Raw genomic sequence first — 72089 nt, 5'->3', positions numbered from 1 at the left:
AATATAACTCCTAGGGCAATGGAGACTAAGGAGAAAATAAACAAATGGGACTACATAAAAAAAGCTTCTGCACAGCAAAAGAAACCATCAACAAAATGAAAATAAATCCCACTGCATGGGAGAACATATTTGCCAATGTTATCTCTGATAAGGGTTTAATTTCCAACATTTACAGGGAACTCAAACAGCTTAACAAAAGGAAGATAAACAATCCAATAAATAAAAAAAGGGCAAAGAACCTAAAAAGAAACTGTGTCAAAAGAGGATATTCAGAAAGCCAAGAGACATATGAAAACCTGCTCAAAGCCACTAATCATCTGAGAGATGCAAAACAACAATGAGGTACTATCTCACACCTGTCAGAATGGCTAAATTCAACAATTCAACAAATCAACAAATGACAGGTGCTGGAGAGGATGCGTAGAAAAAGGAACCCTCCTTCACTGCTGGTGGAAATGAAAACTGGTGCAGCCACTGTGGAAAACAATATAGAGTTTCATCAAAAATTAAAAAGGGAACTGCCATTTGACCCACTAATACCACTTCTAGGAATATATCCCAAGAAAACAGCAATACCAATTAGAAAGGATATTTGCACCCCTATGTTCATAGCAGTACAATTTACAATAGCTAAGATTTGGAAACAGCCTAATGCCCATCAGCAGATGAGTGGATTAGAAAACTGTGGTACATCAACACAATGGAATACTACACTGCTGTAAAAAAAAAAAAAAAAAAAAAAAAAAGGAATTCTTGCCATTTGCAACAACATGGATGGAACTGGAGAGCATGATGCTAAGTAAAATAAAACAGTCAGTAAAAGAAAAATATCACATGATTTCACTCATTTGTGGAATATAAAGAATGTGCTATGCTGATGAACAAAAATAGATACAGAGGCAAAGAAGCATCAAACAGACTGTCAAACTAGATCGGGAAGGCTGGGTGGGTTGGGGAGAGAGGTAAGCAATCAACCAAAGGACTTGTATGAAGGCATATAAACATAACCAATGGATGCAAGACACTGGGAGGGAAGTAGGCAGGAGGGTAGAGGGTATGTGCCAGCGGGTAGAGGAGGCCAGGGGAAGGTCAATGGGAGGGTGGAGGAGATATATATATAATACTACTATTTGTAATTCTTTAGTAAATTTAGTAAATTTAAATTATTTTAATATATATTTTATTGATTTTTTACAGAGAGGAAGGGAGAGAGATAGAGAGCTAGAAATGTCGATGAGAGAGAAACATCGACCAGCTGCCTCTTGCACACCCCCTACCGGGGATGTGCCCGCAACCAACTTACATGTCCCTGACCAGAATCGAACCCGGGACCTTTCAGTCTGCAGACCAATGCTCTACCACTGAGCCAAACCGGTTTCGGCAGTAAATTTAAATTTTAAAAAAATCTGAAAAATTCTGTAGCAATGAAACCAATTTCTGAAGCTTATTTCACTTTTCAACTCTTTTTCTTAATATATATTAATAGCTTCTCAAAAAGATTATCTTTTTAGTTGCAAATACAGAAAATATGTATTAAATTATTTTTTTTTATTCTGTATAGTCTCTATTACAGTTACAAAAGTTGAACAAATATATTGAATCAAATTAATGGATTCAAATTCCTAGGACCTCAGCAGTTACTGGCATAAGTAGGTGCTCAAGAGATATTTGTTAATTAAACTTAATGAATCAGATGGTCACATATGAAATCATGAAACTATGCATAATAAGATAATATATTATGTCTTCTCTTTTAACTTCCACTTCACCTTTGCTTTTCTCACAAAATCTGAATTTTCTCACAGCATCAGTATTTGCAAATGTCCTGTCATTGTGATAATTAAGACAGGTTTGCCATGGTCTAGAACTTTAATGGTAAACAGAGGCAGTTTTCAAGGTTATTTTATGGTAACATTGTGTCACACCACAAAAGTTCAACTGTGTAAATTCTAAATATGCAATTGGCTTTATTAAACAATTCATGAACCAGGCAGTGTACCATCTAATAAGCAGAGAGGAGTTCTGAGGAGTAACATGAAATGGAAGGCTTTTATAGGCAGCAGGGAAGGGAGAAGGAAGCAGATTACTCTATCTTCATTTAGGAGATGGAAAGTGAGCTACATTGCAGATTTCCTCATTGGAGCTGACCAGAAAATAACAGACCCACTGGCGAAAACTACATTCCGGGCGGGAGGTGGTGACTGCAACTAGGTTAGATATGAAGTTTTGGTTTGCTGAGATGGGACTTAGCAAAAGTAACTCCATTTGGGGCCTGTTGTCTCTTTTTTTTTTAACAATTTCATACATTTACATTATGAAACAACCAAAGTGAAAAGTTAAGTAGTTTTCCAATTTTTTTGAAAAACTATGTTAAAAGAGTTATCTTCCCTCAAACTTTTATAAGATATTGATGTAACAGGATAAATAATAGTGATGAAAAATATGCTAAAATAACAGGAAAAGAAACATGTTTCAGAAATTAATATGAGTGATACCAGGGAAATATCCATATTAACAATGTTTTTCATACATGTGTATTATGAAAACAACAAAAACAACAAAAGACCAACCTCTCCCTTTCAATAAAAAAAGAGGAAGGAAGAAAAGAACAAGACAAAATGCATATTAGAAATTCTGCCAGATATTTTCAATATATTAGTAATATATGCATATATATGGATCATGATTATTCAATGAGGATTATTGAGCCTTGGGAAGCTTAGAAAATATGTTTATGGTTTCAGACTAGTATGAAGCACTTGTAAAGTAATATTCATAGTCCTTTTTTATTGTGATGTACAATGAGTAGCCAGATTACTATGATCTCTGAATGCATAATAATCTGGCCACTCAGTGTATATCCTACATAAGAAAAGGCTAATATGCAAATTGTCCCCTTGACCAGCAGTTCGACCAGCAGGCAGGCCGGCCAAGTGCCCATGTCCCCTCCCCCTGGCCAGGCTGGCCAGATTCCACCCATGCACAAATTCATGCACCAGGCCTCTAATGTATATACTGAGTGGCCAGATTATTATGTATTCAGAAATCATAATAATCTTGACACTCCATGTATTTCCCTATGTGTGTGTGTATATATATATATATATATATATATATATATATATACATACATCATTCTGCAATTACATTGTGTTCTGGTCATGTTGGAGGGAATATTGGAGTCAAATTTATGAACTCACATGAGTCAAGACATGGTAATTCAGCCACTTGTATGCAATGATTTTTATTCTTTCTATTATAAATGGCATTCCAATTCTTTTAAAAAAAAAGTTTAAATATATGATTTTTGTCATAGTGACACCTGCAGGGAAATATTTCTATTTCAAACAAATATTGGATATGGCTATTGTGTCATGTATTTTTAATCATCATTACTATTATCATCAGCTTTTTTAAAATTTATTTTTCAATTAAAGTTGACATTCAATATTATTTTCTATAAATTTCAGGGATATAGCATATTAGTTAGGCAATTGTATAACTTACAAAGTTATCTTACCAATATTCCAAGTACCCACTTGGCAACATACAAGTTATTATAATATTGTTGGCTATATTTCTGTCTTGTACATTATATCCCCTTGTCATCATCATTTTGATCATTCTTATTATTTTAATTTTAAATCTACATGTAAACCAGTAAATGTAGTTCTTTGTGGTGATTTTAGGTTTATGAATGTAAATTGAATGTGTGAAAATAACCTTTCTCCAAGTAGTGTCAGTCTTTACATGAACTCACTTTGTCCTTGTAGTAGATAGTTGCAGGAGATAATCAGTTTACGTCAACAAAATTTTCTTTGAAATTTGCTCTTAAGTTGAATATTAATAACAGCTAAACAAAATACTCTCTCTCTGGGGGAAATAATGAAAAAATTGTTGATGTATTTAAGATTTTTATTTCAGTTCTCACTATTTCAGTTGTTAATGAAACATAATATAGCAAATTGCTTTGCTTTAATGATCATACTTTGAAAGCAACATTCTAAATAATTTCACTGTGTCAACATTCTCTTTTTTTAAAATTTTATTTCAAAAATGAAATCTTGCCCAGCCGGTATGGTTCAGTGGTTGAGCATCAACCTATGAACCAGGAGGTCATGGATTGATTCCTCCTGATCAAGGCACATTCTTGGGTTGTGGGCTAGATCAGCAACAGAGAGCATGCAAGAGGTAGCCAATCAATGATTCTCTCTCATTATTGGTGTTTCTGTCTCTCCCTCTTCCCTTTCTCTCTAAAATCAATAAAAAATAAAGAAATCTACTGCTTGAAATGGTATTTTATATGCAGTTACTTTTTAATATATTGATATCTGTTCATGAATGTGAAATACTCTCTGTATATGAGTAATATAACCTACCAATTTAGATAGCACATTTTTTGATGCACTGAAGAATAGACTTAGAATTTTCAAAATGTCAATGATTTTTTTGTTTGTTTTTCACATGGTGGATTTCAAGCCTTGGGAATTAAGGGTAAACTTGTCAATGATATAAATACTAAAATTAGAAATATAATATTCTTTATTATTTCTTATAAGGCATTTTGCCATTGTCTAAAAAAAATCTCTACAATGACATCTTAAACTATCTAAGATCTATTTTTTTTACTATCTTTTAGTAATCAATAAAATTATTTTATCCTTCAATGGTGTCTATTGAAATTTTACTGTGCAAAATAATTTATAGAGTGATATTTATGAAGCTATGTGAGATAAGTATTTCTACAGAATGTTGCTTCTCCCATTTGTGCCAAAGCTACATGACATAAACACAGACATATTCACACATTTTTGAACAAAAAAGTTATAAGTGTTATAAATACTACATTTTTCTTTAAAGATCGAAAGTTATAATGTGCATTCTAATTTACTGAATCTAAAACTGTCCACATTATTTGACCTTTGAATATTCCCTTTCCAAATCCATATTAACATAAATACATTGCAAAATGTTGTTCTAGGTAACAGAAAAACATTGAAGGTTTTGGAATTCATGAGAACAAGGATGAACAAGGACGATATCTGTTTGTTTCCAAGTATCCAGCACATTGCTTTGCATATTATAGGTGATCAATATATATTTATTGAATAAATGATTAAAGGAGTAACCAGATCTCAGCTTTGCTACAAGAAGATTAATCTTGCAATAATGTACACAATGGAGTGGATTGGAAATATTAGAAGCAGTGGGGTTGGACAGGAAGCTATTATAACTGTGAGATGATGTGAGAGCACTATTACCTTGCTTATTGTTAATGCAATGCCTACTCTGCTTATAGGTGTATTATAACTTCATTAATAACGTCTATTCAATGTGTCCCCTAAGTTTTGGTCTTTGTGCTCATACTTTAAGAAACACATTTATCATGTTGTTCTGGTGCCTCAGGTACAGTTTTTTAGGGACATTTACTTCATATGTCATTTCAGTTATTTTTTGGAACTCTTTTTTGCTTTAAAAAAGACATGTGAGACAATCCTAAGCAAATACTAAATGACAAGATGATGTGGAAAATTTAGAGATAAAATATGTGGGAAAATTGCCAAAGTACAGGATTAAGCAAAACTGCTTCTTTTTTATGTTTTCCCATTTCCATGCTTTAAATATATTTTCTTATAAGTCTATTGAAATCAAATTAATCCTTTGAAATTCAGTGCTATCCTGCCTCCTTTAAGATTTATTTCCAAATATTTTCTATTGAAATATAACTTTTCCTCAACTTTTGATTAACTTACTCAAAGGGTCTAAGTAAGGGACTGAGCACCTACTATAAGTCACTTGCTATTTCACCTGTTGGAGATACAACAGTGGACAAAATAGACCAAGAATCTGATACAATGAAATGCACATTCTAGCCTGAAAGGTAGAAGATAAGCAATTTAAAAATGTTGGTCAATTAGTGGTAAGAGTTATGAAGAAAAAATAAAAACAGAGTTAGCAGGTCAAACTGATTATAGAAGTGCCTATTGGTGTAATTATCATTTGAATTTATGTCATCAACATTATCAGTGAAATGTAATAAAAAGTCTGATTCAATAGTTGATGTTTAACTGCTGACAGCTTTAACCCTCAGACCCTATCCTCCGGCTGCTCCACAGTCGGACAAGTGCTGAGGGTTAAAGAAAGTACATAAGAAAGTACAAGTGCTCTTTCCTTTGGAATTAGTGGAAGTTTCAAATTATGCAAGCCCCTAGAAGCTTGCAGAAACCCCATTGTTTAGCCACCATAAAACCCCAAGCCCATCTCCTTTCCCTGTTCTCTCAAGCCATTTTTGGACCTGCTTAGGAGAATTGCCCCGCTTGCCCCTGGAAACCTTATTACCCTTTGTATATGATGTCATCCATCTTGATATCCAAATGAAGCATTAGATGAGGATCCAAACTAATTTGGCAACTCTTACAGATATGAATGAGGTGAAATATGAGCAAAGGTCCAGTAGCATATGTTGGTATGTGGATGAACCAAAAGTCGATTCTTATTGGAGTAACCATTATCAAGTATAAATGGGTAGAATATGAGACCAGACAGCCAAGCATGGAATGCATGATTAAGGCACGGTAAGCTTCTTAGCAAGCATCTTGGCCCACATAGTAGGCTTAATAGAAGCACAGAATTTGCAGGCAGAGAAACCTAGAATGGAACCCTAGATATGTAGCACTGAGATAATCAATTAATTTTACTGAGACTCAGTCTGTTCCTAGTGTATTATGTTGTGTTCAAATTTGTATTCATGACCATCTTTTTCCACAACACTGAGTGGTTGCCAATATTTAAACAAATGTCATGTTTATACCATTAAATTGTTATTAAAGGTTTAGCTTTCATGACAATATTCAAGCACTAGGTCCTACCTAACAGTCCAACTTCATCTTCTGCCATTTCCTGATCTTTTCAGTTGACTAGAGTCAAAATAAAACATCCGAATAACCAAGAATGTGCACCAGCCTATCATTAGTCTAGAACCCCCTTCCTAGCCTGCATTAAAATCTAAACTGAACTTATTTGCCTTCAAATCACAGCTACGGTGGCCCTTTTTGTTCTTTGAATACTTCCTAGATCAGTGATTAGCAAGCTCATTAATCAACAGAGCCAATATCTACAGTACAACAATTAAAATTTCTTTTGAGAGCCAATTTTTTTTAACTTAAACTTCTTCTAACGCCACTTCTTCAAAATAGACTTGCCCAGGCCGTGGTATTTTGTGGAAGAGCCACACTCAAGGGGCCAAAGAGCCGCATGTGGCTCCCAAGCCAGTTTGCTGACCACTGTCCTAGATCACTCCACTCCATTAGAAGAACTGCGGTTGCCCTTTTATGCTTACATATCACTTTGCTTCATACTGTCTTTCATACTTTTACAATGAATTAACTAACTCAAGAAATAAGTACCTTATTTTAAGGACTATATATTTTTTTTTCTGTTTCTAGTGCCTGCCATATAATACATGGTAAATAAAGTTTTCATAAATGGATGTACGAATAAAAAATTCTGAAGTTGCAAATCAGATTTCTTAGCAACAGGGTGCAAAAAAATGAAAGAAAGGCACATAGAAAAAGGCTTTTCTTCTGAATGTGTTTTGGTGTGGAGCAGGCCAGGGAACAGCTGAGGTGACATTCTACGTTAGTCAGCAGAGTAGTTGGAATTCAGGACTGTGGCTCAGAAAAGAGGTCAGGTACAAATGCATGGCTTGTGAACCAAAAGTTTATACATACTTGATGACTAAAGAATAATTGAAAATATTGGGATATAAAATAGAATAGCTATAAGCCATAGAAAAGATTAATATTTATGTTAAAATAAAGAGTATCCAGGCTTTGCAGGTGAATTTTACCAAGCATTTAAAGACGAACTAACACTTATCCTTTCCAAACCATTCCAAAAGATTCAAGAGGAGGAAAGACTCCCAATATCATTTTATGAGGCCATAATTATCCTAATCCTAAAACCACATAAAGACTCTATAAAGAAAGAAAATTATTGGCCAATGTCCCTGAGGAACATGATGCTAAAATCCACAACAAAATATTGGCAATCCAGACCCAGAAATTCATGAAAAAGATCATAAACCCTGATCAAGTGGGATTTATTAAGGGATGCAAGGTTGGTACACTATCCATATCTGCAAATCAATAAATGTGATACACCACATAAACAAAATGAAAAATAAAAGCCACATGATACTATTAATAGTATCAATAGATGCAGGAAACACTTTATAGAATCCAGTACCCATTTATGATACCAAACTACTCCACATCTGGAATTTGTGCAAAATGTATGTTATTATGAGTAAGGTGGTACAGAATTGGTTTGGGAGAGGATAGAATTTTAGATATAAAACTCGTCTACCCTTGCTAATTTGTTTTTAGGATAATGAGTTTAGAACCCGCATTAAAACAGAATGATTTTATATTTTGTTTTAAATTATATTTCTGTCAATTCCTTCATATGTCTCATAAGCCATTTAAACACCGAAGATTCTAGCCACTCCCTTTATGTTGGACTTAGTATAAGGCATGGGGAAAATATCCAACTCTTCTGGCATTCTGCCAGTCTGAGCTGAGAGCCACAATTAGATGCCATTTCTCATTCTTACCTTTTATCAGTAGAGAGTACTTAACATTAAAAGGGTAATATTTGCAAATGCTACTGAGTGTGAAAGACTGGGATTCAAGGTCTAACTCTCTGCTCTTACCACTACTGAGTATATTTGGATATGTAATTTTCTCTCTCTGTGCTTCCATTTCCTCATCTAAAAATGAGGAAGTTTTTAACAAGAAACATTTATTGAGTACATACTATATGCTAGGGTAATGTTAAGCAGTTCTCATATGCATTTTTAATTTAATTAACCCCAGTGAGTACCGGGTGATTAATATCTGTTTTTAAAGAGGGGGAAATAGGGACCTGAGATACTAATAAACTTTACAGAGATTGTACTAAGAAAAATGGCTGTGCTGCCCTAGCAGGTTTTGCTCAGTGAGTAGAGCATCAGCCTGTGGACTAGAGGGTCCCAGGTTCAATTCAGGTCAAGGGCACATGCCTGGGTTGCAGACTCAATCCCCAGTTGGGGGCGTGCAGGAGGCAGCAGATCAATGATTCTCTTTCATTAATGTTTCTATCTCTCTTTCCCTCTCCCTTCCTCTCTGAAATCAATAAAAATATATTTTTTTAAAATAAAAAGGAAAATGTCTGTGCTGATTTCAATAAACTCTGATTCTATCATAAATCCATACAGTCCTGCTACTACTAATATCTAACTCAGAAATATCATTAAATACTGATTACAAATGTTTTTCTATAGCATATAGAAGTCATTTAGACTAGGTAGGAAGATACTGCAATCTGTTAAAATTAGATAAAACATAAAGAATTAAAGGGAAATTATATTTAAAACATAATTAAAGGAAAATTATATTTATGTATTCAACATTTTCTTAATCAAAACCTAAAAAGAAGAGCTATATGAATTATACATCTGGTATAGAGTATGTGCATGTATATATTTAAAAATAAAGTCCAAATGATATGTGCCTTGAGTAATAGGTTATGTGAGATATATGTTTCTGCATATTTATTATATACTAGTAGCCCTGTGCACAAATCCATGCACCAGTAGCTCACCAGTAGCTCGCTGTCACCCTCCAACAGTTCTCCACCCACTGCTCCGCCCTCCTGTGGCTCCCTCCACCCCCCACTCCCTGCTGCCTTCCTCATAGCTTGCTGCCCAGCCCCCTTCCTTAGTTCTCTGCTGCCTGCTTGTAGACAGTAGCCTACTGCCACCCTCCTGTAGCTCTCTGCCCACTGCTCTGCCCTACTGTAGCTCCCTCCACCCCCTGACCCCTCATACCTTGCTGCCCTGCCCCCTCCTGTAGCTCTCCGCTGCCCACTTGTAGTTTGCTGCTCCATCCTCCTGCTGATCCGTGATCCAGTCATTAGGCAGTTGGTTATTATGCTTCATAGGTCATTTGCATATTACATCTTTATTATATAGAATGTGTATTTAAATATCTTATATATCTTATACATATCTATAATATTAAAAGCATAATATGTTAATTAGACCAGAGCCGAACAACCTTCCAGATGTCTTCCTGGACAACCTTCCAGATGAAGCCGGGACTGGGAGGGCGGAGGCAGCCACCATCACTGCAAGGGCTGAGCCCCTTGCACAAGTTTTGTGCATCAGGCCTCTAGGAAAGATATATCTTTTATATATTTATCCCATATAATAAAAGGCTAATTTGCAAATTGTCACCTCAGGAGTTCAACTGACCTGGAGTTGGACTATTTGCTATGATGTGTGCTGACCACCAGGGGGTGATATGGAATGAAGGCCCAGTCCACAGCTGGAAGGCCCCAATCAGCCCTTATTGTTGGCAAGCCCTGGGGACCCTAGCCATGCACGAATTTTGTGTGCCAGGCCTCTAGTCAATGTATAAGCAATAATTTAGGAGGATCCACTCCAAAGAGATGCTTTTTACTGTAGAATGGTATTTTAGGTCACTTTTTTTTTTTTTTGATTTTTTACAGAGAGGAAGAGAGAGGGATAGAGAGTTAGAAACATCGATGAGAGAGAGACATCAGACATCGATCAGCTGCCTCTTGCACACCCCCTACTGGCGATGTGTCCGCAACCAAGATACATGCCCTTGACAGGAATCAATCCTGGGACCTTTCAGTCTGCAGGCTGAAGCTCTATCCACTGAGCCAAACCGGTTTCGGCCACTTTTTTTCTTTTCTTTTATTGAGCATTTCTCAATTGTAATCACTTTCTGAATCAAGTAGAATTATTTAATTAAATAGAAAAATACTCTAAATATTATAAATAAGAAGCTCTGTTATTCAATTGTGCAGAATGTTTCTTCACTTAATGTAAATAGGGAAACAACTTCAATTCATTTTCAATCTAACTTAATAAAGTAATTTTTAGCAGCATAAAAGGTAACAATATCCATTTCTTAGTTATGTGCATCTGCTATTTTCTTTTTATACTGGTTCAATATTGAACATTTTTAAAATATAAAACTTTATGTTTTACTTGTGGGAAGAGGTAAAGAGGTTTTGTAGTTATTAATCACAGCATTAATTTGCTTAAATTCAAGATGGCCTTAAGAAAACATTTTCTATAATGAGCATTTTCATAGCACTTAGTATATCATACTTTTTAAATCACACTTACAGAGAAATATATGCTTTGTCTAAAGGAATAGTTCTTAAATATGACCCTGTGCATGCACTGGATGGACAGACTCAAAAAGCACCTGAAAAGGTAATTGATACTGGACACTGAAGTAGAAGTTTGAGCACTAATAACTACAACATAATTTTGGTTCTTTTTGTACCAAATTAATCTCATGCTAAAACTAATTACTAGTTACCTGTAAATAGTTTGAAATAGATTTTGCCTATCATTTTCTTGTGCCTTTTACTTTTTTTTAGTTATTAAAAAAATGCTTTTGTTTGCATATAGTGAGATTATTGTTCTCCTTCCAAATTATTTAACTGAAATTAACTATAAATACCAGAAGGTAAGGCACAAGGATTATATTTACTTAATTAGAGCGGTATAAGAATCTTCTTAGTCACCCAGTGCACTCAGTGAATCATTGCAATTATATACCACTTGAAGCCTGGCTAAATTCTCATGATTTTGACAGTTTGAAATAAATGCACTTAATAAAATGCTAATATTCCAGGATATATTTTAATTGTTAAATTTCAGTGTTTAGGTAGGGGAGAGAAACAAGACACCTGAGACTAATTTACTGAAAATGAGAGAAAAGTTCCCTTAAAGTATCCTAAATATGAGGTGAGAATTTAGTTTAAAATGATAAAATGTTGATAGTACCTCCATATGCATTTTAAAACAAAGCAAATACAATTTTTGAAGGCTCTCCCTTCAGTGGGAGCTTCAAGGAATTCATAATAATAAAGCAGAAAGCATAATAAAATCAGTGTCAAAAACAAAGAAATAACAACAATAAAGAAAACATGCTATCATGAGTGACAGAAGAAAAAAGATAAGGTTGAGATGCACAAAGATTTCAGATGTTGAAATTACCAAACATAATGGTTAAAAGATTCTCTAAAACAATACAAAGAAGCCTGGCCTTTGTGTCTCAGTGGTTTAGCATTAACCCAGGAACCAAGAGGTTACTGATTTGAGTCTGGGTCAGGGCACATGCCCAGGTTATGGGCTCAATTCCCTGTAGGGGGCATTTAGGTGGCATTCAAGTATTAGTGTTTGTCTCTTATCAATGATTCTACCCCTCTCCCTTTCTAAAAATCAATGAAAACATTAAAAAATAATATGAAGAAATTGAAATTATGAGTAAAAGCAAGTGATTAAGATTGTCATGCTTATATAAATAGAATATAATTGCATTAAAATCTTAGAAATTAATAATAAAAGCCAAATATGAAAATTGTCCCCTTGATGGGAGTTTGACTAGGAGTTCAACTGGCGGGTGGGACCAGCAGGCCAATTGCCCATGGCCCCTTACCCTTGCCAGCCTGGCCCCCATCCGTGCACAAATTCATGCACCAGGCCTCTAGTATTTGTATAAAAATTTAATTAATTCGTTTAACAGTGTATAAGAGAATGTGAAGGAAATTTTGCCCTGGAAAAAAAAATGATGTAAAGAAATTATAAAAAATTTAACAAAGAAACATAGTGGTTAAAATATAAAAGCATTGAGTAAAGACATAGGAAAGACAAAATAGGTACTATATATCCAACTAGAGGCCTGGTACATTAAATTTGTGCAAGGAGATGTGTGTCCTTCAGCCACGCCTACACCGTCTCCAATCTGGGATCCCTCAAGGGATGTCTGACTACCCATTTAGGCCCAACCCTGGTGGGCAGTCAGACATCCCTCTCACAATCCAGGACTGCTGGCCTCAAACCACTTGCCTACCTGCCTGACTGATTGCCCTTAACTGCTTTTGTCTGCCAGCCTGATCACCCCCTGACCACTCCCCTGCCAGCCTGATCAATGCCTAACTGCTCCCCTGCCAGCCAATTGCCCCTAAATGCCTTCCCTTGCTGGCCTGGTCACTTTATCTGCCCTCCCCTGTCAGCCTGGTCACCACTAACTATCCTTCCCTGCAGGCCTGGTCACCCCCAACTTCCCTCCTCTGTTGACCCTATTTCCCCTTACTGCCATTCCATGCTGGCCTGGTTGCCCCTGCCAGCTTGGTCACCCCTAACTACCCTCCTCTGCCAGCCTGGCTGCCCCTAACTGTCCTCCCCTGCAGGTCTGGGTCCCCCAACTGCCCTCCCCTGCTGGCCATCTTGTGATGGCTATCTTGTATTCACATGGGAGCGGCCATTTTTGATCACCTGTGGGAGGCTATCTTGTGTGTTGGAGTGATGGTCAATTTGCATATTATATCTTTATTATATAGGATTATGGCTCCTGAAGGATATGAGAAAGAAAATAAGAGATATAATATTCATTTTTTTCATTTAACAAGAAAATCGAGAATATTTCTTAAATGATTGAATATAATATTACAGTGATTTGAGAAGGCTGCTATATTTCCTCATAATCATAAAGAGAAATACACACTTGGACACAGCAAACTGAATTACAGAACAACTAATACAAAAAAGAAAGTCTTAAAAGCATCCAGAAATAAAAAGAAAAGAAGTGGAATTGATATTGAAGGGACTCTTAAACTTCCCAATAACAACAATGGAAGCCAGAACACAGTGGAATAATATTCTCAACACACTAAGAGAAAATCAGTCAACCGCAAATATGAAATGAAGTCAAAATTTCAAAAATTAGGACAAAATAACCTTTTAAAAAGAGAAAACATTTTATTTTTATTTTAATTAAATGTATTGAGGTGTCACTGGTTAATAACATACATTTCAGGAATACAACCATATAATATCTATAGATATACTATAACATAATGACCACCAAAAGTCTTTTCTTCTGCTGAAACCGGTTTGGCTCAGTGGTAGAACGTTGGTCTGCAGACTGAAAGGTCCCTGGTTCAATTCCGGTCAAGGGCATGTACCTTGGTTGCGGGCACATCCCCGGTAGGGGTTGTGCAGGAGGCAACTGGTCGATGTTTCTCTCTCATCGATGTTTCTAGCTCTCTATCTCTCTCCCTTTCTCTGTGAAAAATCAATAAAATATATTTTTTTAAAAAGTCTTTTCTTCTGTTAACACATATTTGACACTTTTTATTCAGTTCACCCTCCTTCCACGCCTTTGGTTGTGAGTTCATTACCAAATTATAGTAACTATAGTTAGTTCTTTTTTAATGTTTTTTTTTTTTTTTTGGGGGGGGACCTTTAACCTTTGTATTATATAATGTATTTAATTCCTTACTTGAAATAGAATTGCAGTTTCCCCCTTCTCTCCATATGTTTGTCACCTTACATAAACTCTTGTACTTTTGTCTCTTCGTTTCTAGTGGAAAGTTCATCTCAACATTTTTTGCTGTTTTTATGGAAGTAAATTTCCACAGCTTTTGATTGTCTGGGAAAGCATTTATTTTTCCTTTATATCAAAAGAATGACTTTATTGGATATGTTATCCTTGGCTGGTGGTTTCTTCCTTTAGTATTTTAATTATATCATTCCACTCTCTTCTGAATTGTAAGGTGTCTACTGAGAAATCTGTAAGTTTTAGAATTCTTAGAATTCTTTAACATTAACTTTTGACAGTTTTAATATAATGTGTCTTGGAGGTCTTTTTATGTTGAGATAATTAGGCTTTCTGTTAACTTCTTGTACTCAAATGTTCAGTTCCTTTTTTAGGTTTGGGAAGTTCTTATTGTTTCTATTTTGCACAGGTTCTTTGTTGCCTTTATCCCATCTTCTTCTGAAATACCCATTATGCTTATGTTGCCCTTTCTAATAGAATTAATTTATTAAAAATCTTAATTATCTCCCTCTTCCACCTGAATTATTTCTAGATTTCTCTCTTCAGGCTTGTTAATTTTCTCTTCCATCTGTTATACACTATTTCCAGTGCTTTGCAATGCATTCTTAATCTCATTTGAGTTCATCAGCCCTAGAGTCTCTATTTTTTTTTAATGTTTTCAATCTCATCGGTGAAGTACTTCTTTCACTCATTAATTTTATTACTGAATTGCCTTTCTGAGTTGTTTGGCATCTCCTCGAGTTTCTTTATGGCTGCCATCTTGAATTGATGTTGTTTAAGTCATAATCTTCCATGACTTTCAGCTTGATTTCTGGAGCCTTGTCATTTTCTTTCTGTGTTACCATGTTTCCTTGGTTGGCCATGGTGCTTGAAGGATTGTTCTTTTTTAGCACATTTGAAATAGTGAACACTTAACAATTCAACAGATTGATAATTAGAGCTCTTTATTATCCAGTAAATGGTGACTTAGCAGAAGTTTTTGTTTGCTCTTAACTATGTTACTTAAGTCTCCAGGGTCACAGTAGGTAGACTTTTGCTGAGATAATGGGAATCAACACCTGTTGACTGGGGTGGTGGTTATCACTGCTGTGTCCAGGTTGCCTTTGTCTCTGGACACCACCACTGGAGTGACAGGATGTAACTAGTTGACTTCACAAGCCTGTATTGCTGTCTCCTTATACCTTATGGCTGCTGACACCACTGTGAGAGGCCTTAGATGTCGTTTTTTTTTTGTTGGTTTTTTTTTTTGTTTTGTTTTGTTTTGTTTGTTTTATATATATATATATATATATATATATATATATATATATATATATATATATATATATTGATTGATTTTGTACAGAGAAGAAGGGAGAGAGCTAGAGAGCTAGAAACATCGATGAGAGAGAGTCATTGATCAGCTGCCTCTTGCAAACCCCCTACTGGGGATATGCCCGCAACCAAGGTACATGCCCTTGACCGAAATCGAACCCGGGACCCTTCAGTCCCCAAGCCGACGACGCTCTATCCATTGAGCCAAACCAGTATCAGCTTAGATGTCATTTTTAAATATATATATATATATATATATATATATATATATATATATATATATATATATATATTGATTGATTGATTTCAGAAAGGAAGGGAGAGGAAGAGAGATATAAAAACATCAATGATGAGAGGGAATCATTGATGGGCTGCCTCCTGCATATTGGATGGAACCGGCAACATGTGCCCTTGACCAAAATGTAACCTGGGACCCTTCAGTCCACAGGCTAAAGCTCTATCCACTGAGAGAGAGAGAGAGAGAGAGAGAGAGAGAGAGAGAGAGAGAGAGAGACAGGGAGAGACTTTTCACTTTGCAATGATGCCAATTGCAATTTCATTAAAACATTTTAAAACTAACGAAAACTAAGAAAATAAATTTTAAAGGATTTATATAAAGATATGAGAAATTATCATAAACAAAATCTGAAATTTATTATGAAATACTTTAAAACCAAAGTTATAAATATGAGGATTAATCCAAGCTCATAGTTTTCTTATTTTGTTGTAAACATTGTTGTCATTTAGTGTGGCTCAAAACAATAGGTGAGAAAAAGTAATGGGTGTGATGAAGATCTTAAATTTGTTTTGAGACTTGTTGATCTTCAGGTGGCTTTGAAAGATCCATACATAAATGCCAAGTATACAATTGTATTCCAGAGACCAAAACTCATGAGAGAGGCCTCAGTTTAAGATGAAATATGATTACTATGCATATAACTGGTTATTGGAATAATGGGCATGGATGAGATCACCCCAAGGGACTATGTAAAATGAAAATAAAGGAGGCCATACATAGCTTACCATTGAGAAACTCCAACATTTAATAAAGAATCTGGCCTGGGAGTTAAAAATTTGAACTCAGGTTTCTAAAGAAGCCTTAACTTCTAATAGATTCAGGTGATTTCAATACATTTCTCTATGCAAACGTTAATCCCAGTTTCTTCACTTCATTATGATGTTGAGCCAAACAATACTCGAGTCCTTTCAAGCTCCTTAAATTAGACACAAATATTAACTATCACATTATTTGAAATAATTAGTCAAATCAGTGAGCCTTAGTTATATTAATAAAACAGATGAAAGAGCATACACGGTTCAGTTACCATTTCTCCAAGGAAAATTGCCAAGTTTATCTTTTGTGATCTTATCAAAAGTTACTGATAAGCACTGAGATTCCTGTTCTTCCCAAATTTCCATCCCAAGAGAGGGAGAGTAGTTCATTGGCATTCAGAGAGCTCTTTGTGGTCTTGGCCACCCAAGACCAATAGGTGTCACCTTCAAAATGGTCTAACTGGATATCAGATTTGTAAACTGTGTAGATATAAAAGGTATTTATTTCTTTATAAAAACTGGCATGCTGTCGCCATTATTTTCAAATCCAAACTTTTTAGTATCTCTTTTAAAGTGTATGCCATCTGTTTCCCATCACCCTCCCTAATCTAATTACTCTTACCTTTCATTACTGTCTGTGTAGAAGTTCCATCCCAAACCAGCTGATGTGGTTGTTTTCCCATTGATTCATTTTCTCTTTGTTCCTGAACTTTGTGTAAGTCTTGGCCCTAGACTCAAATCACTTCCCACTCCTACCCCAACCACCCTCTCTTCCAAACGTTAAAATACCTATTTTAAAGTCCCTGATGTTTTATGCAGTTTAGCAGTTGTTAGACTTTGGGACGTATAGTCATCTCAATGAACTCAATGTCTCTTTCAGAGCTAAAGTACATAATCTCAGGCATTTTGGTAAGTTTTATGTCCTACATTTTAATATGTATTGGCCCTGTATTTCCAAATTATGTATAAATTTCAGTTATTCTTAATATTTTCCATAATACCTAACACAATGCCATTCACAAATCAGGAAATACCAACACATCAATTATTATCTTTTCTGGTTGATTGTTGGAGAGTAAGAAGCTTGTCTTTCTAAGTAATAAATTCATATTTGGGAATCAGCGTATTTCTACAATTTGATAGCATTTTATGTGTATATTTTTTCTAGCCATCGAATGGGAAAAGTTATATTTATGCAATGCAAACCTTTACCTGTGATACTGTAAGACAGGCACACTGAATGTTTGTGGTAATAGAATCTTACAATAAAATGTGTAGCAATGCAGATTCTAATGTTATTGAAAAAATTTCAGCATCTCACTTCAGAGGGATAGGCCTAAATATGTATAGATTGTTTAGAGTAAGTCCCCTAGTAGTTATTGGGGGTCCTAATATTTTCCTTGGGAAGAGTCATCATATATAAAGACATGCCTCCTTTATCTATCAATGAATATGTCACTCTTTTGAATAGTAGATCATGTTGGAAATATGTTAAACCATATTTTGTGATAACAATAGGTTGTCAGCACATTTACAGATGCTGATGGAAAAATGTACTGATCTAGAGTTAAAAAACAAAAACAAAAACTTTTAAAAAGGTTGTGACAAAGTCTACGCAATTACATTTAGTATTCTTTGGACCAATGCTGTATCTGTTTGCAAAATTGAAATGGCATTTGAGAGATGCCATAACATTTTCAACACAGCTCAGACCTTGTATCTCAGTTGATTAAAATGCCAAGGTTGCAAGTTCCATCACCAATCAGGACAAATACAAGAATCAACCAATAAATGCATATATGAGTGGAATAACAAATCAATATTTCTCTCTCTCTTAAAAAAAATTAATCAATAAAAATTAAAAAAATTTTCAGCACAGTAACATAGCTGATAAGGAAACTTACCTTTAACTAGAGGCCTAGTGCACAGATTCATGCACCAGTGAGGTCCCTCAATCTGGCCTGTGGGATCGGGCCGAAACCAGCTATTCAACATCCCCCAAGGGGTCCAAGATTGCGAGAGGGCACAGGCCAGGCCCAGGAACCCCACAGATGTACGATCGGGGCCGGGAGGGACACAGAAGGTTGGCCAGCTGGGGAGGGATTGCAGGAGGGCTCCAGGGCATGTCTGGTCCATCTCACTCAGTGCCGATCTGCCAGACCCCAGCAGCAAGCTAACTTGCCAGTTGGAGTGTCTGCCCCCTGGTGGTCAGTGCACATCATACTGAATGGTTGAGTGGCCTTAGCATATCATTAGCATATTATGTTTTGATTGGTTGAATGGATGACCAGTCAACCAGACACTTAGCATATTAGGCTTTTATTATATAGAATGTCTTCTTTAAAAAATTATTAATGACTAAATTTAAACTGTCCCACTTCCAATATCTAATTCAGGTGGTGTATGGTCATCTGAAAAGTAGTTTATACTATTCCAAAGGAAGATATTTTACATTTCTGTAAGTCTCACATCAAAAACATCAAATATGTCATATCATAGGAAAGTAAAATGACAAGCTGTACAGAGTTCAAATGAAATAAAACAAATATAAATAACTATGTCCACTTATTATGATTGTTTAAATTTAAAAGAATAACTTGGTATTAAATGGGTACTTTAATTAATGTTCAAGACTATTCAGAAACGTAATTAATGTTCTCAAAAGAAATACAATGAAATTACAAATATATACTATTGTTATAGATCAAAGAGACTAGTGGTGGACTAATATTCCTTTGACACTAAGAGAAAAAATAAGGAAATGTAATTTCACTAGGGAAACTATAATGTCTATTTATGTACTTTTTTATTATTGTTTGTTCTTCAATAGCATTGAGCTTTTGATAATGTACTAAAAATAGATCTTTTTTTCTATTGAGAAAAACTTTCAAAATATGTAAAATGTTATTTTTTTTTTAATTTTAAATTTAGTAGTGATTATTCCTAGGTCTAATATCATCTGTTTCATATTTTTCTTTCTTTTTCATTATTTTATTAGTTTGTTCTATGTCTTAGAGTACACATGCACATGCACATGCATTAGTAAGGGGAAGAATGGAATTAGTATGGCAAACTGTCGTTTATTTTCTGATGGTCCTTTATCTCAGCAGTGGAAAACTAGTTCTATTTCTCATATAACCCTCAATATTTTGCCATAACATATTTTCAGAATTTATTTATGTTCCAAATAATAGAATGTATAGAAATTAAGACATTGCCCAGTTAGATCATTGCAACAGTGTTTTAGGCTGCCGATATTAAGTGCATGTGTTCAGACTCTTATCACAGTCATCTTCATCTGTGTTTTAATTCATTCCATGTTGGCCTAATGATTTGATTGTGCTTGTGAAATAGCATCTGGAATTTTCAAAGTGCATGCAAACAATTTCCTTCCTTCCTTTTTTATCTGTTAAGTGTATATTGAATTTCAAAGACTACCTGACAGCCAAGACTGACACAGTATTTAACTTCAGTATGAACTCATTTTATACAAGAAAATAATAATTACATAGTAAGAGACTTGTTTAAATATGTTGCAGAATGTTTATTATATGAAACAATAGGGGGAAAAATAGCCTAGGCTAAAAGAAGAGCTTAAATGATTATTCCTCTATTGTACTTTTGGAGTTTATGTTAACATAAGGCAAAATACCAAATGAAAATCCCCCAAAATAAAGTCATACATCTAGAGATCAACCATAGTGTTATATATACTCTAGATATTTAATCAATGTTTGTTAATGATGATGATGCCTAAATATACTTCTAAATATGTTTAATTGTCGAAGATTTTTTCAGTATCACCTTCAACATTGTTTTATTTTTGGTACACTGCAGATAAAAATATTTATTGTTGGTACCCTGAAATTTATCTTTTAAAGGCCTTCCCATAGAGAGGCAAATCTTATTGATTTTGTGATTTAAGCATAGGTGAATGTACTCAATACAGTTTCCTATTGGCTTTGTTGAATTGCACAATATATTATGTCTTTCACATTGTTACTACATATTACGTTTCCTAGAGGAATATATCAGCTTGTAGACTTTCAATTGCTTTCTATTATCTATAAAATATGTCCACAATATTTTTTATTCCTTTAAGAAAAACACCTAAAGTATAGATCAATAATTTCTAACTTTTTCAAACTTCTCTTTGTTGCTAACTTCTCTGTGGGTTGCCTCACTATGTTCCTGATCTCAAGAGTTCATAATTTTTTAATCCATCTACACCTTTTCTTTTAGTCAAACAGCAAGTTTCATTGATCAACAAAAGTTCTCTTTATAGGAACAAATGTCTTTAAAAGAAGAATATCATTCAATGTGTTTTAAAATCGCATACAATAATTTATATAAATTGCTTTTAATATTTTAAATACTTTTATTAAACATCAGAAAAATATTTTATTGATATTATTCCATCAAAATCTTAAGAATATTTTTTAAAAATGCACAAACATCTCTATTATTTAATAAATATGTTAATTTTAGAATTTTAGAGAAAATTACTAGAAGAGAAAAATACAATTTGTATATTTTTAAAAAGTTAATTAGTACTGCAGTGATATTTTCCATATTTTATCAGGAAAAATTATAAAAGCAACAAAATCATATTTATTTTTATTTATTTTTCAGTTTCATTGCAATATAATTGACATACAAAACTATATAAGAAAGGTATATAGCATAATAACTTACAAATATTATGAAATAAATGATTACCATGTTTATTTAGTAACCATCAACCCATATAGATAAAAAGCAAAAAAAAAAAAAAAAAAAAGGAAAAACATGTTTTCTTTTTTCCTGATGATAAGAAGTTAGGATTTATTATCTTAACAACTTTCAAATATATCATACAAAATTGCTAACTGTAGTCATATTGTACTAGTACATGGCATCCATAGTAGTTATTTATGTTAGTATTGGAAGTTTGTAGTCTTTTGACCACATTCATCCACTTTCAGTACATCCCTGTTCAACTCTGATAATTATACTCTGGTCTTTTTTCATTGAGGTTCTTTTTTTCTTTTAGATTCCACATATAACTGAGAACATTTGGTATTTGTCTTTCTCTGACTTATTTAACTTAGTATGATGTCCATTTATGTTGTTGCAAATGGCAGGAACTTTTCTCCCTTTTATGTTCGAATACTACTACTGTGTGTGTGTGTGTGTGTGTGTGTAATTACTGGATCATACGGAAGTTCTATTTTTAATATTTTGAGGAATCTCCATACTATTTGCCAAAGTGATTAGACCAATTTACAATCCCATGAACAATTATAAGAGTTCTCTTTTTACCACATCCTCACCAGTACTTGTCCTTTGTCTTCTTGATCATAGCCATTCCAACAGGTATGAGGTCATAGCTCATTGATTTTGATTTGCATTTCATTGATGTTTAGTGGTGGTCAGTACTTCTTCATGTACTTGCTGGTCATTAATGTATCTTCTTTGGAAAAATGTCTATTCAGGTCCTTAAAATTTGATTATTGTGTGCGTGCGGGGGTTGTTTGTTTGTTTGTTTGTTTGTTTCCATTGAGTTAAATGACTTCTTTATATAATTTATGCATTAACCCCTTATCAGATATATAGTTTGGTAATAACTTTTCCCATAACATAGTTTGCTTTTTTATTTTGTCAAGTTTATTTGCTGTGCAGAAGTTTCTTGGTTTGATGTTAGTCCTGCTGTTTATTTGTTTTGTTTTGTTTTTGTTTTGTTTTGTTTTGTTGCCTGTGGTCCTCTTGGGAGGTGTGATTTAGCCCCGAATAGAAATACGTTTGTGTAACCTTGCCCTTGCATACAGGTTATTGCAAAATTCTCATCATTACATCCCCACTGTCCCTACTTTACTTAAGTCACCATGTGTTAACTGTGCTACACAACTGACAGACTGAGTATACAAATGGGTGATGGCCAGACCATGTATAAAAACAAGTCTGTCCCACAGTCTGTAGGAACCTGCCCAGGAACCAGCCCACTTACCTCCAATAAACAGTCCGGGAAACCAGGATGCTGTAGGTCAGGCTTGTAAGTCAAGCACTATCTCTAGTAATAATCCAGGAAGCTAAACAATAACTTCTAAAACAATTGGTCCCAAATGGCCAGGACTTGACCGATATTGACAGATTCCCTCACTTCTGTCCCTGCTTCTAATTTAGGACTAAGAACCAAAAGCCAAGGAAGTATCCTAAGCAATTGTTCAGGATGCTCCACTCCAGTTAGACCAGTGTTTCCCAAACTTCTCTCATGATGAGAATCACCTGGTGGAGTTGTTAAAACACAGATTCCTGAATCCCAACTAAGAAGTGCTAAACTAGAATTTTTGAGAACATATAGGTAAAATTGTATACTTAACTAGTGCTCTAAGACAGATTTTATATACAGAGCACTTAGTTAGGTATGCAATTTTACCTATATGTTCTCAAAAATTCTAGTTTAGCACTTCTTAGTTGGGATTCAGGAATCTGTGTTTTAACAACTCCACCAGGTGATTCTCATCATGAGAGAAGTTTGGGAAACACTGAGTTAGACCATCTCAGCCTTCCCCGGCTAACAGCCTCCAATCAGGGCTCACCTGAAGCCTTCCCCTTTCTCCACTCAAACCATCCACACTCCTCTGTCTGCTTTGGAGTCTCTTCCAAAAAGTACATGACAGTGGCTGACTCCCTTGCCATATACCAAGCTAAGAATAAAACAGCCTGTTTGTTCTCATTTGGTTTCTTTTTATTTAATTCCATAAATAAAGCCCTGGCTAGTCTCTGATCAGTAGATATTTCTTATTTTTTTAAATATATTTCATTGATTTGTTTTACAGAAAGGAAGGAAGAAGGATAGAAAGTTAGAAACATCGGCCGAAACCGGTTTGACTCAGTGGATAGAGCATTGGTCTGCAGACTGAAGGGTCCCAGGTTCGATTCCGGTCAAGGGCATGTACATTGGCCGCGGGCACATCCCCGGTGGGGGGTGTGCAGGAGGCAGCTGGTCGATGTCTCTCTCTCATCGATGTTTCTAGCTCTCTATCTCTCTCCCTTCTTCTCTGTAAAAAATCAATAAAATATTAAAAAAAAAAAAAAAAAAAAAGAAAGTTAGAAACATCGATGAGAGAGAAACATTAATCAGCTGCCTCCTGCACTCTCCCCACTGGGGATGTGCCTGCAACCAAAGTACATGCCCTTGACTGGAATCGAGCCTGGGACCCTTGAGTCCACAGGCTCATGCTCTACCACTGAGCCAAACCGGTTAGGGCCCCAGTGGTTAATTGTAATCAATTTCACTGTACAACTCCAGTGATATTCCAAAATTCAGAACCTGGATTGTCAGTGATCTGCATAGTTTTCAAAGGTTGTTTATTGTTTTGGGGACTAAGCAAAAATTCTTAAAGTGAGCACAGGAGACCCCAAATTCAACTCTCACCATGCCCCCAAGTAAAACATCTTGCTCATCTCAGAACACTATCCTCTCCAATTGTTGTTCAACAATCTGTTGTCATTTTCTTAATGAGGTTGTCTGTTTTTTCCACCTGTTTTATTCCTTTCTTATCCTTTGAGACTAGGTTAACTGTCTTCTCATTAAATAATCTTATGTTACCTCTTAGCCTTGACTTTTTTCTCTTCTGTATTCTATTAGTACCCTGAAGTTACTTCTACCTAGCATTTACTAAGATAATACTCTTTTTATATACTTGTATCTCCAGCTAAACTGGAAATCTTGAGTGTAATATTTTAGTCTTAACCAATTTTCTATCCACATAAATTAGACCAATTTCTAGAATACACTAGGCCTCCAATAAACAATATTGACAATTTTATTCATGGCCTTGACTTACTTGTTACCATGTATTTACAATTGATACCAGTGAATATTAAGTATTTGTATTATTTTTTCAATTCTAAAAGTGCTTATAGTGTTTTTTATCACTATTATCAATAATCATGTGTCTCCTTTCTCATGGGTCACATAAAAAAACACCTAAGAGGAGCAATGCAACAAATATGTCTTACAGTGTTTGTTGAATAATGGGCATATCTCAAGTGCCTCATCTTGTTTATTCAGAATTATTGTTTCCTATTATGACTCTCAGCCATATCCTCTCACTTACCTGCCACTGAACATAGCTGGAGCCCTTGTGGTTTTGCTGCCTGGGAGGGCTGGGCCTTCTTGCTTTGCTATCCCTATCCAGTGGTTGGCAAACTTATTAGTCAACAGAGCCAAATATCAACAGTACAACGATTAAAATTTCTTTTGAGAGCTAAATGTTTTAATCTTAACCTTCTTCTAATGCCACTTCTTCAAAATAGACTCACCCAGACTGTGGTATTTTGTGGAAGAGCCACACTCAAGGGGCCAAAGAGCCGCATGTGGCTCGCGAGCGGCAGTTGCCAACCACTGCTCTATACAATCAAATCAAAATGCATCAGGATCTCACTTCTTGGCTTTCTCCACCAACTCAATTGAATTAGACACAATAACAGGGCATATGGTCTGGCTTCCTGAGTAAGTAAGAAAGAAGCAGAACACACATATATGAAGTGAAGCGGAGTTATTCCTCAGGGGAAAGAAGTTTCTAGAGATTCCGACAAATTAATATAGTTTTTTTGTTTGTTTGTGTTTTTGGGTTTTTTTTTGTCACTCCCATTGCTGATTTATGTTCTATGTTGCAAAATAATGGGCATAAGTGTTGTCACTTACATTGCTTTCCATCCTTTCCTGTTTTCCCTGCCATTTCCCTTATTTTTGTTACCTTGCAATTGTATTTCTTAAATCAAAGACCAGCACTTAAATCCTTGCCTCAGCTCTTGTTTTCTAGGGATCAAAGTTTAAAAATAGGATGGATATAAATGTGAGCCTGCCAGAAGAGCTTGTTATTTAAATTAATGAAAAATACTGTGTAACCAATAGTAACAGAAATCTTGTCTGTCAAAGTGGAGCTTTTAGCTACTTTATATTATTACATACAGACCCAAAGAGATGGTAAATTCAAAACCCCAAGAATGTATGCATGTACTCATTATTCAATGCAGTTTCCCTGAGATAGTAAAAGATCTCAGTAGGTGTCTGGTAGGCAACATTAAAGCTAATAACGTTCATATTAAGTAGCCAGTTTAGAGGGCAATTTTATTCCAAATGTATACACTGAGTGGCCAGATTATTATGATCTCTGAACTCATAATAATCTGGCCACTCAGTGTATATCCTATATAATAATCCTATATAATAAAAGGCTAATATGCAAATTGTTCCCTCAACCAGGAGTTCAACCAGCAGGCAGACCGGCCAACCACCCATGTCCCTTCCTCCTGGCCAGGCTGGCTGGACCCCACCCATGCACGAATTCATGCACCAGGCCTCTAACACACACACACAGTGGCCAGATTATTATGCATTCAGAGATCATAATATTCTGGCCCCTCAGTGTACTGTCAGCCATATGCTGGTGTTGTAGACAGGGGCTGGGCACCTGCACCACACACACAGCTTGCTTCCCACTTGCCCTTTTCTGTGTTAGTCCTTGAGAACCTCTGACTTAAAGGCTTTGAGGAAAAAACATGAACAAAAGGTACAATCAAGTACAAAAAGCAGATATTTGCTGCAATTGATGCCTGACAAAGCCGTAAACTGCACATGAACATTAGAGACATCTGCTTGCCACAGAGGGAGTAAATAGGCTTGCCAGTGCAGGGCCCGTGGGGTCTGGCAAGTTCTGTATAGAAAGGGGGGTGATCACAACATCCAAATGTGGGTACTGGTTGCTCTTTATTCTTTTTTGATAGACAACTCATCATTTCTACCTGAGTGGTCTGTTTATAATATTGGCACACGGGGAGGTGGGGGGGCGGGTGGGCAGCTTAATCTACTTGAAAATGATAATGAATTTGATGTAATGATATGTGCTTCAAAGAGTATCTGCACTTCGAGAAACATCGCAGTTCAGTGAGCCTGGCTTCATGTGGCAGGACGAAGGAGGTTAACTGTGTTGTGGAAATGGGTCTGTGCATGGCGGACAGAGTTATCCCCGTTATCAATAGCAAGTGTACCTAGAGGGTGGAAAAAATAAAGAATCATCGCTAGATGTTAATAGAGACTTCAAAATGAGCAATAAACTTGTAACTTTTAAAGTCATTGATTCACAGGGATCTAAGCGTTTTTCAAAGTGGAATATTTTTTTTTTTTTTTTTTTAGAAAACAGATTTTCTACACAAAAATTTAAAATGAAAAATTTTATCCAATGTTTCTACTTATTTTTTAAAAAATATATTTTATTGATTTTTTACAGAGAGGAAGGGAGAGGGATAGAGAGCTAGAAACATTGATGAGAAAGAAACATCGACCAGCTGCCTCCTGCACACCCCCACTGGGAATGTGCCCGCAACCAAGGTACATGCCCTTGATCAGAATCGAACCTGGGACTTTTCAGTCAGCTGCCAGATGCTCTATCCACTGAGCCAAACTGGTTTCAGCCAATATTTCTATTTATATTACTCGTGTATTTTTAATATATATTTGAAAGAGCCAAACCAGTTTCAGCACTACATTATTTTTTTTACTTTTTGGCATTAAAGAAAGATTCCTGATCTTTGTATACCCTGCTCCTAATACAGGGCTTACTTAGCAAATGTTTTTAAATGTGTATTTTCTAAAAATACAGTAAACTCATATTTTCAAAACGGTCTCTTATAAACGGTTCCTTCTGTTCATGTCTGAGAAGACTTCTTGTTTTTTCTCATATAATGATGACTTAATTAAACTTAGAATTCTAGGGTTACAATTTTTTTTTTAATTCTAGAAATGTATTTTTCTGATAACCAAAAGAAAGTATAAGCCCAGCATTGTTCTTACAACTTTCAGCCAAGGTCCTATCCCTTTTTAAATTGTCACTTTTCAGTCTCAATGCTTTATTCTGATTCATTTGGCTATAGTTAGTCTCTCTATTGATCATTCTGTGATTTTCTCATTAAATTATTATAGTCACGTTCTTCAACCATATCCTCTTTCAACAAATAACTTTTTAAAAATTTTAGCACAAATCTCTATTTGGAATAAATGCTCTCTATAAATGACATGATTTTGGAGAGATCGGGATCATCAGTAAGTTTTCTTTCTGGATAACAAAATAACCAAGTCATTGCTCTGCATATAACTGTTCTTCAAAACAAAATTCTGCAATAAGTCAATAAAAAGTTGAACAATCACCTGCCAATTATGCATCTTTTCTACTCCCAATTGTATAAAATCCAAAATAAAATTAGGCAATATTTTTCTAGTTTTAATCCCATGCATCCATTTAATACAACATATTAATTATACAGAATGATTCAATATGTATATTTTGAATTGATGATGAAACATGATAGGTCATCAACAAACTTTTTTTAATTGAATGACTTGATATGTCAATCAGAGTCTTTGTCTGATTTCCTGGTTTGCAAATATTTGGTTTATTAGAGCTCTGCCAGCCTGAGGGGATACGGCTACCAGTCTCCATTACCTGCTTTGCTGGCATCTTGAACAGACAAATACTAAATTCTGTAATGGAAAAATGGCTTTTATAATGCTAACATAAAATACAGTCTTCGGGATTCAAGCACATCTTGATTTCACCTTTGCTACTTAGTGGCTGTAAGATGAGGATGTTAATCTCATTTTTCTTATCTGTGAAATGGAATGTACCTTCTTCATAGGACTGATGTCTGAATTTAATGTGAATATTTAAGTAAAGGATTTGACGTGGTTTATTTATGTTTGACCTAAAACATGACTTTACCTAGAAAAGCAAAAGTTTAATAATTAACTTTCTTTTAATAAAATGACTTTCATTGCTTGATTACATCAGAATAGTTACAGAAAACTAGAAAGTTCTTGTCATTTATTAAAAATATATATATATATATATATATATATATATAGTTGTTACATTTTTAAGCATTTTTTTGGAGGAGATTTTACAGAAAATAAGTAGTGTTATCTCTCTTCTTACTGTGGCCCTTTAGGGCAGGCTTAAGGTGTGTGATATGAAAGAATCTAAGTTCTTTCAAGAAGGCTTGGAAAAGAAGACTGCATAACTTTTGGGAGAAAATTATTCAGTAAATTGGGAGAAACCTAATTGTATTTCTCTGTTTCACTAAATAAATGGTTTGCTTCCCGCGTCCTTTGCCATCCTCCCCCATACTTAGGGGCGTTTCCAGTGATTTGTCAATTTGTTCTAATAGGGAGAATGATATATAGTTAAAACTTGATTTCATGCCTGACTTGATTACAGGGTGCTGATTAAATCAATGCTAGCAAATTCCATTTAATTCAGTGATTAGGAGACGGGTGTTTTCCCATACATCTTTGAGAGACCAATCACCCATTTAAAACTCCCCATCCTTTATGATGGGATGCCTGAATCAGGCGTTAAATAATGTATTCATTATTTTAAATGTAAATTTATTAATAGGCTTTAGGTTTTTCTGAGAAACTGGGACTCTAAGTCCTTGGGTAAATGAAAGCAAAGTGATCCCCTTGTCTCTTTGGTTTAATGACATTTATTACTTCGGATTCGTGACAAGTCCCATTATTACATTTCACTTTTTGAAAAGTGGCAGTGTGCTAAGCCTGGTACCTGACATAGCGTTTGATATCTTGCCCAGTAGGTTTACAAGTTAATTCATTAAACAAAATCATTTTTACTAGAACACTGGCCTCATGGGTTACTACTAGCACTAAAATAAATCATTTTTTTTTTCTCTGTCCATTATGGTAAGTGGTACATCTGATACATTTATTAAGTCAAAGTGTTCTCTCCAATTCTCATGTTGAATTATTCTTGTCACCACTCACTGGGCTGATAGCTCTCTCAGGAATCAGTGTCTATAAGAATAAATTCCAGAGTTTGTTCCCTGGTATTTATGGGCCTTCATACTTTGGTCACAACCTATTTTCCCAATTTTATCACTGCCTATTCTGTACCCAAATCATCCACAGGAACCAGGCTGCTCTCCTTGCAGACTAAAGGTCTACTCGGAGCACTAAAGTCTACCCAATACTTCTCCACCTTCCCTTTGTCAGGTAAACCCTACTCATCCTTTGTGACCAGATCTAACCCCACCTCTTTGATGAAGAGTTTCTTTTCCACATCTTTGGCATGTAATATGTTCAAATGCTAGTCCTTCACCAGTGTCCTCACTGTGCTGTTTACAAGTATCATTGTGCTCTCTTCTCAGATGACTATTCCTTGAACTTCTAATTTGTTTTTTTATGTTGTACTAAAGGCCAGGTGCACAAAAGTCATGCATGTGGCGGGGTGTCTCTGAGCCTGGCCTGCACCCTCTCCAATCTGGGACCACCTCGGGGATGTCTGACTGCCAGTTTAGGCCTGAACGGGATCAGGCTTAAACTGGCAGTCAAACATCCCTCTCGCAATCTGGGAATGCTGGCTCCTAACCGCCTCTGCCTGCTGGCCCAATCATCCCTAACTGCCCTCCCCTCCCCAGTCTGATCACCTGTAACCACCTTTGCCTCTGCCCCTGGCCTATGGCTTTGTCCAGAAGGACTTCCAGAAGATGTTTGAGCTAATTAGCATATTATCCTTTTATTAGTGTAGATGAGGATATTAACTGTTCTATTATATTTTTCCCTACCTACCCATAATTAGTACAAAGCACATATAAAACAGTGCTCACATTAACATTACCTCAGTCCTTGCATATCAGAATTTGCTTGGAGTCAGAGAACAGAAAAAAAGGGCACCTACGTATTTTTCAGCGTATAAGACGACCCCCCAATTTTACAGTTAAAACATAGGTTTAGGCCTATATTCGCTGTATAAGACTACCCCCCACTTCCGAGGCAACACCAGTTCTTTTTTTAATAGACTGCCTCTCTGACTCTGGCCAATCTGAGCAGGCTTTTTACTAGAACACAGTGTCGTCTTATACACCAGAAAATACGGTAATAATAAACCTATAAATCAGCTCTAAGTCCTCACATTACATATTGGTCATCACTCCTCATTTCTTTGAATCCACCAAGGTGATGACATGACTTAGACTACAGTTGCTCCCAGTTACATTTTCTATAATTATTGAGTAATGTTCCCAGGAAAAGTAATACTTATTAAATTACTAACATGTATGGAGACTTCTTTAAATCCTAATTTCTGATTGAACTTCAGCTCTGTGTGTGTTGTTATGTGTTCTTAGAATCTTCTTAAACTTTTTTTTTTTTGGATGCACAAAATAATGCTATTATGTTGTCCCTTGTACACATTTTTTTTCCAGACATGGTTCAATTGTGTTAAAAAATCAGAAAACATTAACATGAATTCACAGATAATAGCAGAGACTCCACATCTTTCTGAACTTAAGCTACCTCAATCTAGTGCTTATTGGATGAGTAGTGATGGTATAGTACAAGAAAATATTTGGCTAACATATACAGCAGTTTATTCACAAGTTTTCATTAGCTGAGAGCATAAGATAGGAATAATATGTATATTAATAGCATAATCTAATGGATTGGTATATATCTATCTAATATGTGTGTATGTATATTCACATACATATATATTAAATGTTTCAAAGAAAACTAGCATTATAGTAAAATATTTCATCCAGCATACTGGAAAAGTAGGTTATGTTACATTAATAATTAAAGCCACAAAATATATGAGTAAATATGCTTGGATAATTCAGTTATATAAAACAGATGATTCCTTACTTCATTGACTCTCATAAATATTCAATTTAATTCTGGTAACATTTATTTAAATTGTTTACCATATTTTAGGAACCAAGGATCCAAAAACTCAAGCCTAGACATTAGATGTGAGCATATGGAAGAAAAGAGATGTGGCATTATAAAACCGTAAAATTTGCCAAAACCTGTTTGGCTCAGTGGTAGAGCATCGGTTTGCGGACTGAAAGTTCCCAGGTTTGATTCAGGTCAAGGGCATGTACCTGGGTTGCGGGCACATCCCCAGTAGGGGGTGTGCAAGAGGCAGCTGGTCGATGTTTCTCTCTCATCGACTTTTCTAGCTCTCTATATCTCTCCCCTCCTCTCTGTAAAAAAATCAATAAAATACATATATTTTTAAAAAACCGTAAAATTTCAGTCAATACTTAAAATCTCATACTATTACTATACTATTATGATTTTTTTAGTTTATTAACAAGTTCCTCATCATCATTTATCCCCTTTTTACCTCCCTCCACCTCCACCGCTACCCACCTCCTCCCTGTGTAATAACTGTACTGCTATCCGTGTCCATGAGTGGAGGGATTGTGATGATTTCTTTAATACATGAATTTTTCTAGGCTATAGTCCCCAATGATTAAATAAAACACTAATCTAGGTGTTGCTCTGAAGGTTTTTCCATAGATGTGATTAAAATCTATAATCAGTTTAAGTACAAGAGATTTTCTAAGATAATCTGGTTGAGCCCAATTCAATCCCTTGAAATGCCTTAATACCAGAGCTGAGGCTTTTTTCTGGTGAAAAAGAAAGTCCACCTGTGGACAGTAGGTTCAGTCATGGCAGCAGGTTCCAGGCCCCCTTTCCTGACAGCCTGCCCATGGATTTTGGACTCGTCTAGCCAGCCCCTGAAATACTAAATCCATATTGACTGCAGGATAGTCTCAATGTATAGCTATTGTTCATCTGTTTCTATGGTTGTGTCCATACAGTGTGTGTGTGTGTGTACAAGTATGTATGTAGAATTACACACACATCAGAGATATTAGTAGTAACCATATTACCCCCCACCCCATTAGGGTGATACTTTTCTTTCATGCTAAGAAGGAAAGAGTGTCCAGCAATCAGCCAGGTAAAGGAGGAGGGAAGTAGTCAGAGTGTGGCAAGCACATCAAACAGCCTGTGCAAAGACCTGGAGGTCAGAATGAGTAGGGTGCTGTCTAGGAACATGAGATAGATATGAAGTCAAGAGACTAAGCTGTTGAAGGGCAACTTGCTATGTGTGTATGTGCATATATGTCCATCTTTTAAAATTATCTCAAAAGGTTCATGACCTTAAAAGTTTAATAATCACTGAATTTCTTCTTTTGTCCTCTGTAAATGCCTATATCATATTTTCCTATATTAGAGTCAGTTTCCATCTATATAATAAAAGCCTAATATACTAAGTGTCTGGTTTTTCAGCCAGCCATTCAACCAATCAAAGCATAATATGCTAATGATATGCTAAGGCCGCTCAACCACTCACTATGATGTGCACTGACCACGAGGGGGCAGATAGTCTTCTGGTCAACCAGTTGCTATGACATGCACTGACAACCAGGGATAGTCACTTCAACCAGTAGATTAGCTTGTTTCTGGGTTCCTGTCAATCAAGATTGAGCAAGATGAGCCAGACACACCCTGGAGCCCTCCTGAAGTCCCTCCCTGGCTGGCCAAATTCCTGTGACCCTCCCAGGCCCCAATTGTTCACCTGTGCAGTCCCCTTGGCTTTGCCTGCACCCTCTTACAATTTGGGACTCCTCAGGGGATGTTGGAAAGCTGGTTTTGGCCCAATCCCACAGGCCAGCCAAGGGACCCTACTGGTGCACGAGTTCATGCACTGGGCCTCTAGTATAGTTTGAAGAAGAAGATTCCATGTGCTTCTTTGTTCTTTAATCCCAAGAGGGTAATTCATTCACTGCCAAAAATGTAATTAACACTATATTACAACACATACTATTCTATACCCTGGGATATGAAGGTAAATAACGTTTAAGTCATTGCAGAACTTACTATCTAGTGAGAATGTAAATGAAGAAACAAAACGTTGTATTATTCATAATTCTCTGATGTTCTACACACTTATTATCCTATCTAATAAAGAAGGAATATGCTAATTGACTCTGACACTGTCACATAGATGGCAGCGCCCACAGCCAACAAGGAGGAAATATGCTAATTGGTTGCCCCACCCTCAAAGATGGCAATGCCCACAGCCACAAGATGGTGGTTCCCAGTCCCTTCAGCCCCACCAGGGCACCTGCCTCTGAATTTCCCCAGTCCTCTCAGCCCCCCAGCTGCTCAGGGCCAGGCTGAGGAGCAGGCAAGCCTTGGATGACAGCTGCTTAGCCACCCAGGGCCAGCCCAAGGCACAGGCAAGGCTCGGATGGTGGCTGCCCAGCCTCCCGGGGCCGCCCAGCTCAGGTAACCAGGGCCAGCCGAGGCTTGTGCTGCTGGCAGTGGCAGCAGCAGAGGTGTAATGAGGCATAGTCTTCCCCTAATCACTGGGTCATCTCCTGCCCTGAGGGCTTCTGGACTGTGAGAGGGGGCAGGCTGGGCTGAGGGATCCCCACTCTAGTGCGTAAATTTTCATGCACCAGGCCTCTAGTCAGATTAATAAAACTACTGAAAATATTGTGAATAATGGTCTCAACTTGGTTTCTAAAACAGACAGTACTATTGGTCAGGTGGTTTAAAGATTTGCTACCTCAATAGTCACTTTTCTTTCTGATTTTTATAAGTGTATTACTTAGTTGCTACACATAGATGTCTCTGTGTACTAGCTTAAAATGACCATAACAGACCAGCCAGTGTGGGTCAGTGGTTAAGCATTGACCTATGAACCAAGTGGTCACAGTTTGATTCCCAGTCATGGCATGAGCCCAGGTTTCCAGCTCAATCCCCAGTAGGAGACATGTAGAAAGCAGCCAATCAGTGATTTTCTCTCATCATTGATGTTTCCATCTCTCTCTACCTCTCCTTTCCTCTCAGAAATTAATTAAAAATATTTTTTTAAAGAAAAAAGAAATGACCATAACATTTTCCATATGGGTTATGACAACTTTCCATAATTCTGCTCTGCTATTGGTTTGCTCTCTCAGCATATTCAGCCGGTTGAGAGAGTAGGGGCAGTATTTATTTCTTCTACTCATTTTCCTAGAGAAAATCCTCAAGTCACCACAGTCTTCCATCTACCCATTTCTATTTCTATTTCATATATCTGTGGTTACTACTGTTTCTTAATTTTTATCACCCATGAATTTATAGGAATCAGTTATCCAAAGTGACCTCGCAGCATATTTTAAGTGACTTTCTTAAGTTCATCTGTTCTTTGAGCTAGACTTTTACCTAATACAGCGCATATGTCTGAGCTATAATTTGTAATTTTCTTCCAGATCTAAAATAGATGCTAGTCTTCTGCTCTTGATTTCGATTGCATATTTTATTCATACAATAAGCCTATGACTTAAGGAAGAAATGGAGTTCTACTCAATAAAGACAGGGTTCTACTAAAACCTGCCTGTGTTTTATGTATTATACCAAGTTGTTATACTATACCAAGATGTCCTCACTTTAAGCCAATGACATATCAATTCAGTGTTACCCATGCCTGCAACTTTGCCATTACTGTGGTATATATGAATTGTAGAGAAGTGTATCCTTGGTTTGTCTTCTCATATTTTAAACAATTCTTGAAAGAGAGGATGAAAACTATTACTGAATAAAACATGAAATTTAAAGAATATATGTAACCTGTCCTGGTCAGTGTAGCTGGTTCAGTTGGTTGGTCCAGTGTACCTGGATGTTGTCTGTTCAATTCCCTGTCAAAGGCACATGCTCTTTCGTGGGATAAAAGAAGGCAGCCTATTGATGGTGCACTCTCACACTGATATTTCTCTCTTTCTTCCTCTCCCTTTCTCTCTCTCTCTAAAAGTCAGTAAACTATTTTTCTTAAAAAAATAATAAATGTAACCTAGAAGTAGCAAATTTTCCTAGACAGCAATCATCAGCAGAGTGGGACTATTCCATGATGTATACTCCTAAGCCCAAGTAAACTTTCTTTATGATTTTTTTTAAAGAAACTAGAGTTAACTAATATGAAAGTATGTAAAGCAATATGAAATGTGTATACTAATTCCAAGACAATTTGTCCTTAGAAATATTTTAATGATCTTCAAATTGCACAATTCAATTTTCTATCTATTATGCTATGAAAACCAATTCATGTTTTAGAACTATCATCTTTAAATTTCTTTAGGAAAAATAGGGTCCAAATTAGTGATCACCTAATTCTTTTAAATGTTGGATATATTCTTAGCATAATGTAAGCTGTTACACATGAAAAATTATAGCAACTCAAACACAACAATTTTTTAGTCAGTAGCACTTTCAATGTTTTAAGAAGGTTGGTTCTGCTGGCTAACATAGATTATTATAATTAATGAGAGCTGCACAGTTCATTCAAGGTATCATCATTTTTATTGTGCTATTTCTGAGAGATTAGACATTGTACACTATTTTGCAATCTCTTATATAAAGAAAAATATATGTTCATAACAAACTACTTTAGAATTTTAAAAAAAATATATCTGTTCCTTTGCTTTCAATCTCTTTTTTAAAAAACAAAGTATTCTCTCTCTTTTTTTAACACAATAAAAAACTCTTGAAAGAAAACTAAACTGGAAATCTGAGCTTTCTTTTGAAGGCTATAGTTTATTGAGAGAAAATGTGGTTGAGAAGAAAATAAAATCACAATAAAATCTCTTTAAATGAAAAGACAAAATAAAGAAGTAATGATATACAAGTCTGTTATTTTCCTAAGTCCTTTCAAAATGATTCTTTAATGTTAAAATTTCCATAATTTATAAAAAATCTATAAAAATACATATTTGTTATTTTTGCTTTACTTATTGGCCTTTATCCTACTCACTGGCCCCTCTTTTCCTCCAGAAGAATATAGTCTGCAAGGCAAAAGGAATGGCATCACCTCTTTAAATTCTACATTCTGACCCTAAATAAGACCATTTGTAAATTTCCAAATATTGACCTCTATCAAATATTTTAGACAAAATAACTTTTTACAGCATAACATCAAACTCATCTCTATCTAAAATCTCATTTCTCTTTCAAATTTCCTACTTGTTGGAACAGGATAACCTAATACTTAATATCGTGACTCATATTTAGGTGTTACTTAAGGAAATATAGAATGAATTGGATCACATTTTTTTTCTAATGTTTATACTGAAACTCTTTTAATGTGCTATTCTCTTTTCAGTTACTTATTTGTACAGAATTCTATCTAATAAAAGAGTAATATGCAAATTAGCCATCACTCCATGACAAAATGGTGGCACCCATAGCCACAGATGGCAGTGCCCAGTCCTCTTAGCCCTGCTGGAGTCCCCCAATCCACCAAGCAGAGGCATTAGGGCTGTGCAATATGCTAAAGAAAAAAAAGAAAACAAACAAACAAAAAACCCTATCTAATAAAGAGGGAATATGCAGGGGAGGGGAATTAGGGATGACCAGATTGACAGGGGAGGGCAGTTGTGGATGATTGGGCTGGCAAGGGAGTAATTAGATGTCAATCAGGCTGGCACGGGAGTGATTAGGGGGTGATCAGGCTGGCAGGCAGAAGCAGTTAGGGGCAATCAGGAAGGCAGGCAGGTAAGAAGTTGAGAGCCAGCAGTCCTGGATTGTGAAAGGGACCCCAGATTGGAGAGGGTGCAGGTTGGGCTGAGGGACACCCACCCCTCGTCCCCAGTGCATGAATTTCATGCACCGGGCCTCTAGTACTTATATATTAAGCATTATCTAAGTGTAAGGGAATCCCCAAAAGAAAGAGAAAAATATTTAGTTCAAATCACATGGACTCTGGACAAAACAGTATGGAGATTCAGAGCAGGTCCTCAGATCTGAAGCAGTAGCTATTATGCAATATTTATTAAAAAAAAAAGGATTAATGGAAAATTTGTAGTAAAACAAGAATTTGAGAACTACTAAGGATGGGTTTTAATACTCATCAAATATTACTACTTTTTACCAGAAAAAAAATTTTTTAATTCCTTATCTGTATTTTAAACAGAAAATGTTATATTCATTTACCATGTCTCTATTTTTAAATGTATAGAAAACTTTTTTATAATTAACTAAAAATCGTTTCTTACATCCACCGGTGCTTTTTATCCTTTTTCCTATGACATGCATCTTATATTAAAGTAGATTGGTTAACCTAACTTTCATTGTGAAGACTGAGTGAAAAACTTCAAACAAGTTCACCCGAGGCCTTACACAATAAGAGGTTGTTGTGAAATTTGTATATCAAATGCACACTATCATTCATTGACATTTTCTGGTTTTGGTTAGAAGATTTCCAAGATTGGGTAAGAAGTCTGGAAAAGCTGTTTCAACAGTAAAGGATGAAACCAGCTGGCCAGACTCACAAATATTAGGTCTAGTAATAATTAATGTCGTTTTCTAATACTTTTTTAAATCGAATTTATTTAAACAATACAACAAAATTTAATCAACAATATAGTTGCCGTTGTTTTCTAATACTTGTGCCCAATGCTCAGGAAGTATTTTAATCCCTCTGTTGTAAAATTCTTGTGATTTTGATGCAAAAAATTCGGTCAATGCATTTTTGAGGCATTCTTCATTATTAAATTTTTTTCCAAGAAGAAAGTTTTGCAAAGAACGAAACAAATGGTAATCGGAAGGGGCAATATCAGGAGAATATGCAGGTTGAGGGAGAACTTCCCATTCCAACTGGCGCAGTTTTTCAGCAGTGATTCTTGCAGTATGCGGTCGTGCGTTATCTTGGTGAAGAATTACACCCTTCAGATTAATCAGCGCGGGTTCTTTTTCTCTTAAAGCTTGGGCTAACCTTTCCAATTGGGCACTATACACTGCACTTGTAATGGTTTGGTTAGATGGTAAAAGTTCATAATGAAGAATTCCTTTAAAATTCCACCAAACACACAACATCACTTTTTTCACATGCAAGTCAGGTTTTGGCGTGGGCTGCGGAGCCTCATTTTTGTCCAACCATTGAGGCCGCCTTTTCAAATTAACATACAGCACCCATTTTTCATCTCCAGTAACAATTTGCTCTAAAAACGGCAAACGGTTTTGACGAGAGAGGAGCAAACTGCAAATTGTGACTCTTTGATTACGGTTGTTGTCAGTCAACTCATGAGGAACCCATTTTCCAAACTTTTGCACTTTGCCAAGTGCACGCAATTGATTGGAAATTGTTTTTTTGTGAACAATTTAAAGTTGTCGCAAGCTCTTGTTGGGTATTTTGAGGATTTTGCACCAAAAGAGCTTGAAGAGCTTCTTGATCAAAATTGGACACACGGCCTCGACCACTCTTGTCATCTAACGAAAAATTTCCCTCGCAAAATTTCTCAAACCAACGCTGGCATTTTCTGGCGCTAACTGCATCTTGACCAAGAGCACTACAGATATTTTTTGCAGCCTCACTTGCTTTTCGTCCTAATTGGAACTCGTAAAGCATGCAGTGCCGAATATGCTCTTCATCCGCCATCTTCTTAGCCCTAGTTTTGCAACAAAAACCAAACCAAACACAAGCTTTTTCAAGCAAAACCTGTTAACTGCACTTTACATGTTCTGTAGATACCACGTGTTTGAAGGTTATGTCAATACAAGTCAACGCCAAGCAAGATTTTAAACGAATGTTTAAAAACGACATTAATTATTACTAGACCCGATAAAAGAGAGCAAGGAGGGGAAAAAACAAATCAATTTTTTTTTTTTTTTTTGACAAAGAGAAATGTGGCCCTGTACATAGGATTCTGGTGAATCTTTGTAGAAATGATTTTAAGTGAAAATTTAAACTGAGGTGGATTGAAAAGTCATTAAAATGTGTATCGTCAAAACTGGTTTGGCTCAGTGGATAGAGCATCGGCCTGTGGACTGAAGGACCCCAGGTTCGATTCAGGTCAAGGGCATGTACCTTAGTTGCGGGCACATCCCCAGTAGGGAGTGTGCAAGAGGCAGCTGAAGGATGTTTCTCTCTCATCGATGTTTTTAACTCTATCCCTCTCTCTTCCTCTCTGTAAAAAAAAAAAAAAAAAATCAATAAAATATCTTTTTTTAAATAAAAAAGTGTATATCAATCTCTATTTAGGCATAAAATATTATTTTTAAAAGACATATACAGAAGACACTCAAATATCAATTAAAATATATCAAAATGGGTAGGGATGTATTGTGACTTATCCTAGAAAATCTCACAGCAGAAAATGGTAGACATTAAAATATTGATATCCCATTTTATCAGCAATACCAAACACCAAAAAGTAGTTACATAGATTTAATGTGAATGCTAATATTAGTAATTTATTTTATCACCAAAGCATATAACTAGTTCTACCTAAGATATGTGTTAAATATTTAAGGCAGTGCATAACTTTCTGTTCTTTTTTTTAAATCCTCATCGGAGGACATGCTGAGAGAGAGACATTAATATAAGAGAGAAACATTGATTGATCAGTGACACTTCCCTGACTGGGGATCAAACTCCTAAACAGTGCATATGACCTGACCAGGAATCAAACCAATAACCGTTCGGTGAACAGGATGACACCCAACCAAGTGAGCCACTCTGGCCAAGCAGGGAAGCTGAAAATAATATCGCCCAGTGATACTGTCCCACACTGCCATAAACTTCTTTGTTTTCCTGGATAGGGTATACAAATTATGTTATTATAAGTGTAAAAATAGATGACTTTCTTCCCAGGATATAATCAATCTAATTATCTTCCATAACAGTCAGTGTAGAATTAAGGTAATGATTTGCCATTTGCCTCAGTAAGACATGGAAATGTAATGACCAAAGTCTCAGAATAGTGTTCACAGATTCAAGTATTTGAACTCCCACAGTCCTGGTTAGGATTCTTACAATCATACCTCAAAATCAAAATACTGCATAAAAATAACTCAATCAGCACAATATGGGCAGAATTATAACCAGATTTTTTCAGTGAAATTAAAAACAAACTGGTTACCAATACTTACAGACAAACATTAAAAAATGTTTGACTACATCTCCATTGCCTCCCTCACCAGAGAATTTCAGTTGTTTGCTAGTCTGAGATGCCAGCTCTACACTTCAATCTATTTACTTCACACCTTTGATCTTGGTGGATTCTTTAGTTATTGTCATGGGGCACACAGCAGGGTCACACAGATTCCCACTGCAACTATCACCTTTTCCCAATGTTATTGCCATAATCAGATCTGGCTTTCTAGAGTTAGCAACTTTGGTTTGTCTTCTGCTTTCAGCTGCTTCTCTCACCTCTCCCCTTCCCACCCTTACCCTCCCTTCCCCTCTCCTCCCCTCCCCTCTCCTCTCCTCTCCTTTCTGCCATGCCGTTTTATTTCCTCTACCTGATTTTCTTCAAACTCCCCTGTTTTCCCTTTATCTCTCATTCTTTCTTTCTAATCCCACTTCTCTGGCTATCCACGTTATTTTTTCCTCCCTCTTTTATGTTTCAGGGATTCTGTGCTGTCTGCTCAGGTTCTTTAACACTCTGCCCTTCTCCTCAGCTTGGTGGGAGGAGCTATTTCCCCTTCAGGAAACCTCTGTCCAGTACTTTAAGAAGAAAAGCCTGGCCATTGCCACCAGGAAGGCAATTCTTGCTAAGAACCAAAACAAATCTTCTATCCTATTTTCTGTTTCTACAGTTTAAGGCAATTCCCAGTAGAGTAAAAGCCGCACGTCATGTGTGACAGACCTGAGGAATGGGTTCAGTGTCTTTGAAACGTGCCAGCTCCTCTCCTGCATTCCACCCCTTTTAGACTATTCTATCTGAAGTTCTCCTTGATGTTCTCTCTGACAACAAGCAGTGACACAGGGTCCTTCTCCCTGTGGTGTCTCTGGGAGGAGATGGGAATGGAGAAAACAGTAATGAGGCAAAAGGAAATGCTGATATAGCTAACCCCTGGACTGGGTTGGAAATCTCCACAGTGGTACAGATATGGTTGTTTCTTAAGATGGTGTTGGATAAGCTGACAAGAATACCCATTAGGAAGATCCCACAGGGAAAACGGAGAATTAAATGGGGGCACAAACAGGGCAGAGAGAGAAAGAGGAAAAGGGTAAAACAATAAAAGAGATTAAAATGACCATTTTTTCCAGTTGTTTTTCCCCAAGACCAAACTGTTTTCTGATTACTAACACTATACCCTACCTTAAGTTGCATCTGAGACCAAATCCTTCCTTCGATAGATATGTCAATTCCATAAGCCAGACCATTTGGAGTATCCTACAACTTGGCAGCAGAAATGGTCCTGGCTGACATTTCTCCTTTATGTTAAAAACAGTAGGTATGATAGCCCCAAACTAGAAACAACACGAAAGTGTCTGTCACTAGGAAAATGAATAAAGACATTATAGTCTATTCATATAAATTACATTGACACATATATAAACATCTAATACTTTGCTACATGAAAGAAGCCAGAAAGAAGGAGTAGAGAAAATACTATTAATGACAAGAGTCCATTTATATGAAAAATCAGAAAGTGGCCACTATAAGTGGGAGAGGAGTTGACTTAAAAAGGAGAAGAAAAAGCATTTTGGATTGTCAGAAAATTTTATATCTTCCTTTGGGTGGTAGATTGATGGGAGTGTTCAATTATCAAAATTCCTCAAATTACTTAAAATTTATGAATTATATTGTATATTGACCATACTTCAATTTTAAAAGACAATACTCCATTCTACTGTTTATGTAAGCAATAGCTGCATCTGCTACATGTGGCTATATAATGCAAAATTAAGTTAATTAAAATTAAATAAATAAAATGAACAAATTTACTTTTAATTGCACTAGCCACATTTCAACTGCTCAGTAACCACAAAGAGCTAGTGGCTGCTCTATTGGTCAGTGCACATATAGAACATTCCAACCACCCTATATAATAAAAGAGTAATATGTGAATTGTGCCCTGGACCAGGAGTTCGACCAGAGTTCAACCAGGGTGTAGGGTGGGGCCAGCTGTCTACTGCCCCAGACTCATCCCCCATCTGCCCCCTCCCCTGACCATCCCCCCCAGTTGGGGGCAGGGCAAGCTGGCCAAACTCCCACATCCCCTCCCCCAAATTCATGGAAGGGTCCTCTAGTTGCTTAATGTTCTACTAGGCAATGTTAATCTGACAGAAGCCTTATATTTAATGTTTGAGCAATAACCACTATTTGTTACTGACTGATTTAGTTGATTCCACTGATCTTTCTGACTACCCTTTTATTTCTTCTTTTTTATTGACAAAAGGTCTCATTATGTTTCCAAGTCTATCATCCTTCATTTCCTCCTTTATTTTATTATTAGCTTACCTCAATTGGACTTCTGTTCTTTCTTCAGAAAAGGTAATCTCAGAAATTAATAGTGGGCAACTAATCATTAAGTCCAGCCCACCTCTCTTAGACTCATTCGACTGGCAAGGCTGGCATCCTTCAACAGTCACCACTCTCCTTTTCAAAATTCTCCTTTTCCTGATTATGTGCAATTCACCCCAACTCTATTTCTGATTTCTGATCTCTGATTTCTCCTTCTGCTTTGTTAATGCTTCTTTCTGCTTCAGCCTTTTCAAGACTTTGTTAGAATTCTCCAACTCTCAATATTACTCCAAATAATTTTTCCGAATATAAAATACTTTTTTCAATGGGAATATTACCCCAGATTACAAACAAATAAAATTGACTGTCCAGAACTGCTCTGGTACAATAATACAGTATCCAGCAGACCCCATCCTATCCAAGCATGGCCTTGGCTTTAAGCCAATGGAACTCTTCTGTCAGATCACAATTAGCACAGGCTCATGGCGACTGGGAATTCCTTATCCAAACTGGCACTTGAGTTCTAGTTCGACCTCTTCAACTGAACTTTTTTTCCCTACCTTTATTAAGTGGAACCATCTGAAACAGGCCATCTTAAAGCAAATTTATAATCTTCTTTTTGCTTAATAAATCTTCATCAGGCTTCCCTATTTTTATTTCTTAATCATTTATTTCTACTTGTCTATCAGTAATAATCTCATGTAGCCTCTTCTTTGATGTCTTCATCACCACTCTGGTCAACATTATACTTTTCATTATCTCAAGAATAGCAGAACCTGTTTTGGAACCATAAATGGTCATTGAATTATATTATGTCTTGATTTGCAATTAAGTATTATTGTGTTATTACAAAACAAACAAGCAAAAAACAATGTATCTAAATGAGTAACTCTACTTGAAGTAAAATGCATGTCAAAAACATTAGCTCTCCTCATTATTATTTATATATCCTGCCTGGAAATCTAGACTAAAAGATCCTTAAGAATAGAAAAATGTGTCCAGTAATTTTAGTATACACCAACTGTGTGTGACAGCATTTCTATACATATTATTTGTCTGTACAGCACATATTGATTAAAGATGATACTGCGTTCTGCACACATAGGTAATCAGTAAACTTCAAAAATTTAATTACAACATATGCAAACAATTTGAAGGCAAATAGGAACAAGAGTACAAACCTCTGCTACATGAAAGAAGAATGCAAAAAAAAAAATCAGCTCTGAATTTCTTAACATCAATGCCTGTTGTTTATTTGATGTTTAACTTCCATGTAAATAATATTTAAAAGAAAACATAAGTGCTCGTTGTCAAATCAAGCATACTTTCTTGAAATAAAAACTAGAATGCTATGATGCAAGTTGCAGCTCATTGTACTAGCCAACTGCTCCAAGCAACCTCCTTGCTTCCCTTTGGCAGATGGTACTCGTTATGATTGCTCTCAAATGAGAGGGTGGTTGGAAGCAGGCTTATATTTACAATTATGGCTCTCACATAAGGAGGTTCAGTAGGGTGCTAAAGCTAATTAACTGTCCACATCTCAATATTTTTTCTTCCTCTAGCTCATAACCATTTTGGCAATCGTAGAGAAAGGGCAGCCTAGGGAAAGAGCTGAGGAAACTAAGGATATAGATTAGTATGTAATGTGTTATTTTTTTAAATGTTGAAGTAATAATCTTAAACCATTGCTATGGTTACAAAAACACTCATGGGGCATAAGACAATTCAAGATACATGGAGACCTGAATATTTCTACTTAAGAAAAAAAGATTTAAAATAACAGTTTCAAACATAGGCTTGCCCACATTATTCTGACACAGGCACAGTAGAAAGGAGATTTGAGGTGATGTATGTCCATTGATGGCTCTGTAAGTACAGAAATATGGAGCTCAGTTAGGAAAGATTTGACTGATAGGGTATTTGGCTAAGAATATTTTTCCCAGTTCTAAAAAAAAAAACAAAAAACAAAAACAAAACAAAAAACCCACCATGAATATACCAAGATATATTGTTATTGTAAAATCCTGAGAATGTGAGGACAGGAAAAGTAAGTGGAGACTGACTTAAGTTTTACAAATAGGAGCAGCATTCCTAAGCAAAGTTAAGCTAGTAAGTCAATCACCATCCATCTCCATTTAGAACAAAATTCAACCAAAAGCAAAAGTATATTAAAAAGTAGGTTGGCCCATGTCATTGATTTTTAATAGTTTCCATATAAATAAAATCTCCATAATCAAGATTCGGTATACATATCCTCTGGCAGTCTTTCAAAAAGAAAAGAATTTCAAACTAGCTACTTATATTAATAAAATTGTAGAACTTGGCCTTCTAAATCTCAGGATCCTCTGTCTCTCCCTGCATTTACTAGACTGCATTGCTAAACTGTTATTGCTAACCCTTATAAAAGTGTCTTTATACTTAACTAGCTGCCTGGTGCACAAATTCATGCACAGGTGGGCTCTGGCCAGCCCACCACAATTGGGGCCAATTGGGGCAGGCCCACCAGGGGGGAGGAGACATGGGAAGTTGGCCAGCCAGCCCAGCCCCGACCATGGTGAGCTGGACCAATCAGGGGCAGGGGCAGCTGGGGAGGGGCCACATGTGGTTGGTGGGCCAGCCTCGCCCCTGGTTGAACTCCCAGTTAAGGAGGCAATTTGCATATTAGCCTTTTATTATATAGGATTATTATTGTTTTGATTCTTATTCACTAGTTAGGAGAGAAAGTTTTAAACAAAATAATTATACTATTAGTGAACATTCTCTCTGCAACAGATTTACATTTTTATCTCAAATTTTTTTTTTTAATTTAAGTGCTCTTTAATATATTCAACCAATAGGTCCTCCTTTCTCCCTCCCTCATGTTCTCCCTGTATATCCCTGAGGAACATTTTATTTCTGCATGCATAAGGAATTCTTCATGTAGTACCCTGAACACTTGGATACTATTCTATTTCTTAATTTTACAATATGTTCCTTTTCATTAAGAAAGAAGGTAAAAATGTGTGAAATCAAAGATACACATTTTCCATTATTTGTTCACTGATGTTTACTCTGTTATTTAAATATGAATAATTCAGATAAAAACTTCTACTAGTCAAGCAAAATTTTGAAATGTACAAATCAAAACAATTTTTGGAGCAAACAAAAATGACAATAAGTAGAAGAAAGTATAGTTTATTCTAACATTCTACACAATATTCTAACTCAAGTTTAAAGGGTTTTAGAAAAGTAAGGAATTGAATATTTATTTTTTTAGAGTAAAAACTTATCTCCTGAGTATACCATAATCATAGTAATTTTCTTGAGATTTTATCCACTAGCCTTTTCCCACCAGCATTTGCAGATGTTCGGTTATTTTACCCACCAGCATCTGCAGATGCTCTAGTATTGCAGGAATATTCCTTAGGTATAAAGAAATGTTTCAGATAAGGATAGAGGAATGATTTTAAAAAAGTAAGAAGTTATATAAGCAGTACAAACATTTTGATGAGGTGTATATTTGGAAGAACAAATTTTTAAAAATTACAGTTTTGATTAAGAGAATTTCATATTTTGTTCATTGACAAGCTGAGCAGATTTAAGTTTTAGGAATTAACAAAGTGCTATCTACAGAAATATTCCTGAACTTTATAAAACAATGAACTAAATGTCAACAGAAATTCAAAAGCTCTAATAGAAATAATAGGTCTCATCTAGACTAGAGAGATAGTCATCAAATTAGAATCTGCAAGACTCAATCTGCTACCCATCCAAGAAATTTCTGAAGTTATATTGCATTTAACTTGGGAAAATGTCATATAATACTAATTTTTTTTAATTAATGTGTTATATAGAGGGCATAGTTACTATTTTACACTTTAAATATACCATACATTAACGCTTGGATTCAGCAATTTTTAAAATTAATTTTGGCCTCAGAATTTGATATACTAAATTTTTAATTTTATTTTATAGCTAGAAGCCTGGTGCATGAATTTGTGCATGGGTGAGGTGCCTTGGCCTGGCTGGTGATTGGGCCAATTAGGGGGCCATCCGGCTGGGGGAAGGGACCACGGGAAGATGGCCCACTGCCAGTAGGAGGAACTGCAGGAGGTTGGCCGGCTGGTCACAGGAGGTTGGCTGACCATAGGAGATTGGCTGACCATGGGAGGTTGGCTGTGGGAGTGCATTGACCATTAAGGGGCAGTTCCTGCATTGAGTATGTACCCACTGGTGGTCAGTGCTCATCACAGCAACCAGTCAACTGCTCTTTCAATTGTTCGGTCACTTAAGCTTTTATATAGAGAGATTTTAAATGCTACATGCAGTAGTCTAAAAGACCCTATAGATTAACCAAATATATCAAGCCATAATCATATAATTTAATCCTGCTTCAAAATATGGACAATTACATAGTACAGTATTGAAAGCACCAAAATGGAATCAAGGACAATCCCTCCTGCTTTCTTAAATGTTAGTTTCTGTGCATTTATACAAATAAATGCAATAAAAAATTCACTATTGATTTTCAAAAATCCTATATAATAAAAGCCTCGTTGGCATCACGTCCTTGTGCAACATCCTCATGTGACATCATCACAAGGTGGCCGTCACAAGATGGACACCACAAGATGGCCACCCACACAGTGGAGGGGGGGGCTAGTGGCTGCTCCACGTGGTAAAGCCTGGGGATTCCACGGCTGTACACAGCGCAGAGGAGGCTGATCCTGACGTCTCTGCTACCTCTCGTGGAACAGGCAGGTCGCAGCAAGGGAGGGCAGTAGTTGTGGGTGATCAGGCTGGCAGGGAAGGGGAGTTGGGAGCAATAAGGCCAGCAGGGGAGCAGTTAGACATCAATCAGGCTGGCAGGAGAGTGGTTAGGGAGTGATCAGGCTGGCAGGTAGAAACAGTTAGGGGCAATCAGGCAGGCAGGCAGGGGAGCAGTTAGGAGCCAGCAGTCCCAGATTGTGAGAGAGTGCAGGCCAGGTTGAGGGACACCCTCCCCATGTACTAATTTTGTGCACCGGGCCTCTAGTAATTTCATAAGACACTATCATCTTAATATACCCATTATATCATTATCAAAGATTGGCTGAGAAGTCACAAAGATTTGCAGTTAAAAAATGTGCATAGGGTACAACACAGGAATGGGCAAAATAATATTTACAGTTGTGAGTATATAAAAGAGTTTCTTCTTATATTATTACTAGAGGCCCAGTGCACAAAATTTGTGTGCGGGTATGAAATTCATTTGTGGCTACATTCCCTAGGCCTGGCCTGTGATCAGGGACATCTTCCCTGGCTGCCCGCAGCCAGCCCTGCCCCTCACCGCCACCCACCCCCTGTGCCCCGTGTGCTGTTGGATGATTGGAGCCTGCCAGCCGGGGAAAGAGACCAAGAGGTGTTCAGTAAGTCTCATAGTGACTGGTCGAGTGGTCATTCTGGTAGTTCCACCTTTAGGGTCAATTTTCATATTACCCTTTTATTATATAGGATGGTGCCGGGTGCATGGGTCAGGGCTGGCTGGCCTATCCTGATGGGGGCCCCAGATCAGGGTGCGGGTCACCAGTTGGGGGCTGGGCCAGCTGAGGAGAAGGGCTGCAGGCAGTTTGCAGGCTGGCCACACCCCCAATTGGGGTGGGGATCCCTGCTGGGGAGCAGGGCTGGCCAGGGCGAGGGGCCATGGTCATTCTGGTCTCCAGTCATTCTGGTCATTCTGCTATTTTTGTCACTGGGCTTTTATTATATAGGATTAACTAAAGGCCCAGTGCATGAAATCCATGCACTCAGGCAGGTGCATGGGGAGGATCTTCAGCCTGGCCTGTGCCCTCTCGTAGTCTGGGAGCCCTTGGGGGATGCCCAACTGCTGGTTTAGGCCGGATCCCTGGACATCCTTAGCACTACTGCCTCCTCTACTACACTCGCCAGCTGTGATCCCAGCTCCTGTGCTGAGTGTCTAACCCCTGGTTGTTAGTATGTGTCATGGTGACCAATTGTTCTGATGGACAGTCGATTTGCATATTAGCCTTTTATTATTTAAGATTATTATATTATTTTTCACATGAAAAATTGTAAACTTATATATTGTACCCTGTAAACTATGTAATTATTTATGTAAACATTGATAGGGATTTTTCTGAAATAGTTGCTAAAACTAATTATTTTCTAAAAAGTTAAAATCATAGATTACAAGTTTCCTAAGGTTTATTCCTAAATGGAAGCCCTTGATTCTATGACTCTGCCTTATATACTATATCTACATGTCAATTGAATCTCAAACCAGGGGAACATCGGGTGATTTTGTGCATATAAAACCTCTGAGTTAGACAGGTGCAGACATTTGGGTCTGCCAAGGGTTTACTATCAGAGATAAATATGTAGTTAAGGTTTTAAGTGTCCAAGAGTTTCAATCTCACTCTGCTTCTGGTTGAAATACTAGTTTCAGTGTAATTATGGCAATTTAATTCAGTTGAGAAAATGAGGAGAAAAATGAAACCCTGTGCTTCTGGGAAAATAATTTATATAGGTTTCAGAGAGTATAGGATGAGGATCTTACAGTGAAGACAAACGTTCCCCTAAGGAGTTATGCTAAACATTTCCCAATTTAAGAAGGAAGTGCAATTATCCATTTCCTCTGAGCATACTTTGTGTGCTGTAGTTACTGCCAAGACAGCATTACTTACACTTGCTTATTTAGAAACCCCACCCCCAACTCAGCACCCTTTAGCAAAGTTCTGCACTATCTTTGTCCCATCTTGTGGAGCCTTCTGAAAAGTAATCCTTTGTATCCCCTTGGCCAAGATTGTTGGCAGAACAGAGTTACAAACAGACTAGTAGAATCTGCTCACCTTTTGCTCCAGGAACATGACTTGGCTGGTGGTGGTCGTGATGGTGGTGGTGGGACTTAGAGAGAGTGGAAGGGAGGGGGAGAGACAGAGAGAGACACATCTATTGGTTGCCTCTGGCATGTGCCCCCACAACTGAGGTACATGCCATTGACTAGAATCAAATCCAGGACCCTTCTGTTCACAGGACAGTACTCTATCCGCTGAGGCAAACCAGCTAGGTATTTGGGGTTGGGGGTATGTTGTTAAATTATATGAGTTCTTTATAAATTGTGGATATTAACCCCCATTAGGATGTATCATTGGTGAATATCTTCTTCCATTCAGTAGGAACTTTTGTTTTGTCAATGATTTTCTTTGCTGTGCAAGCCCTTTTTAGTTTGATGTAGTCCCAGTTGTTTATTTATCTATTCTTGTTTCCCTTGCCCAAGGAGATATATTAAAAAATATTACTAAAATTGATGTCAAAGATTTTTCAACTTATATATTCTTCAAGACTTTTAGGGTCTTGTGTCTTACATTTAAGTTTTTAATCCATTTTAACTATATTTTTGTATATGGTGCAAAAAGTGGATTGTTTTGTTTGTTTTTTCATGTATCTGTCCAGTTATCCCAATACCATCTATTGAAAAGACTGTATTTACCCAAATGCATTTTCTTACCTCCTTTGATATAGGCATGGGTTTATTTCTGGGCTGTCTATTCTCTTTTATTGATCCATGTGTCTGCTTTTATGCCAGCACAATGCTGTTTTGATTGCAATAGCCTTGTAATATAGTTGAAAATCAGGTAGAGTGATAACCTCCAATTTTGTTATTTCTCAAGATTTCTATGGATATTTGGGGTCTTTTGTGGAACCATGTAAATTTTAGGATTACTTGTTCTAGTTCTGTGAAATATACCATTGGTATTTTCATAGGAATTCTATTGAATCTATAGATTTCTTTGAGTAGTATGGACATTTTAATGATGTTATTAGTCCTATCCATGAGCATGTCATATGCTTCCATTTATTTATATCTTTTTTCAATTTCTTTTTTAGTGTCTTATAATTTTCCAAGTATATATGTTTTACTTCTTTGGTTAAATATATTCCTAAGTATGTTATTATTTGTGATGTAAATGGTATTGTTTTCTTAGTTAGTAAAGACCTCTTTAGCCAAGATACCCTCCCAATTCTTAACCACCACACTTGGATATGGTACCAGTTATTTCACATATCCTTTAACCAGTCTTGACATTTCTTATTTTTTTATCCTTAGGTACAGAACTCCTGTTCAAATAGTCTTCAGGGGATTCTGAAGAGTGTTTGTTCTGTAATTTAGTTGTCATATTTATATGGTCATGCAAAGAGGTAAGCAGAGTATTTACCTATGCTGCCAACTTGATGGCTTCAGTTTTAAAAGTCAGCACATGCATTTTTTGAGAATCACTTTCCTAGTTGCATAAGAAAAACATGAACACATTTTTTCTTGCATTAACTTCTTGCATTATTTTTTATCTCAGCATAAACAATAGTCCAAGTACTTATTATAATAATCAAATGCCTAAAAGTGTGGTAATTTCTATATTCTACATAAAAGTATCTCCATAGGCTTTAGCCCATGAGCTGAGGGCAGGAGTCCAAGACTCAGAGAAGGAATATGAAGTGCAACACTAGTTAATAAAGAGTAATTAGTCACCCATTGTGCACAATCCTGAGAATGCTGACATATGGGTTTAGATCCCATAAGTGAAGTTGAAGAATTTGTCTCTAGAAAAAATAATCTTCAAAAAATAAACACTAATAGTTTGTGTTTTCTCAGCTAAAAGGCCTCCAATAGTGAAACTGACCAGTTGATAACATTTATCTCAGACAAAACTTCTAATCAGCCAAAACCGGTTTGGCTCAGTGGATAGAGTGTCGGTCTGTGGATTGAAAGATCCCATGTTCGATTCTGGTCAAGGGCATGTACATTGGTTGGGGGCATATCCCTGATAGGGTCTGTGCAGGAGGCAGCTAGTTGATGTTTCTCTCTCATTGATGTTTCTAGCCTTCTATTTCTCTTCTTTCCTCTCTGTAAAAAATCAATAAAATATATTTTTTTAAAAACTTTTAATCAACTATATGGTTCATCATTCTTAAATATCAATGGAAAGCCAAAAAAAATCAACATTCATTTGAAAAAAAAAATCCTAAAACATGAGCAATGAAAAGAAATAAAAATGAAAAGAACAGGGGAAATTTTAAAAACCTAATATTTATGGGATTTCAGGGATAAGTGAAATAAACTAATGAAATAAAAAGACAAGTTTACAAAAGTAGAATGTACAGAAAAAAAGAGCTCTTAGAAAAAGTAAAACTATAAACATGAGATTCAAACATATATGAAAAAATAAAGCAGAAAAACTGTACTTAAAAAAATAAGAATACAAATAAAGGGAAATGTACATAAAATTTTAGGGAACTAAAGATCATTTTTAAAAGCCAGTATCCATATAGTAAGAATCCCAAAACAAACAAAAAAACATAAACAAACAGAGAATGGATGGAGCATAAAAATACCTAAAAATATTCAAGTAGATATTTTAAAATCAAAGGACTTATCTCCAAGTGTCCTGGATTAAATTGTATACCTTCCTCCACCAAAATGCTTATGTGGTAGCTTTAACCCACTATACCTCAGAATATGTTTTTAAGAGGTGATTAAGTTAAACTGAGGTCAATAATGTTGGCCCTAATTCAGTCTAACTGGTGTCCTTATAAACTGAGGAAATTTGACACACAAAGAGACAGCAGGTGCACACTTGCATAGAGAAATGATCACGTAAGACCACACTGAGAGAAGGTGGAGAGAGGCCTCAGGAGAAAACAAACCTGTTTACATCTTGGTGTTGGAGTTCTGGCCTCCAGAATTGTGAGGAAATAATTGTGGTGTTTTGTTATGATAGCTGTAGCAAACGAATATATCAAGGGATGAAGAAAAATCCTCGCCAAGGCACGTCACAATGAAATTTCAAAACACCAAGTTCAAATAAAGAGTCACAAAGGCTTCCTGAGAAACAGGTCTCACGAAATAACAAGCATCTGAACTGTATTATACTTCAGAAAAGCAACCCTGGAAACCAGAAGGCAATTTAGTAATACCTTAACAATTCTAAGGAAAATTAATTTTTTTAATTAGACTTCTATATCTAGCCATCCTATTAATTAAGGATGATAGGAAGAAATTTGTAGAAATGCAAGGTCTCAAAGTATATACCTACCATCCAGTTTTTCTCAAGAGCTTACTGAAAGATACATTCCACCAAAACAGATGAGGTATGAAGGAAGAAGGAGGCATGGGTTTAAGAACACTAGAGAATTTACCCAAGAGGGAGGTGAAGGGAATTCTGGAGGTGATGGTGAAGGACTCAGAGAAAACCAAGGCTTATTGGACAGAAAACTCCAATAAAGTAAGATGCCCAGAAGTGAAACTAAAATGAAAATTAAAGCTTAAAAACATGCATATTATTTAGGGATGAAGCTTTATACTTCTGGGTAGGAAAGTGAATTCATGATAGGGGTTCAGAAAACTAAACAAATGAAAAATTAGGTAATCCTTAACTTCAGCAAAAATAAAAAAGTGTGTAAGAAATAAAATGAAATTTTCATATACTAAAGGGCTCAACTGAGAAGAATAATTGCATAGAGATAGTAGAAGCATGGGATAATAACTACAAGGTACTAACTAATTGTACTGGGAGGGCGGGGACAAGGCAAATGCATGTGGTGGGAAGTGCTGGTGAGGTATGGTAACCTCTAGCCTCATCTTCTCTAGTAGCAAGTCAATAGATAATATCTAAAACTAAAATTGCAAACTCACAGAATAAAAAATAAGCATTCCTTTTGGAAACACGGAGGTTACTATTACCAGAAATATTTAAAACAGCTGGCTCTAAGAAGCAAGAATCAGAAGTGGCAAGACAAAGGGCTATTTTTTTGTTGTTGCTCCTGTTACAAATTTATGAAACTTCTTGAATTTTAAAACTTTGTGCATTGAACAATTTGACCAAAAATTTATTTAAAAATTATTCAGTTGACTGTGAGTCAAATCAACTGTACTGGTAATCTCGGTTTGGACTGGATGTATTATCTGAGTATTTCTGCTTGTCATAGCCAACTCCTACCTTCTGGCCCAGTTCTCCATGACTTTGGCCTTGTCAGCAGATTCAGTATTGGGTTTCCAATAGTTACTTGCCATTATATCATCATCATCTGGTATCATTGGTGCCTCTTTCAGATAAAATGGTTCTTGCACATTTTTTGCATTGGAAATTGGACTCCTTTCTTGGTTTTCTGTTTTCAGGTAGGAACCCAGGAACAAGACAGAAGTGTATTTATTAGAACTGGTGCCCTGAATTAGAAGGTGGAACATGCCTCTTTATCATGCCTCTGAATAGAACACTTAAAATGCCCATGGCTAAGAACAAATTTATAGTTGGATGAACTGGGTACATCTTATTGTTGCACTCCAGTCACATGAACTCTCAGCAATGGCTTGCTTTTGGCATTTAAAATGAGGATTTACTCGTGAACTCTATTGCTCGTTGGAGTTTACCTATATCCTCCCTCCCTCCCTCCCTCCCTCCCTCCCTCCCTCCCTCCCTCCCTCCCTCCCTCCCTCCCTCCCTCTCTCCCTTCCTTCCTTCCTTCCTTCCTTCCTTCCTTCCTTCCTTCCTTCCTTCCTTCCTTCCTTCCTTCCTTCCTTCCATACATCCAGTATTTTATGATTTATGCAGCACACAGTACCAGTGTATTTGTTGCCAGGCCTCACTGAAAGCATCCTTCTTTAAAGAGGATTTGCAAAATCTCTGCCTCTATAAGCCCTGCCTGGACACCCAATAGCTAACTCTTTGCTGATCTGACTGCCTGGACTGAGCACTGCCACTTCCTCTCATCGCTATTTTGAACTTCTCTCACATAAACCGCTTATTTAACTCATGCTGGATTTAGGATAACTTCCTTAAACCAAGTATAGTATAATCTTGACTGCCTAAAAACAGGAAAGCTTTAAAAAACTGTTTTGAGGTTAAATCTAACTCCAAAAAGCCTTTGTTTTTAGTATTTATTGGTGTTCTCAGGCATAGTTCACTATGAAAATATACTGTACTAGCAAGTAACACAGAAGCAAAGAGATGTCTAAAGCTTTGGACAATAACAACTGGCAGGTTTAATATTTTAGGATAATGTTTCCAAGTACTATTTTTTTTTTATCACTACTGGGAAACTAGCATTCAGGCATGGACAGGAAAGGTTTTTGGCAATTGGGCTCCTGAATAAAGAAAGTAAATGAATTTCTCAGTGGGGTAATAAGAGACACATCATTGGCTTCCTTTTAGATCTTGTGAGTACATTAATGAGGCTTTTCCTCCAGTTCTTATGAATATAAAACTCTGGTTGGCTTGCACATACTTCTACGTTTCTAGACTTCAGCTGGAAGTTTGCTGGGAAAGGACCCAGAATGGCCCTTCTGCTCTGAAGGTCGTCAGGGATAGGTGATCCCAGGTTGTACACAGATGCTCTGCAATAAACACTCCTGACAACTACTGGATCCTTTCTTTTCTTTTAGGCCCACAAATATATTTTATTTTCATAAACTATGACTATAAGTGAAATTATGAACTATGTGTTATTCTTCAGTATTATATTTTTCAACTTTCACTGAGGCTTCTACTAAGGTGACCAGACGTCCCGCTTTTGGCGGGACAGTCCTGATTTTTTTTTTTTTAAAAGCTTTTTTTTAAAAAAAATATATATTTTATTGATTTTGTACAGAGAGGAAGGGAGAGAGATAGAGAGTTAGAAACATCGATGAGAGAGTCATCGATCAGCTGCCTCTTGCACACCCCCTACTGGGGATATACCCACAACCAAGGTACATGCCCTTGACCGGAATTGAACCCGGGACCCTTCAGTCCCCAAGCCAACGCTCTATCCATTGAGCCAAACTGGTCTTGGCAACAGTCCTGATTTTTAACAATTTGTCCAGCATCCCGCAGCGTTTTAAAAAAGTCCCGGTTTTTGCCAAAGCTTAGCTTCTACTAAATGACAAATGCTTGCTTTCTAGAGTAATAGAGCCTCTAAAATATCAAAGAGAACAAGGCGTTCTGACAGCGAGAGGTAAACGTTTGCCTACATGTACTATTAGAGGTTGTAAAAGCTAAAATTCAATGTTACTACTTCCCTGAGGGTCATGTATCCCATTCCTGGCTAATGAAATGCTTCTGCTGCTGTAGCTGCTTCTTTTGTGCCTGGTCCTTCTGCATGATGTCTGGAGGCCCAGCTGCCATGCAAAGATGGCAGAACAGGAGGAGAGGAGACTGGTTTCTTGATGGCATCACTAAGCAGGCAGTGACAGCCTACATTTGGCCTAGAAACTTAGCTTTTTAATAGCTGCTGTTAGAAGGAACATTCGTGTCTCCCTCGAATTTACATGTTGAAACCTAATCCTCCAACGTACTCATGTTAAAAGGCGAAGTCATTGTTCACAGGCAGAATGAGTCCATTTGCCTGTGCACATCAAAGCCCAATAAGACACACACATCAGTCTGCAACCAAGAAAGGATTTATTCATGGAGGAGATGGCACCATGCTCAGTCACAGGCCAGCTGATGCTCAAAGACCTGGCTCCCCAGTGGCTTTCGGGGATGCATTATATGGGGGGGGGGCGGAATCCTGAATCACGGTGACTAATGCAGTTAGGATTGTGGTCTCTACTGACTGGCTGGTGCTGAGAGAAGGAAAATTAACCATTGCATCTGGTCCTAATGTCATCCATGGAGTTTTTCTGTCTGATTCCGAGAGGATTTGTTCCACAGGATAGTTCTGCTTTCATAAGTCAAGAGCTAAAATACACCTGAGGCTAAAATGTTAGTTTTAGTTTAGTTTGACTGAAAACTCTGTGTCTGCAGTCAATAGACCAGAGACCTTGTTCCTAAGATTATTGGATACTGACCAGAACCTCAATGTCCCGAGGACTTAATTGTTAAGCAAAGGATAGGGAGGTGGGTGAGTCAGACTGCTTGAAGAGGCCAGTTTGAGTCAAAGGAAAAATAAATAAAAAGAAAAGGCCAGATTAAATAAACATTTTTGCCTGGTGATACCATCATGAATGGGATTAGTACCCTTATAAAGGAGACCTCCGAGGGCTCTCTTGCCCCTTTTGCCGTTTGAGGACATAGAAAAAGATACCAAATCTGCCAGCATCTAATTCTTGAACTTCTTGGTCTCCAGAACTGTGAGAATTTTTTTTTATTGTTCATAAGTCACCCAGACTGTGATCCTTTGTTCCAGCAGCCTCAGTGCACCATGGCAATAGCTGCAAAACATAGTCTATACATGGAAACGTAGATAGAAGTTAATGCAAAGTCATGGCTTGCTTTTCAAAGCACATGGGAAAGTGATATCACCTTTACAGACCTGTAAGGTGAAATTAGCCATTAGTACAACACACCCTTGACAGTGTATATTTGAGGGGGAAATCACTCATACTGGACAAAGGCCTTGGCTAGCTCCCCTGTTTACTCTGATTTCTACCACTATGCAAAGTTAACATTTCAGGATAATTTTAGGGTAAGAAGGAATATTTTTATAGAACTATTCTAGAAAAAAATCAAGGGTGTGTATGTGTGTGGATTCTCAAAGTTAGGACAAAGGAGACACAATGAGATTATATAACTATATTAATACATATACGTGGAGTATTACTGCTATGTAGCTATCACTGCTATGTAGATAAACATCACTTTCTCTATGGAAATTTAGTTCAGGGCTGCTGCTCATCACATAAGATGATGTTCATTCTGCTGCAGACCAAGCAGCATAGATTCCCTGAGCCAAGGTGTTGAGCAGATGTTTATTGGAGAGGATCACTTAGACCAGGATTTCTTCCTCTCTGCCTGCATTATTTCCTGATGAGGGATCATCTCTCATTAGCAGCTGCTTAAGGAGAAGGAATTTGCAGTAAAAGAAATAGACAAGTGGGGACTGAAGGATTGGAAGGGGAAATCTCCTGTGCTCATAAGCCATAAGCTAATTTTTACCTCTAGAAATGTGAATGCATACACTGAAATGCTAAGTGACTGCTTTTGAGAACACATACACAGAGAAAGCAAGTGAGAGGAGAATGACTACGGAGAAGATTCAGTGCTTATGTCCTTTTGTAAGTCAGGGCATGACTAGGAGAATTAGTATTGACACAGGGAAAGGGAGCTTGTACTCTGTGGGTTAAAGTTCCGATGAGCACTAATGAGCATGCCTTCTAGCACTTCCTCATTAAACTCCAATTCTTTTCTCCCTGCTTCTGAACTCTTTCCATTACAAACTCCAGGTTCAATTAATATTAAAATATTCAGGAACCACTATTTCCAGAAAAAGTCAGCAAACTGCATCATCTTTAGTGCTTTTAATAATACATTGCACAGTGACCTTCCTTCACAAATAATTCATTTACTAACTAGAATACCACATTCTGAAACTAGCTATGTAACCTTAAGAAATCTCCACAAAGACACTGCAAACAAGAGAAAGCTTTCTGAAAAGCTGTCCCAGTTAATGTCCGTGAGCTATCCTTTCTGAGCCAATGCAGAAGGAAGCATGAGTTAAATAAAGACTTTCACCCAGCTTTGAAAAATGATAAATCATGACAAATTCAATTATAGGGAATGAAAACAACTAGCATGTATAGAGCAGTACAGTGTTTAAAAAAAAGCTTTCACATACACTGTCCCCTATGAAATTATTACTCTAATAATTGTTTTGTCAGATAGCTACAGAACAGGATTCCTCAGCATGTCTTACTTCTTGTCGGAGTAAAGAAACAATGATTTTAAAACACTTGGTCAGATTTCAAACTGCAGGGGAAGACAGCAGATTTTGTAAGATCCTGTTTCATTGTTAAAAGAAAATGGAATCCATTACTTGATATCCAGGCACCCCATTTATACCTCTTAATAGTGTCTGTGGAAGCCACCTATAAAAGATCTAAACATCAATTAAGTTTCAGAACGTTTTTTGCACCCCAGTTACTGACATTCTAAGTCATCTCAACTAAATTAAGAGCTGTTTAAAGAATTCCCCTTCTCCCCCCACCCCCCCCATTTTTAGACTTAACAATTGGGGGATTTCTGGCATGTAAATAGGATTAAATCTTAAAACCAATTTTACAGATTAAAAACTAAAAGTTATCCCTGGCCCTGCTGGTGTGGCTCAGTCTGTTGAGTGTCCTCCCATGCACCCAGAGGTCATCAGTTGGCTCCCAGTCAGAACATATGCCAGAGTTGTGGGCTCAATCTTCGGTAAAGGGCTTGTAGGATGCATCCAATTGATGTTTTACTTTCACATCAATGTTTCTCTCTTTCTTTCTCCTTCTCACTTCTTCTCACTCTAAACATCAATAAAAAAATATTGCAAAAAATTAAAAGGTATCTCAAGGAGCACAGAATTAAATGTGGTCTAGATCCATTATGGTGGGTATGTGTGTGGTAGAGAATGGTTTATGGAGTTGAGAAAATGCTAAGGCAAGAAGAGAAGTGGGAGAGCGATGGGCTAAAGGTTTGCTTTTCAGATTGGATTTTCAACCTCTGCTCTCAGAGCCATTCCAGAAGAGAACTTGAATATTTACTACAATATTTTCTACTCTGTTGTTTTGCTTCTTGTGTAGGGGAAAAAGGAGGATACAGGAAAGCAATCTTAATCCCAAACTACAACAGAATTAACCTACTTTATCATGTAAATACGTCTCAATTTCATTGTTTTGTCTCCAGAAAAGAAATCCCTGTCAACTATCTCTTCCTTTGTCCTTTCCCTTGAGTTAAAGTGAACTACTTCCTATCTCCTTGGGAGAGTGGGGGAGGGGAAGGAGATAGGGAAGGGATTATATAGTTAATAGAGAGCAATAGAGATCATGTTGAATTAGGGAGTCAATATTTCAAACTTTTATGTCTATTGACCTGATAGTCAAGAAGTGGTTATTTATTCTTTCAACAAATATTGTTTGAGTACCTACTATATGGCAAGTATTATTTCTAAACTTGTTAGATTACAACAGTGAATACAACAGACAAAAATTTGCCCTTGTGGAAATTGCATTTTAGGGCCACAGTAGTAACCAGAGTAACATGCAGAATGCTGTTCTGATACTATGGGTTTCTCTATAAAACACAAGGAAAAATATAGTAACTGACTTTTACATCTATTCTTAGAAAACAATAATTTATGATAGCTATTGCATATTTTTTAAATTTTTTTGAAATTTTAGTAGGCACTTAATTCATATTTATAAATCAAACACTGTGTGTATTTAGCCTTAATACTTTCAGAATAAACTATTTAAAATATATCATTTATATTCAGTATTCAGTAATTTCAAGGACAGCATTAATAGATTCAAATTCTTAAAGACAAAAATACATAAATGGTGAACAACTCTTAGAGTCAATATTATCTTACAAAAACTTGAGAAAATTTATTTTTTTTTCAAAAAAAAGGTTGAGTTGTTTCCTTAATGTCTTCTAAATTATATATATATATATATATATATATATATATATATATATATGTTATATTTAATATTCTAATAAATATATTTAAATGACCATTTTATTTTTCTATTTCAAGTATATTTTTGAAATATAAATTCTTATATTTTGTTATTAGTATAGATGTTACCATAGCAGAAACATGTGTGGGTAGAAGCTTTCAAAATCTGTTTGCTTGGGGAATATAATAGAAAGATCCAGAGAATTCCCCAGTGTGATCTTAATACCTGTCACATCCAAAAGAATATTTGTTAAAGTAGTGTGTTTGGCGAGACTAAGTTAAAAAATACTCTGGATAAGTAATATTGGAAATGCGATGGATAAATTCAAGCCTTGAGTGTCAAGAGCCCATGTTATCTTTGCTCTAGTACTATCATAAAAATAAAAATAAAAGAGGACCTCAGGGCAGAAAGAACCACCTGAAAATAAGGTCACTGAATTTCTTGAAAGGGGAATGGGGAGAGGAAAATGTGTCCATGACCTTTTTAGTGTTGGGATCATGGGAATATTTTAAAAGAAAATATTCATGCTTAAGTAAAAGCAACTAAAAAAGTTAACAAAAGAATTAATGAATTTATTAGATATAGATCTTTTGTTGTTGTTTTGTTTCTCTCTAGTAAAAATTGGCTTTAAACCCAGAAAAAAAAATACTCTGATTTCTAAATCCTATTACACTTAGGATGTCCTCATGATCTTAGGTAACATTAATTGAAATCTCCGCATTAGCTTCTATGAAGCCAGAAGCCCAGGAGCAAATGGGGGAGTGGAGCTGTTTGAACCCAGTCCATTTTTACAAGACAGATCCTAACTTGGCTCAATGTCTGCTGTTTTTAGTTCATCACAAAACATATGGGGAAAGAAACGGGAAATCATTATATGCACATTTAGACTTATAATATGTTAGAAAATGTAGAGTTTTAACATAATGTTTAGCATAAATATTATTATCAGTGAACATATATAATGAAAAATAACAGCTTTGCTTAATATCACATAAATAAAAACATGGCTAACACATTTCCCAAAACCACAAGCCGAAAACATGGTTGCAGGATTTATTTAATAAAATGTAAGTGTCTAGGCTTTAAATCAGAATTACATTATTAGTAGATCCCTATTCTTAGTGAACTCAAAATCAAGCAGGAGAAACATATAAATACCAGCAAATTATTATAAGATGAGAAATACACGAAGGTTATTCTACTTAGGTAATGGTTATAAGATTAAGGAAGAGAACTAAGAAAGAAATGGGCATTCTAAAGAACATAAAATGTACAAAGGAAGTACATTCTGGGTCTCTCTCATAGAGCCTCTTGTATCCAAGAACAGAAAGACAAACTCTTCTATAAGAGATGTTATGCTCATTTTTGAATCTTAAGCAAAAGTAATCCTAAATTACCCCCCCCCACACACACACACACACACAAGTAGGGAAGTGGAAAAGGGACTAGTATTTAACCCATAAATTCAAAATTAGATTTATCACTTTGTTATAGAAACTCATCAGGTCTCAGTTTTACCATCTGTAAAATAGGAATAAATAATTACTTTATAGGGATAATGTGAGAATTAAATGATATGTTTATGCAAAATATCTGGCAGTTTTGAGGAAAGGTATTTAATATAAAAATATAGGTAGAAATATAAACTAGGTATAGGTGGTAAAGGATAGGAAGAGACATAAAAAGAAGGAAGAGAAAAAAGATGTGATGAAAGGAAAACAGAGTTTAGAGACATAAAAGATGGGCAGGATAATAGGGCTCAACAAAAGAAATTGGAGTAGTGGAGTCTACAAAGCAAGAGGGAAAGTTGAGAAATACAATTTAGTGGAGAGCCAGAAAGTTAAGACTCCATTAAAGAACTCAGCCTAGGAACATTCAGGCACATTTCATATCTCCTTTTCTAGCTGAATAACTTCTGTGATAGGAATAAATACCTTCTAGGTACACATAATTAATGAGGTATGCCTCTGGGAATCTGTTTTTATATTTAGCTGTATAATCTCCTGGTAGTGTTTACTTTAACACTTGAAAGTCTTTTATAATTGCTCCCAGGGTGGAAGCTAGCATCATAGGGGCAGACAACCCAATGCTTACCATCTACCTAAGATGTGTAGTGCTGGGTGCACATGTGGGCCCTCTGGAAAGCAAATGCTGTTACAAATACTGGATCTTCTTCCCACCTGAAACCTACAGCAGTTGGGATACCCATATTGAATGCCTTCAACATGGCCTCTCAAAGGCTGGTAAACCTTATCCAGCTGTGTTTGGATAATTGAGTCTAGCGTGGAGTGACATCAGGGATTCGGCTGCCTTCTTTTTTAGCCCCTGTGCCTTCCTGAGTGTATAGCTCCTATTCTCATGGCTTCATAGTTTAAAATGCCTTCTGAAGTTCCAATATCACAGCCATATCCCAGGCACAAAAAAAGAGGAATGGCTACATGCATCAAACCTCATTTCTGAGTCTAGACCCTTTTAAGGAACTATTCTGAATACAACTGTAGCTCCTGAATGTAATTGAAAAAGGATGAAATATATATTGTGTAATCAATTAAGAAATTCTCATCCAAGAAGCCAAATAATGTATTTCTTCAGTGAATGCCAAAATCAGATTTACATTTTATAAAGATCTTCTGGAGGAAATGTGGAGGAGGAAGTTGAAATTGGAGGCAAAAATGCTATGCTATTAAAATAATCTTGGCCTGAGTTGATGATATATTGAAAGGAAGTTGGCAATGGAGGCAGGAAGAAATGACAAATTCGCCAGCCACCTAGGGCTAAAATACACAGGATTTTGTGTTTGAAAGGGCAAAGCAAATAGGAGGGAAAAATCCAGCTGATGACCATGTTATTTGCTTAAGAAATATGGTGGTTCTTGGTGCCATTACTGAAATCAGGTAGAATCAAACGGGCCAGGGGAGGAAGGTCAAGTTTTAAAGATCTGGAAAAGTTAAGTGACAATTTTTAGAATTTGGTTGTATCTTTGGGCCTGGATCTCAGGAGAGAGTGGGAGTTAGAGGCAGATTTGAGGCATCAGCAGACAGCAGTGTTTGAGGAGGGAGCAGTTAACTTTTCTCAGGAAGGCACAGCCTGAGAAGAATGAGGAAGCACACAGTTCATACAGACCTAATTCAGACACAACCTCTGGAAGGAAAGACATTTAAGTCTAAACTTTAATTGACTAGAAAGAGAAGACTGTATTATACTTATAATTGGGAAAAAGAATGAGCCAGTGTCATCATGGCATAGCAAGGGGAACTTGAGTGCCCTGCGGAGCTCAGCTACACTCCTTTTCCACTGTCTGTAAGGCCACTGCTCAAATTCTGAATAACCCCTGTTCTCCTCCAGCATCGAAAGCTAATTTATATGTGACAGAGAACATGCAAGGCTCTCAGGACACTGTGGAGAGTGAGATAGACAAGGTCCTGCCATCACAGACTGCGCAGGAGAAAACCATTTTTTTTGAAAGACATTATCAAGGTGCCAAGTGGTAAGAGGAGAAGCACATGGACTTCTTTAACCTCTGTGAAGGCACAGGGATAGATATAGTGCCCCTGGCCTTGAGTTACCACTCTGCCTTGTCTGTAATAATAAAAGGGCAATATGCTAATTAAACCGGACATCCTTCCTGAGGAAGCCCAGCCAGAGGGAAGCCAGCTGGGTCCCCGGTGCCTGAGGGAAGCTGGTGCCAGCAGCCAGGAGTAGGAAGGCCTACTCTTGCACAGATTTTCATGCATCAGGCCTCTAGTGGCATTATAACAATCAAAACAGAATTCTATATGCACCTTCCTTTGCAAGTTTCATTGTATTTTGCATGCACAGCCAGATTGATGCTTTGGGGGCTTAAATCATGGTGTAGTCCTCTTTTGCTCAAAAGATCTCAGTGTTAATGAAAAGCCAAAGTCTTTCATAACCTACATTATCTGCCTCTCTCACACTGACTTCATCTCCTGCTTCTCTTTCCTTTGTTTTACACTAATCTATTCACACTATCCTCTTGCATTGAAACCCACATCAAGAGAGAGTTTGGCCTGATCCATAACTTTATTCTAAAATTTGGCTCTGCTGAGAGGTCTCTTTCTCCAGATATCTACTTGGCTAATGCCCTGACTTCCTCCAGAACTTTGTACAAGTCTTACCTTCTCAAAGTGGACTCCTTGAATGGCCTATTTAATACTGTATACTTAGTGTCTTTGTCCCACATTCTAATCCCATTTGACCCACTTCAATTTTTTTAAAGCACTTTTTACCATGTAATATGTTATCAACTTGTTGTTCCTCACTTCTCTATCCCTTCCACCACTAAAATATAAGTCCCACAAGGACAGAATATTTGTCTCTCTTATAAACCATTGCATCCAAGCACCTAGAACAGTAGCTGGCACCTCATAATTAGGTGCTCAATAACTATCTATTGAATTATAGGACAGGGGTCTGCCCATGACACGACCTCCTTGAGAGCTGACACTCCATTTTTCTGTCTCTGTGTCCCGAGGACCTGCCACAGTTCCTGATATCTATTAGACTTCCAAAACAATGGTTACAGAATAAATAAATAAGTAAATAAAATAATAAAGAAATGATTATCGCTTTAGCCCAGAATAGTTTTGTTGTGTGCACATAGATATTTGGAATATTTGAAAACTTAATTTTTATGAAGTGTCAGGAGTCAGGATGGAACATATCTGAGTTCTAAATTTGTATATAATTAAGAACAGGTGGGAAAGCAAATTTCTTTAAGGATATGGTGCCATTTCTACACTTAAGTGAGCTTCAGGATTGAAAAGGCAATTCCATATATAGTGTAAAAGGTACATGAAAACCACCCTGACTAGTTTGGCTCAGGGGATAGAGCGTTGGACTGCAGACTAGAAGGTCTCAGGTTCGATTCCCCGTATTAGGGTTGCTGGCTTGATCCCCAGAAGGGGGTGTGCAGGAGGCAGCCGATCAGTGATTCCCTCTCATCATTGATGTTTCTATCTCTCTCTCCCTCTTCCTTCCTCTCTGAAATCAATAAATATTTGTTTTTTTTAAAAAGCACATGAAAACCTATTGTAGTCACTGAGCTGTATATCAGAACACCAGAAACTTTATGTTATTATTGGAAGTTTGCACCCTTTGACCAACACTCTCCATTTTCACAAACCCATAACCACTGGCAACAACAGTTCTACTCTCTGTTTCTATAAGTTCAACTTTTTTAGATTCCACATTTAAATGAGATTATAGAATATTTGTATTTCCCCGACTTATTTCATTTATTATTATGCTCTTAAGGTCCATCTATGTTATCACAAATGGCAGGGTTTCCTTCTTTATTCCTTCACCTGTAGGTGGACACTTAGGATTTGATTTGTTTTGTTTTTATATCTCAGCTATTGTGAGTATCTCTGCAGTGGACATCAGAGTGCAGATATATCTTTAAGATTCTGATTTCACTTTCTTTGGGTATATACCTAGAAGTGATGGCTGGTTTATATGGTAGTTCTATTTTTAATTTCTAATTGAGGAAACTCCATACTGTTTTCAATGGTGGGTCTTACCAATGTATATGTGACCAAGAATACACAAGGAATAGCTTTATTCCATTTTCTCACAAGGACTTGTTATCTCTTGTTTTCTTGATGATAGCCATTTTGATAGCCATGTGAGGTAATATCTCATTCTGGTTTTGATTTTCATTTCCCATGTGATTAGTGATGTTGAGCATCTTCTCATACACCTGTTAGCCATTTGTTATCTTTGGAAAAGTGTCTATTCAGGTCCTCTGCCAATTTTTAAATTAGATTGGGGATTATTTGTTTGCTTGCTTGTTAGTGAGTTATAGTTTGAATATATGCCCTTTCTTAGGTAGATTTTTGTAAATATTTGCTCCATCCATAACTTGCCTTTTCATTTTTGTTGTTTCTTTTGTTTAGCAAAAATTGTTTAGTTTGGTATAGATCCACTTATTTCTGCTTTTGTTCTTTGTGCTTTGGTGTCATGTCAAATAACTTTTTGCCAAGACCAATGTCACACAGCTTTTTTTCCTTCCAGGAATTTATGGTTCTAGGCCTATGGTGACTTAACAATACTTAGAAATGCCAAATTATATACTTGAAAGTTTTGAAGAGAGTAGATCTTAAATATTCTTACCAGAAAAAAAGATGAATTATATAAAGTGTGAGAAGTGTTAACCAACCCTATTGTGCTAATTTGCAAGTGTGCACCTTGAACTTACATGATGTTATATGTCAATTATATTGAAATCAAGCTGAAAAAAAACCCCTATTGCATCAGATAATAGAATCATTCTATAAGAATAAATAGTTAAATAAATGTACCTGAATAAAAATGCTAAATGTATACAGTATACTAACAAAAGAGGCAAATGGATCTGCAGAACTGAAAGAAATTATTAATAAAACATATTGGCAATTTAGAAATCTATTTTTTAAACTATAGAAATAAATAAAAACAGGAAAACTGGAATATTTGGAGCAAGAGAAAATTTCTATTTGAAAAGGGTGATTTTTTTAAATTGTTAGAGCAAGATAGACACTTAATTGTCAGTTCGACAAGCCATAAACAATGGACTACCGACTCTATATAAAATAAGATTTGTGAATAAAAGTTAAACAATGGCATTCCACTTGTTAAATAATAGTATGAAGAGATTTTTAAGTGGGGGAAAAAACACACATCAAACCATAAACCAAAAAATTAATTAAAGTTATTTTTTAAAACAAAGATAAAAAAAATGGAAAGGTAAACCTGTATAAAAAATCCAATATATCATAGACCTTTCATAAGGTATAAAGAGCAGTGGTTCATTTCAGGGAGGGAGCAAATTTGAGAAACTGTCAATAAAGGAGAAATTATTTATAAGAGAATTTCCAGAAAAAAAATTAATGAGGAGAAAAGTCAAGGACTTCACCTATTGCTAGGATACCATTTTGAAGAAGCCAGAGCTCATGTGATGGGCAATATTTTCAAGGGGACAAGTGTTTTCAGATTCAGCAAGAGTCAAGAGTTTCATAAGTAAAGACTTTTTTCCTTTTGATTTTATTGCTAACAAAAGAAAAAATAGCAAACAAATAATAATATATGACGTGCTTTTTCTTTCTCTCATTCTCTTTTTTTCTCAAGAAAGAGGAAATATTATAAACTGAAAACATTTTACAATATTTATGGTAACATTACTATGCTCCTGGTATTTGTCCTGTGCTTGGAATAACAGCTATTAACAAAGGAGTCGTCTATGTGTATCACCTATGTGTGCCTTATTGCAGGATTCGTTGTCCATAGTGGCATAGTTACTATGTCTATAAGTCTATTTTCACTCAGGGATTGAAGCTGGGTACTTTGAGCTTATTAGAGTATTGTGAGAGAGCCACAATATTACTCTCTTGTTTTTCTCTCTTTTTTGAAAAGTACAAATATTAAATATGGCATCTCCCTGCCAAGTTACCCAAGGGGGTGTTTTACTTTTGCTAAGTAATTATTTACTTACCTCTTTTTAGCCCCAATCCTTCCTGTGCAGTACCCAACTATGCCCCCTTTTGATAGGTCAGGATCCTATTCTTGGTGTGAATTTCTGTATCAGCCAGGAGAGGGTAAGCTACTCTGCAATTACCAACAACTTACATATCTCAAAGCTCCAAAGATTATTTCTCGCCCATACTGCCTGTTTGCCATGAGTTAAGGAGGCTCTAGGCATTCCAGTAAATTAAAATATCAGGCTTACAGAGTCTGTATCTTACACCTGTTACGTGCATACATATTTTATTGGTCAATGCAAGTTATATTTTAATCCCAGAATTCAAGAGCATGTGAATGTATAATCTCACTTCAGGAGGAGAGTACCCAATATATCTTCTAAAATTAACACAGTATGCTACATCTACTCTCCTCCGCAGCAGGCCTCAGCACTTGCTAACCCTGTCTCTCCAATTATTTGCTCCATATATCACTTTCTCATAACGTGTTTGGCCCCTCTGTTTTAATAATTTATGAATTCTTCCTCTCTGGTTTACTAGGCTGAGGGTGTTGGTAGACTCATTAACACACGTTTCCCTAACTTTGCTTTGCTCTTCGGTTTCATCCCTTATCAGCCTCTGCTCTGTCCATGTACACTTGCCAAACAAGTTCTGACCCCTACCTCCTTCCTTCCCAGAATAGGACCATAGATATCAAGGCACAGACCATGCTAAGTATTTTGCCAGCTCCTAGTTCATATGTGTCTTCCTGATCACCAAGGAAGACTAGATTTTTCAGCTTTGATGCTTATGATTGTATTGAGGCTGTATGATGGAGTTCTGGCAAATGACACATTTGCAGAACGTACAATACTTGGTACCTGGGACAGCATCTCCTCCATTTCTGTGGTGACTCCAGAGAACAAGTACTTAAGAAGGTAGCACTCCAGAATAGAAGGCCCTTGATTCTTGTGTTATATTATGAGGATAGATTGCAAGAAAGCTCTTATGGCTACACTGGGCACAACATGAACAATACACTAATGCAGTCTCCACTCACTGGGACTGTAGTTCATTTATTACCACAATAGACACCCCTCATTCTGACTAATACAAATGTGAAACTCAAACACGAGATAAAACATGGCTGAAATGACAATATAAAAAAGAAGGGGAGCCTTTTGTTCAGCTGAATTAAAATTAAAATTCATTTTATAAAATTTAAAATTTAAGTATAAAATTGATGACATATGAAGAGATTCATTTGACAAAGGAAAACAGTGTTGAACATAAGATGTTAGTTTCAGGGAAACTAATATTTGAATGAAATGTGCAGTCACTAAAGTTATATGCCCTTATAAAAATAAAATGTCTAACATTCTGAATAATTTCATCTTATACTGAGGTACTTAATATGTATAGACTTTGCACTGATTTAAAATTATTAAAAAAAAAAAAAGGAATGATTTCCTGAGCCTAGTTGATCACTGATATCACAGAATTATTCTCCCAGCCAATTATCCTTTAGGTCCTATCAAAAATCCATTATGTATAGTTAATATTAAAACTAAATCCAATTTCAAAGAATATGTGATAGAGAGTCTCTCAAACAAATTACAGACAATTGCTGAGCTTGACTCAATTTAGATTGAGTTCAAGACCATCTTTAGTCTCACTCTGGACTGCACGTTCTTAATGAGCTCACTTCACATAACCTCACCATTCACAGTCTCTCCGTTTGCATGTCTCCTGAACCCCAGTGCTACTTACACCTGAAGCTCATTATAATTAGCATTTAGAGTCTCTCTTCCATTTAAGAACATTCTTTCATCTGAGTAGCTATACCAATTTTCACTTAAAAATGATTTGTTCCCTCTTCATGCCTTTCAATTCTAAATGTTGCCTTCATCATGCTGAAAATCATCTTTCTAGGATCATGCCTGGCCCACTTCCAGACAAATACAATATTTAAATCAATAACATCTCAGTTTCACAGTGGAGTGTTGGAATTTACCTAATGATAACAACCTATCACTCAGACTGTGAGGGTTACCATTTTCTTGAAACACGCCCAGGATGAGAACCTCATTTGAAAGAAACCTACTCTATGATGGACAAGCAGTGCTGATTTATAGTAAGCTGAAATGTTCCTAATTAATGCTTCCACCAGATGATCCAAAATCTATCTTTGGGAACAAAAGAAAATAACTCTATTTCCTGTTTTACAAAATATACTTTAAAATATTTTCAAGTTAGCTTTTCTGTCACTTTTCTCCAAGCATTGTCTCCTATGTGGTAAACAAGCAGACATTCAGCAATGCGTGGTTTGTTTGTTTGTTTCTATTATTCATTCTGTATATGGAATGGATGTCATTTGCATTACCATTAATGTTGCTCAATGTCACCTCTAAATGATAATGAGAGTAATGAAGATTTTAGTAGGAGAATAATTACATAATGTTGCTAAACTTTCTTGAGCATTTCTAGGTTTTAATTGTGCTATATGTATAATTTATAGCCCTCAGAATGTTCTGTTGTAGATAAAATTTTGTTCCCCAAGATTTAGAGGTTGAAATTTTAACCCCAAGTGTGACTGCATCTGGGTGTAGGACCATTAAGGAGACAATTAAGATTAAAGTGAGGTCATAAAGGTAAGGTCCCAATCCAACAGGACTGGTGTCCTCATAAGAAGAGGAAGAGACACTAAGAGTGTGAGGGCACAGAGAAAAGGCCACGTGGGACATAATAAGAAGGCAAGCTATTCATAAGCCAAGGAGAGAGGTCTCAGGTGAGGTCAAACTTGCCCACACCATGATCTTCCAGTATCCAGAGCTGTGAGAAATACAATTCTGTTGTTTAGCCACCCGATCTGTCGTATTTTGTTACAGCAGCCCTGAGTGACTAATACAATTGTCATTACTTCAATTTCACAAGTAAAACAAAAGAAAACTGTGCCTTCTGTTATTGCTGGAAAGTATTTGCTGGGCTACAAGTGATACAGGATCAGTAGCCTAAGGTTTTCAGCCTTTCATTTTTTTGTAGTAACACTTCATGTAATACTGAAGTGGAGAGACTTAATGTCTCCTTATGTAATGCAAATAATTGGGTAAATGAGGGCAAACTATCACGACATTTTTTATAAAAATTCCATGTTTCAGCAATACAACAGGAAGCAGATGGACTGCAGCTTCTAAGAATGCAGGCCCAAGTCAAAGAAGCTACCAAAGTTTTGTTTTATATCTATGCCTTATTTAATATTAAAATAAAATGACCTAAGAACTCCATCCATTGTGGTGATACACAAATTTTGTTATAAAAGAAAGAATACTATGGTATTTTAAAGATTTACAAAATGTGAGGAAAGCACAGAGTTTGAGCAGCAAGAAATGTATAATATGTAGACAAGAGGGGAATAACCAGTGGACAAAGAATTGAAGATATGTTTGCTTTAAATAGATTAAAAATGCAAAATAAAAATAAGGTTGCCACTTCCCCCCAAAGTCTCAACAATATTAAAGAAATTTGTGTTGTTTTTGAATTTATAAAATAGCCAATTATTTTAATTTCCTGCCCCAACTTATAAAGTTGAATAGTTGAGAGTTAAGGGTCAAAAGGGTCTCTTTGTATTTGTCTCAATGGATACATCATCATGCAGTCCTGTGACCATGAGGAGATTAAGAAAATATTCTGGCCCTAGCTGATTTGGTTCAGTAGGTAAAACATTGGCCTGTGGACCAAAGGGTCCTGGGTTTGATTCCTGTCAAAGACACATGCCCAGGGCCATGGGCTCCATCCCCAGTAGGGAATGTGCAGGAGGCAGCCAATCAATTATTCTCTCTCATCATTGATGTTTCTATCATTCTCTCCCTCTCTTTTCCTCTCTGAAATCAATAAAAATATATATTTTTTAAAAGAAAATATTCTGCACTACAGTTTTTATTTTTATAAAAAGGGAATAACTACAGAAAACACCACAACGGAATATTATGAGGATTAAAAAAGCTAATATGTACAAAGGATTTAGTAGCTGGCAAATAAATATTATCTCTTATTATTATATGTTCATCCCACTTTCAAAAGGAAATTCAAAGCATTTCTAAAATCTCCAAAAGTCTATGAACGTTTGATTTTTCTAAACATCTTTGCCTTGCCTGAACTTCCTGCTTTTAATAGATTTTCAAACTTCCCTTTGCACCTTGCCTTTCAATCTATATAAAACCCTTTATATTTTTTTAACTTCAATTAACCCCAGGAGGGAAAATACCACAGTTCATTTATTTTATCAGAATCAGAATGTCATTATATTAAACAAAGGAGGAGGAAAACATTTTTGCTGAAATTTTGTGAATCCAAGTGGGATTATAGCAGTAC

Source organism: Pipistrellus hanaki (assembly GCF_964339955.1).
Source record: "Pipistrellus hanaki genome assembly, chromosome: 1".
NCBI classification, from domain to species: domain Eukaryota; kingdom Metazoa; phylum Chordata; class Mammalia; order Chiroptera; family Vespertilionidae; genus Pipistrellus; species Pipistrellus hanaki.
The sequence above is the reverse complement of the archived record's forward strand: the minus strand, read 5'-3'. Positions refer to the sequence as shown.